Source organism: Danio aesculapii, chromosome 3 (assembly GCF_903798145.1).
Source record: "Danio aesculapii chromosome 3, fDanAes4.1, whole genome shotgun sequence".
Classification (NCBI taxonomy): domain Eukaryota; kingdom Metazoa; phylum Chordata; class Actinopteri; order Cypriniformes; family Danionidae; genus Danio; species Danio aesculapii.
This window is the reverse complement of record NC_079437.1, coordinates 42178006-42250094: the sequence shown is the minus strand read 5'-3', so window position 1 is coordinate 42250094 and position 72089 is coordinate 42178006. Positions and strand designations below refer to the sequence as shown.

Here is a 72089-nt window from a genome sequence, read left to right as displayed (position 1 = left end):
AAATTGCAGCGTGTGGATTATTTTCGTTGAAATGCACAGGTAGTTCCAGTCAGTTTTGATAACAGTTCGAAATAAAAGTGCTTCTCCCAAATGTTTATAATTACCATAGCAACTCGCATGTGCTACACAGGAAACCAAAGAGGACTGTTAATGGCGGATGGGAATCCACTAAATTAGGAAAATATCAATTATGTCACAAAATCAAGTTTTAAGAGTTTGTCAAGCAAGAATATGGTTATTTTAAATTCAAATTGGCAGTTTATGTGTAAGGATAGCGTGTATTTAAAAGTGTTGGAAGCTCCAGGCGGTCAGCGGCAGCTCCGTGAATGGTTCCCCATCCCCCCACCCCCTAAGCGAAACTTTATATCGGCCGGACATTGCAGGACCTGCCACTGGATCTAATCTCTTGCATCTCTGTTGTTAAAACGTGATATATAATTAATCTTTTGTGTAATCTGTACGGTTCAACGAAAATAATGCACACCCTCCAGCCAATCAGAATCAAAAATTTCAACAGACCATGGAATAAATAAGGGATAATCAACGGCTTGCCATGCATTAAAGGATTTTAATGCATGACCTGGAGGCGAAGGAAAATCGCATCTTAATATTAGCAGGTATAAACAGCAAGCACATGCTCACTCTCTCTCTCCGTCTGTCAGCCTGTCACAGATGATTCACTGGAGGGACTAGAAAATCTAACATGTAAAAACTGACCAAAATTCTGACAAATATTGTGCTGCAAAAAGCAAAACTATTTTAAACGTATGCCTACCTTGGCAAATGACCATAGAATAAGCGGGATAATCAATGGCTTGCTGTGCGGTAAAAGATTTTAATGCACTTCGCAGGGGCGACCACACTTCGCTTTTTTTTTTTTTTAAGCAAATCAGCAGTACAAGTGCCGTCTTTCGCTTTAGATATCCCAGATCTTTTAAAAGAACAGACAAATCGATGATTGTTACTGTCAGTATCACCAGCCCATGACTGAACATGCGTGCCAGCCAGGAGATATGTGATGATGACAGTCTGTCTGAGGCCTTAAATCTGTGTTTTTTTATTCATTATCTTTCTTTTGAATTTAATGACAAAAATCCAATCTGTAGAAGAAAATGCGGTGTCTGTTTGTAAGCCCCCTGAGGCTCAATGCAACAGGTAGTGTGCAGAGAGAGGATGTTCTACAGGAGGTAATTTATCTAAATCCTTCAAAGATGACACAGGGCTTGTATTGCCTTTGCATCTTACATCTATAGAATACTAATATTAGAGTAAAACATTTAACTGTTTACGCACCTTTTTCACTACGCCCCATGCTTTGCCTGAATAAGAGGGGAAACTGTAATTATAAAACTCTGTAAAAGTGATTAACAATGAATAATCAACAACAGTCAAGATGATATTTTGCAGCAAAAGAATCTATTAAAATAGTGCAATTATTGTAAAATTACACTAATGAAGTACAGTAATATTAATAACTGTACAAAATAGAAAATAATTTAAAGGATAAAAACAGAGTTTTGACACAGATAATATTGTGATAATAATATTGCAGTAAAATAAATAAATTAATTAATTCAGTTATTTATTTCTTTCTCATTTCTGTGTAAGGTTGTCAAGTCTTAATTTATGTTAGTGTTCTTGGATTATTTTGATCTGTGTTATATTTTATGTTTTTATTCTTTGCTTGCATATTTGCTCATTAATGCATCTTTGTTTTTAGTTTCTGTGAGTATTATATAGTTTTTTAAAATCACTTTTATTGCTTATTTGCTTCCTATTTTAATGACAGTGACAAACCATGGTTCACTGTAAAACTCAGACAGCTACGTCAGGCCAAGGAGGTTGCTTACAGGAATGAGGATAGGGCCTTGTATAAGCAGGCCAAATACACACTGGAAAAGGAGATCAGAGTCGCAAAAAGGAACTATTCTAAAACTAAGGAGTCAGTTCTCTTCCAGCGACTCAGCATCTGTGTGGAAAAGTTTGAAAAACATCACAACCTACAAGACACCATCCCCCAGCACTGTAGACAATGAATGACTTGCAAACGACCTGAATGAGTTTTACTGCCGGTTTGAGAAAACCCCCCACACCCACTCTGAACTGCTCTTCACGCCACCATTAACACCTCCACCACCCCCTGCCTCCCCCATACCTGCACTACAGTTTAACGAAGATGAGGTTCGCCAGGTCTTCCGGAAACAGAAGAGGAAAAAAGCACCAGGCCCAGATTTTATAACACCAGCCTGTTTAAAATCCTGTGCTGACCAACTGGCCCCCATCTTCACCCTGATCTTCAACAGATCACTGGAGCTGTGTGAAGTGCCCTCCTGCCTCAAACGCTCTACCATCATCCCCATCCCAAAGAAACCCAAACTTACAGGACTAAATGACTACAGACCGGTGGCACTAACATCTGTGGTCATGAAGTCCTTTGAAAAACTGATGCTGGTCCACCTGAAGGACATCACTGAACCCTCACTGTACTCTCTTCAGTTTGCCTACAGAGCAAACAGGTCTGTGGATGATCCAGTAAATATGGGACTGCATTATGCTCTGCAACACCTAGACAGACCAGGGACGTATGTGAGGATCTTGTTTGTTGACTTCAGCTCGGCGTTTAACACTATCATCCCAAAACTTCTCCTGCCCAAATGAACTCAGCTCTCTGTGCCCACCTCTGTCTGTCAGTGGATCAACAGCTTCCTAACGGACAGGCAGCAGCTGGTGAAGCTGGGAAAATTCTCATCTAGCATCCGCACAATCAGCACTGGCGCCCCCCAGGGGTGTGTCCTCTCCCCACTGCTCTTCTCCCTGTACATGAATGACTGCACATCAAAAGACTCCTCTGTGAAGCTCTTGAAGTTTGCAGACGACACCACACTTATCGGCCTCATTCAGGACGGTGACGAGTCTGCTTACAGACAGGAGGTTAAGGAGTTGGCTGTCTGGTGTAGCCACAACAACCTGGAGCTCAACACGCTCAAAACAGTGGGTATGATAGTGGACTTCAGGAGAAACCCCCCTGCTCTCCCCCCACTGAGCATCATGGACAGCATTGTGGCTGCAGTGGAGTCATTCAGGTTCCTAGGCACCACCATCTCTCAGGACCTGAAGTGGGACACTCACATTGACTCCATTGTCAAAAAAGCTCAACAGAGGCTGTACTTTCTTAGTCAGCTGAGGAAGTTTAACCTCCCAAAGGAGCTGCTGAAACAGTTCTACACCTCCATCATTGAATCAGTCATCTGCACATCAATAACTGTCTGGTTTAGCTCAGCTACTAAATAAGACCTCCAAAGACTTAATTGAGTCTACCTCCTCTTGGATCTACCTCCTCTTGAAAAATAAAGTAGAGAATAATACTTTTATAAGCCTACGTTGTACAGTACCTTACAGTAAATACTAATTAATTGTCTTTTTTTTTTTACTTTAATCATTATTCTTCAAACCATTTGACTTTACCCATTAGATTTTTAAAAAGTGTTTCAAATATAATACAGTTTTGTATAATGGCTTATTCTATCTATGATAATTACAGGTTGGGGAAAAAGAATGTGATAAATATATATTTTACATTAAATGATAGAACATTATTTCACACATTTGACATTTTATTCTCACAGAAAATAAAAAACATGCTTATTAAATACACAGTGTATTTTTATAAAGTGTATAGCTACAGTGCATCCGGAAAGTATTCAAAGCACTTCCTTTTTTCCACATTTTTTTATGTTACAGCCTTATTCCAAAATGGATTAAATTAATTTATTTCCTCAAAATTGTACACACAATACCCCATAATGACAATGTGAAAAAAAATTTTTTTGAAATTGTTGCAAATTATTAAAAATAAAAAGCTGAAAAATCACATGTACATCAGTATTCGCAGCCTTTGCCGTAAACTCTAAATTGAGCTCAGGTACATTCTGTTTCCACTGATCATTCCTGAGATGTTTCAGCAGCTTAATTAGAGTTCACCTGTGGTAAATTCAGTTGATTGGACATGATTTGAAAAGGCATACACCATACATTGACAGACATACATTGACAGTGCAAGTCAAAGCACAAACCAAGCATGAAGACAAGGGAATTGTCTGTAGACCTCCGAGACAGGATTGTATCAAAGCAGCTTCATATAGAAGATTATAGTGAATTGAAAACAGTGTAGTTCAGTTTTCAGAGTTTACGTTCAGTTCAGTTTAGATCAGTTCAGTTCAATGTGTTTTAATATTCACTGCTGAGAGTCCAAACACTGAAGAGTAATCCATCGATGCGCAGCTCTACAAGTCCCGAACTATCTTTGGAGAGATCTGAAAATGGCTGTACACTGTCGCTTCCTATCCAACCTGATTGAGCTTGAGAGGTCCTGCAAAGAGGAATGGGCAAAAATTCCCAACGATAGGTGTGCCAGGCTTGTGGCATCATATTTAAAAAGCCTTGCGGCTGTAATTGCTTCCAAAGGTGCATCAACAAAGTATTGAGCAAAGGCTGTGAATACTTATGCACAAGTGATTTTTCAGGGTTTTTATTTTTAATAAATTTGCAACTATTTCAAAAAATCTTTTTTCACATTGTCATTATGGGGTATTGTGTGTAGAATGCTGAGGAAATAAATGAATTTAATTTATTTTGGAATACGGCTGTAACATAAAAAAAAAAATGTGGAAAAAGTGAAGCGCTATCAATACTTTCCGGATGCACTGTGTATATTTAACTGGATGCACACCAATTTTGAATTATTAAGAAACAATAAGAAAGTCTTGACAGATATTTAGTAGCATCATAAGTATGAAAGTAGTTCTGCATCATAATTATGACAAAAACTTTGCCATTAGGAGAAAAAATATATATTTTCCTTTAGGCATACAACAGCTTGTCATCAGGGCAGCATCCACGAAAATACACCAGTGTCTGTACGCTAAGGTACTAATGTACCCTTCAGGCCACCGTGACAAGCTGTCGCACCCCTAAAGGTACAAAATTTCCACTTGCTTTTTCCTTGACTACAGTATTCTCATTAAGTTTTAACAAGTTACAATGCCAGCGGTGCTGTTTTTTCCGTAAACAGACATCACGGCACGTCTGACGTAACAGGCTGATAATCAAGCCTCGGGACACTAGTGGGACATTTTAAATGACTATGTAATGAATATAAAAGCTTGGAGTCTGAACAGCTGAGCCTAATTGTACAGACTGCACGAAAAGATGACGCAATTAGAAAGTCCCTTAGTCCATTGCAATATCATTTGCTCTCATGGCATTTGGTGAATCAAAATAAAGGTAGGCCACGATAAAGGCTACTGTTTTGTAAATGTTATTAATGTTGGCCTTTCGGAGCGTTATTAGCAAAGCTCCTTAATGATACGCGACACAATGCAGTGTAAATCATCATGCTGTCAGTCGCACGCTACACAAAAGGCTCAGATAAATGAATAGAGCAGCTAATGAGAATAGTTTCCCGCACAGAGATGAATGTCTGTTTTACATTTGTGTAATGTTTCGCTGAAGTTAATTGCAGTCTGGCCGCTTTAAATTATCGCAGGAGTGTGTTATTAGCTACAGCTCCTGTGTTCTGAAAATGCTGTGTTTATGACTTTACTATTCTGTTATAGAAATGCACTCCTCTGCCAAGACTCCCATACTAATGAGATCAATTGCCACCCTTTTTAATTGTTTTTTTTCGCCGTCTTCCCATCTGCCTTTTAGGCCAGGCAGAATGTTCCAGAATTTAATTGCTCGAGAGGGAGAACGAGACTGAGACGGGATTACTTCAAAGGATCTTTCTGCCACCAAACAAATAAAGGTTCGTACCGCGCAATCAAACAAACGTCAATTAGCAAGCATCACATCCCGTTCTCTCTTTCAGACCAATTAAGAGGATGGAAGTCTATCACACAAATATGCCATTGCTTAGAGACCTCTGAAATACAACTGGCAAAAGATATCCGAGCGTCCACTGAATCCAAGCCTTCTGTCTATTTTATTTTCCAATTAAAGACCATGATCTACTAACAAATAAGCAAGTCTGACAGTCAGCACGTTGTTTGATTGGCTTTTGCTTGATGCTTTTAAAGGATTAAAGAATGACTCCACTGTGGGAATGTAGCTTCTTTGGCTGTTCATGACTTTTAGGCCCCATTTACACTGACAGTTAAATGTGATCCAATTCCGTTTTTTTTACTCGTATGTGACACAGATCGGATCTGTTTTATGACCATGTAAACACACACACACAAAAAAAAAAAAAAACACATGCATTCAGATATTCAGAGATCGGCCTCCTTCATATGTAGAAATAAATCATATATAAATTGGATATTTGACAATGCGACTATCATGTAAACAAGCAGATTGGATTTACTGAGGCTTTCTGTTTTGTTTGTCATTAAACTTGCGACAATGTGGTAACATAGACTACCCATGTTCCGTACAAAACAACGTTCCGTACAGATTACCTTTTAACGCCGATCTTTGAATAATTACTTAAGGGTCGTAGACAAGCTATATATCCGAGTAATCTTTATTTCCCACTCTTTCACCCCTGATCACAACAGACTCTCCTAACATGTGTTTCCAAAAAAATTCAGTAAGTTATCCACGTCCACTTAATGCACTTGAAAATAGACAGTGGGCAAGCTAAAGGGGCGAGTGTCGCTTTGGAAGGGAGACATTTTGAGCAACGACAATATGTATTTGCATTTAATTTACGCATCACACAGAATAACTGTCTTGATCAAATGAATATTATGTTATCACAAATTGTTAAATAAAATATCTTTTATTGAATAAATGCTTTGAAATGGGGATATTTAAATGTCAGTTGTGGGTGATGATCACATGGCGCAACTCTCCGCCAGGGAGAGCCTGAAGGACAGGCTGCAAACGCTGTTAGGAAAATCTTTGTGCAGTGATGATGTTTATATTCATAAAAGGTCCATTAAGTTAGCGTTAATTTGCATCAATTTAATGTTTTAATATTTGAAATTGTAACGCTGTAAAAAAGTAAACATGACATATAAAAATTAAGTGAGGTTTATTAATAAACTAATTTCGAGAGGATCACGTGCTTATGATTTATCACAGCCGGTCTCTTATTAAGCTAATCAGTATCGTCCAATCATATGAGCCATAAGCTACTATAAATAACCACAGTTTTCAGTCCACTTTATCTTCGTTTGGAAGAAGCCCCCCTTCCTCCCCATTCTCCTCCTTCACCTTAGATCGTGCGGCACGGAGGCCCAGCGGTTAGCACTGTTAGCCCCACAGCAAGAACACTGCCAACCCTGGTCCTGCCAGGTCGGTAGGTGTTTCTGTGAGGAGTTTGTATGTTCTCCCCGTGTCCGCGTGGGTTTTCCCCGGGTTCTCCGGTTTCCTCCCACCATCCAAAAAATATACATCATGCATAACAATGAAACATTTGTCTAGCCCCTTCTTTTTTCCTCACGTGTTCCCTTAGCTACTGCAGACGGGGAGTTCTGAGATCCACCGAGCTCAGGCTCCCCTCTCACTCTGCAAACGGGAGGAAGCCCCAGGCTCGAGGATCCCTTGAGCTCGGGGCTCTCTCCCGGGACAGCATGCCAAACAAGCTATTGATGAATCATCAGCTAAGTGTGAACTCTTAAAATGAATGTAAAGTATCATTTCAAACTTTCATAAAAAGTTGTTAAATTTAACATTGACTTCAAGTTAAACACAATAATAGTATATTCTGATGTTGGTTTTTAGTAAAACATAAAACAATGTTCATTTTTGCCGGTGAAATTAAGTTATGCACTCTGTACCGAACACTACTTTAATCGTGTACGGAACACCGTTAATACCTATAATCTTTCGTACACATGTGTAGGCGGTATATTTCCCATCTTTTCTCAAAAACTACAGGTCCAAAAGACATCAATCAAAATTTGGATTGGGCAATAGGTATTCACCCAGAGAATGATCACACAAACATGCTTATCTGGCTTTCAATGGTGGAGGAGTCATCATTTGAGTGCGCTGAATAACGAAAAGTGTACGGAACATGGTTAGTCTACATTACTTCTCCGCGGTTTAATGGTGTAGAAGGAAGAGTATGTGTGGAGACGCCGACTCAGTAATCAACAACAAGAGGAAACATGGAGGAGGAAAGTGGTCAGTGGTTGACGGCAGAAGTTCCTTCTTGCCTTGTGGGGAGATGAGTCAGTTGAAGATAATATTAAAGGGGTGACCTTAAATAATATTGAACCAGCGACCTTCTTGTTGTGAGGCGACAGCACTACCTACTACGCCACCGCGTCGCCGTTTCTGGCTACAGTGTTAGCAAAAAATAAAGTCACAAATGCAAGACAGTGAAAGACCACAACAATAAAAGTGGTCGCGGGTGAGTTACATTCCCATTTTACGAGCAAATTTTGGGCGACAGACCATATATAAAACAATAGGTGCAAGCTGCGAAAATGCCACTTTCCCTCCTCACTGCCTCAAATTAATTTTAAAGTTTGGCGAACTTAGCATAATTCCCAGAGCTAAAAGCAAGACAATTTCTTTCATTGTGGCTAGTGTGGCGCAGATGCTAGAACCCACCTTTATGCATGCGCGGCGTCAAAAATTGTATGGCAAGTGTAAACATGAATCGGATATAGGTCACTAATAAAAAAAATAAATAAATAACGTAACAGGCAAAAAAACAGTCAAAAACAAAATCAGATATAGGCAACAAATCAGAATTAGGCATCAAGACCTGACAGTGTAAATGTGACCTTAGATTGAATTTGGCAGTGCTGCCCTCTCTGATTGATGTGAATACCTTTTTGTTGTTGTTGTTGGTATATTATTTGAAATGATTCATACGAGTGTTGTGGACATCTCAAATATTTCACTCAGATTTAACAAATCTAGCATTGTTTATTTCAGTTCTGTTTTAGGACAGCAGCTGTCAAACTGTCATAAATGCAATCTAACACGAGAAGGGAAAACAATAGCCTGTAGAGCTTGGAAATGGGATAACGCAGTCTTGGATTTGATTGCCCGCAGCAAAGAATATATTCATAATGTTAATGTGCAATAGAGTGTCTGACAGAATAATCTGGAAAAGCCACAGTACTGCTTACTGTCATTTTGATCTTTCTGAGTCCTATGCATTCATGAATGTTTTATTGACGAAGCCAAAGCAAATGTCTTGAAATGCAACATCTAAAAATGATCTTATATATGCAGAATAATGGATTTGTATAAAATAATAAACTTGACATGTTAATATGGCCATAACATGAACCAAAGTGGCCATTACATTCTTGGTGTGCTTTATTTTCTAATACTTCAATTACTTGGGGTCAAAAATGTTAAATATTCAGATTTTTTTCAATTAAAAAAGGTTCCTGTATGTTGGACTAATACAAGGCTTGCTTTGCTAATTCCATTATGTCATTTTAGAGACAGTAATAGCTTGATAGCAGACTAATAATGTTATTTCAGGAAGGGAGTAAAATAAAAACTATATAATTTTATATACTGTACTAAAGGATATGTTTTATTTAAAAAACGATACATCCAATGGTGTCTTTATATATAAGCTTTGGCTGGAATTAAAAAATGAAATATTACAAGCCCTGTAATGTTGGCACAAGACTTGGTTGCAGTTTATTTTACAGTTCTTTCACTTGTATAACAGAGAAAGAACAGGTTAATATAAGGTAAATATATAGATTATTATTATTCATTTATTTTCTTTTCGGCTTAGTCCCTTTATTAATCCAGGGCCACCACATCGGAATGAACCGCCAACTTATCCAGCACATGGCTGCAACCCATCTCTAGGAAACGTACATACACACTCAGTCACACACTACGGACAATTTAGCCCACCCAATTCACCTGTACCGCATGTCTTTGGACTGTGGGGGAAACCGGAGCATCCGGAGGAAACCCACGCAAACACAGGGAGACCATGCAAACTCCACACAGAAACGTCAACTGACCTAGCCGAGGCTTGAACCAGCGGCCTTCTTGCTGTGAAGCGACAGCTCTACCTACTGCGCCACCATGGATTATTATATTATATTATATTATTATATAAATATATATGATATTATTATTATATTATATTATTATATTAGGGGTAAAAATATCTATTTTATTTATTACATATAAACAATGTTGGGGAAATTGACTTTTGAAAGTAATGCATTACAATATTGAGTTACTCCCCCAAAAAAGTAACTAGTTGCATTAATTAGTTACTTTTTATGACAAGTAATGCATTACGTTACTTTTGCATTACTTGTTCTGACATGGCTGAGGCTTGATCTGTTTCATAACTTGAGGGATTTATTTAAATGAGCTCTGCGATTAACAATGCACCGTATAGCCTACACCAGGCCTGACCAACCCTGTTCCTGGAGTTCGACCTTCCTGCAGATTTCAGTTGCAACCCATATTAAACACACCTGCCTGTAATTATCAAGTGCTGTTCAGGTCCTAATTAATTGGTTCAGATGTGTTTAATCAGGGTTGGAGCTGAACTTTGCAGGAAGGTCCATCTCCAGGAATAGGGTTGAGCACCACTAGCCTACACCTTCATTTAATTAATAAAACAATCAAATATAATGTAGGATAATGTTATCTACTGGGAACTTCCTGACCCTCAAGCTATACTACTTTTTGTATTTTTTGTCCTATTAGTGAAGTCACTGTCCATTGAGACAATCCCCTTTCCCTATCTTTGATCCATTCAGAATAATAAGAACTTCCAACGCAGAAATGTAATGCTCTGCCATCTTGGTTTCTGCCTGTTCCTGCATTCTCTCATTGAGTGGGCGATTCAATGTGACTATGTTCATTTTAATTCAGCTATTTATTTTTAATAAGCGAATTTATCGAACTAAAAAGTAACTTGCAACACATTTTTTTAAAAAGTAACTCAAATATTATTACTTTATTTTGAAAAGTAATGCGTTACTTTACCCATTACTTAGAACAGTGTTTCCCAACCCTGTTCCTGGAGGCACACCAACAGAACATATTTTGGATGTCTCCCTTATCTCACCCATTCACTTCAGGTTTTGGAGTCTTTTCTAATCTTCTGGTGAGTTGATTTCAGGTGTGTTGGATTAGGGAGAGCTTGAAAATGTTTACTGTTGGTGTGCCTTCAGGAACAGGGTTGGGAAACACTGACTTAGAAAAGTAATATTATTGCGTAACTCAGGTTACTTGTAATGCATTCCCCCAACACTGTATATAAATTTTGTATACACATGGAACTTGATTATAAAATAAAGTTATTTATGTGCACAAGGTTTCTTGTAAGGAGTTCTAATTAGAGCTGTGCGATTATTCAAAATCGAATCGAATTTGAAATGTTGCTATTAGCTAATCGCAAGAGGCTGCAATATGAAATATATATTATTTAACTTCCCCCACCCAGAGAAAATGCGTGACTGCCATCAGTGTGTGACAGTCTTACTAGGCAATTGAGTGAGCACACTTTCGTTATGCCCATTCAAAACTGCGCAACTAAACTATGCGGAACGTTTACAATAAAAAAACAAACAAACAGGAAAGCGCTAACAAGTGGGATAATGGCGTCTGCTGCTTCAGAAGCATCAATAGATGAATTTATATCAAAGAAAAACAGCATGTCGGTAATACGGTGATATCTTGGTTTCAAAGTCACAGACACCAAACAAAATCAGATCATTTGTAAGAGCTGTTGCAGAATTGTTGCCACAGCATGAGTAAATACAACAACTGGCACATAAAAAAGCACCACTGGCAGCTATATGAGAAACGTCTTGCTAAAAAGTGTACTAAAAGAATAGCCAGTGACACTCAATCTAGTAGCAAGCAACTGCAAAGTACAATTTAGAGATGTTTGCTAATATAATTTGATATCTTTTCAGTTCCTCTTTTTTTTAACCAACACACTGCATTTTAGCAGTAAGAAGCTACAATACAGATTATTGAGCTGAAGCAAATGACTACAAAATTAAGTCGCTAATCAAATCAAAATTGCAATCTGTGAAAAAAAACACAATTAGATATTTTCCCCAAATCGCAGTCCTAGTTCCAACAACCTGTTTTTATTTTTATCCCTATTTTCTCCCTAGGCAGCTCTAATATTAGTAGCCTAATCAGGTACTCTATGTAAACACTTCAGACAGTACTTAGATGTAAAATAACACCGAATAGTCTTTTATGCATAAATCATTCATTCATTCATTTTCTTTTCAGCTCAGTCCCTTTATTAATCCAGGGCCACCACAGCGGAATGAACCACCAACTTATCCAGCACATGTTTTACGCAGTGGATGCCCTTCCAGCCACAACCCATCTCTGGGAAACATCCCACACACAATCATTCACACACATACACTACAGACAATTTAGCCTACCCAATTCACCTGTACCGCATGTCTTTGGACTGTGGGGGAAACCGAACACCCGGAGGAAACCCACGCGAAGGCAGGAAGAACATGCAAACTCCACACAGAAACGCCAACTGACCCAGCCAAGGCTCGAACCAGCAATCTTCTTGCTGTGAGGCGACAGCACTACCTACTGTGCCACTGCTTCGCCATGCATAAATCAAAGACTGAAAAAATGATTAAGCTTTAGATTAAGATTCAGTCAAGAGCAGTGTATGATTTACTTGACTTTTGAAATTTGATTAACATAACTAGTAGACGGGTACATTAGGCGAAAATCACTTTAGGAATGAATGTGGATTGTATAGTCACACATATTTTGTTTCTTATGTTTTATGTTTGTTATACATTTATTTTAGATATAGGTATAGCTGTCGATTTAAGCACAAAATAAGTATAAAGTCTCAGATGATTGCACTTGAATGAACACTTGGTTTTCAAGACTTAAAGACCAGCAAATGGTAAACTTTAGTGAGGTTGCAGCAAAGACAGGTAAAAAATTCTTAAGGTAAACAAACTATTATGGCAAATAATAAATAACTAATGTCATTAAAAAAATAAATTAGATCATTCATGCCAAAACAAGTGCTCATGTACCTGCATGCCCCAGCCTAAAAACAAAATCTGCTCAAACTTCAGTGATCTGCCACTGAACACTTGGCTTCCAAGACTTAAAAACCAGCAAATGTTAAACTTTAGTGAGCTTGCAGCAATGACAAGTGAACATTTCTTTAAAGTGTCCTAAAACAAGCACAAGTTTATTATCTATGTGTGCTTCTCTCTTGCAGTGCAGATGTGATGTGCTGATTTCAGGCCATTTGCACATCTAGAGGTAAATGCTGTGTGCTGAATCACTTATGTTTATTGAATTCTCACAGGGACTTTTTCAAACAACTGTCTCGATCTGCGAATTCATTTATTCATTTAAGCTTTGTACTGTAGTAAAAGCATTTTTGCCAGAACATTCTGCTTTAAAGCACGGCACCTGTGAGAATGAGTAGAATTATACCCAATATCCACTATATCTCACCCTGATAGGCACATACTGTGCAGTAATTAGCAAATGTTTTATAGAGAAACATCCCACACCACAATTATTTGCACTCACACAAATGCTCCCAAATATATTTTCAGGTCTTAATGCATTTTGGAACCATAAGCACAGATTAGAGCCTGTTATACAACAAGTCTGTGTGTGCTTGTGCAAGTGTGTCTACACTGTATGTGTTTTTGTATGGGAGAGAGGGAGAAGGAGATTCTGTGTTTTCAGAAAGTAGGAAAGTTTCCTATTATTTATCTTTGGTTGGTGGGTTTTGGATCTTCTGCTGTTGTAGGTTTTAAACACTTTCAGAACATCTGAAGATATTTCCCACGGAGATCTGTAAAGTGATCATGATCCACTTGAAAAACTTTAGATGTGTGTTTCCCTGAAAATAATTGCATGCTTTAGAATATTTATAGTACACTTCGTAGAGGAAAGAAGCTAAATAATATGTCAAAATTTGTGCTTAATCAAGACAAGAATGTTTTTGATAATTTTTTTTTATTTCTTACTTGCAATCAGGACATAACATACATTTAGGAATTTACATCGAACAATGGGAGCTTACAACAAAGACGACAGATTTCAGTTCAAAATCGGAGTGAGGTAGGATCAAAACAAATTCTATGAATCTGGGAAATGGCAGAATGTTCTAGAAAGATGTGCAAGTTAAATGGCAAAAATGCATGAGCACATGATGCAGATATACACAGATGAACAATCAACTGTTCCATTAGTTTGGAATAAGAGGCATGTTGGATAAGAGGTGTGCGATATTTAATGATGATAGCATCATAGTTGTTGAAACTACAGTGTGTGAGTTGACATTATTGAATCACTCATTTTGACAGTCTTGCAGAACAACCCTAAGATATGAAACATAAAAAATCTCCCTCTATGATTTTTATGCATGTATATAGTATGAATTAGTTAAGAAATATCACACGAGCAAGATTGTTGTTTTCCTGAATATTAGCGTGTGTGTTTTATCACAAGTGTAATATTGATTTTATACAATTCATTAAAAGAATTCTGCCAGAGCAGAACATTTGTGCATTTCAGAGCAACACTTCTTTCTTGTTCCTGAATGAATCTGTTCCTTTGAATGAATCATTTGAGTCATGATTAACATAATTCCACCATAATTCCAAAAACCTGGCAGTTTTAGTAGCCTTAACCGGTGAAGGAACCAGAACAAGATCACATTCATCCAAATTGTGTTTATTATTTAACCCGTCCCACAACCCCTTAAAAATGTAAAACCAAGAAATATATACAGTGCTCAGCACTATGAGTACACCCCATTTTGAAAATGAATACTTTTATCCATTTCTTAGTAAATATGGGTAATATATATCGGTGCATTTGAACAAAACAGATTTATTAAACAGATATATTTATTAAAATAAAATTTTAGTCACAGAATACATTTAAATTCATGCAAAATATTGCAAAAAAAATCTAACTACATTTCAACAAAATTGTATATATGTTTTGTTTCTCTTGATTTTTGCTAATTTTGTAAAATTTGTATTTAATATCTTTCCCTAACATAAATTTGGGCTACTAATTTTTGAAGCAGTATTGTAAGTTCTTTTGTTAGATGAGCTCCAGATTTGTCTTCGGTACTGATTAAACTAATGTATATGCACAAATATAATATTGTAAAGCATCCTATAGAAAGGAATTATTTAAATGAAAGATTTGTGGGGGGTGTATTCATACTGTATATGCTGAGCACTATATATATATATATATATAATTTTTTGTCAATATCGCACACCCCCATGTATTACTGTCTCAGCACAACTACACCTAGGGAACTGAAACTCCATGATGCTTAGTTACATATTTACACAGCTTAAGTGCTTTGGCGTGGTATTTCATAACCCTTTGAATAAAGAAAATGTTAAGAAAAGAAAAAAAAGCTTGTTACATTGACAGTTGTTGGCACAGCAGGAGTTTAATAATTTCCTATGAAACTATGATCAGCCTTGCTCTTCAAAAAGAACCTGATTTCTGCAATTTAAATGTGACAACAAAAAGCTTATGAAGTTAAAATGTACAGTTTGGTTATGGCTGCTAAATGAGTCTCTGCATGGGTATGTGTGGGGAATGGCTCCATTTTTAGTGTACGACCTGCAAATTTCACTTTCGATCAAGCCAGAAACGATGCCCACAATCCACAGCCATTTACTAACAAAGGTCAATCCCTTAATTATAACATAAGCTGACAGTTACACATAAAGTATTGCTTCAGTGAACAGTCTATTGAAACTGCTTAAATAACCTAAAAGGAAGCTACAGCGTATCAAGTAAACAAACTGTTATGGCAAATAATAAATAACTAATGTCATTAAAAAATAAATTAAATCACTCATGCCAAAACAAGTGCTTATGTGCCTGCATGTCCCAGCCTGAAAACAAAATCTGCTCAAACTTCAGTGATCTGTGTCACTTTAAATCTCTTATTTAGCCTGTTTGTGGCTTCTTTCATTGACGGCAGAGCTCTGAGGAGCCTGTCCCAGGAGAATGAGTGCATTTCGGCTGCACTTCATGGAAGAAAAGAAGCTTTCAGTGGAAGTGTTGATCAAAAGTCTGAAATGAAGCTGAAGTGGTTGATCTTAGGGTCTGACCCAGCTAATAGGAACCCAAAAAGTCTCCCTTTCCAACCTCTCCAGGATGCTACGTAGTTCTGTGCAGGCACTGGCAGTGTCCTCCTTGATCAGGACCCGATCCACGAGGTGACCATACTGTTGATCGATCTGCTGCGCTGAGAGACGCATTTCCTGCAGGTCCTCCTCCTGGAAGGTGAAAAGACAAGAGAGCGTGGGACATGAATATTAATTCTGACAATCAAACGAAAGAGAAGTCAGTAGACATGTGAAAGAAATATAATAATAATCAAGCCGTGTCTGTAGATTTTCTCTGATTTTTACCCCTAAATTTTGCAAGTGAGACGAACCTTATGCTGATTTTCAGATCCAGACAGTTGGCAATTTTATTGCAATTATTATTAAATTACACCGTTTGGAGGCTGATTTTTGAGAGGCTGCAGGAATTGTCGTTGATCAGTGGGTTTTTTGAGAGCTGAGTGATGTAAACCTGTAATCAGACTCACTGTGATTCTGCCGTGTTCTCCTCCTCCTGGCGATGTGGCGGCACTGCGGCGTCTGCGGCTCTCTGGGATTCTCGGTTTCACAAAAATCACATAAGGCTTAAATTCAGCTGTTCGCAGGGCTTTCAGAGCCTGTGGAGGACAAAACAAAACAATTGGTCAGGTCAACCGTACAAAAATGTGCAAATTTTAAAAGGAGCTGTGGCACAAAACCCTACCCCTAAAACCAACCATCATTGGGGGATGAGCAAATCATACTAAACTGTACAAATGAGATCATACCAATTCATACAAATTAGCCAGTAAATCAAGAAAGGAAAGACAGAAAAAATTACACACACGCACATACACACACACACACACACAAAAGTTTCAAATAAGTCTTTTAATATCTATCTATATCTGTCTGGGTTCCCACTTTAAGCCAAATATAAAATTCACTGACTTTTCCCTGGGTTACACTGGTAAAAAAAAAAAAAAAACAGCCGCTGTTGTGCTTATATATTGATAATATAACATTGAATTATTATATATGTTAAAAATAATAACAATTTTAAAATGATGTTAGCTTGAATATCACTTACCATTACTTCAATAGCTACTATGAGAACATCAATGCATAATCTACCTCCTTTTTTTTTAATCTAAGATACTTAGATACTGGATAGACACTCTCTCATATTTGATAACTCAATAGTAGTTTTATAAACTTTACATTTCGCTTTTCTGCCATCTTCATCCTGTTTTCGATGTGGTCATTTTGAAACCAAAACTTTTCATATTTATATCATCCTGCATGTTAGCACTCTGGTGACTGCATTTGACTTGAATGAGAACCTATTATGCCCCTTTTTACATGATGTAAAATAAGTCTGATGACGTTTCAGCTCAAAATACCTCACAAATATTTGTTAGAAATATTTTCTGAAACTGCCCATTTTATGCTTTAATCCAAGTTGTGTCATTTTAGTGACTGTTGTTTTAAATTCAAATAAGATTGTGCTCTTTTCAAAAGAGTGTTGAGCTACAAATGCTGATCTGTCAACATAATGGCAGATTCAAAACAGTCATCTCTGTGAAAGCTGAAAATGTGAAAAGGAGTGTCTCAGAAGAAGGCAGTTTGTAGAGACACAGTGTTTATTTGTGTGTCCTAAAACTCACTTATAATGCCTCTTAAATTCTGTCATTATCTATAGCAGGTACAGTGCGAAATATCTAATGGTGGAAGGCTGCTTCTTATTCAGGGCTGTCCATATTAATGAGGGAGTAATCATCACTAATGGGTGGGACTTTCTCCCTCTTATGAGAGAGAGAATGTCAGAGTTTCTACGGAGTGTTTCTATGAAGTGTGATTATAAAAAATAAAGTTAATTAATTGATACCATTATAGTCTGACAATAATCACACACTTTTGAATAATAGGTCCCCCTTTAAGTGATTGCCCGTTGAAATGAATTAAAATGGAACTGAAAAATACCCTGAAATAAGTTTCAAAACAGCATATTCTAAAAATATATATTGAAAAATTCCATTTTGATAAATAGAAACTGCAATTTCAAAAAGCGACAAACAAAAAAACCCTGATATTCCAAAATCTAATGAAAAATTCCTGACTTTAATGTCTAGAATAGAACCTTTTAAAATACCATAATATTCCACAAATTTCATGACCCACGGAAACCCTGATCTATCGTTCTACATCAAAGGTCTCAAACTCGATTCTTGGAGGGCCGCAGCTCTGCACAGTTTTGCTCCAACCCTAATCAAACACAGCTGATCTAGTAGTCTCTACTAGTCTTGAACACCTTGATTAGTTGGATCAGCTGAGTTTGATTAGGGTTGGAGCAAAACTTTGCATAGCTGCGACCCTCCATGAATTGAGTTTGAGACCAATGTTCTACATACTGTATATCTACTGTTATATATCTAGATCATAACCACCAAGTGATGTTAAACATATAACTATTTTTAACCTTTCAAGTACATCTACAAAACCACACATTACGAAGATTATGGGCTCTGCACGCCCTGATAAATTTTATGTTCAGCCAATAGCAGTAAAATCTAGAAAATGAAAAATGAAATGTCTGAGAGCAAGTGTAAGGTAAAATGCCTCCCATCACTACAAGAAGGATTCCAGCCATTGGGTCTCAAGTGCAGCTTGTGGCTGAACGACTAATACGCTTGTTTCAAAAGGCAAGTAGCTCCACCTGAAGGTGAAACCAGTCATTGCACATCAGCATTGGAGAAAGACTTTCTTTTGGTTATGGACTGTAAATGAGAAAAATAATGAGAAATAAAAATAAGCAGCACCAATTGCATAAATACATTAAATTTGCATTTTTTTTTTTGGTCAGAAAATAGTTTTGAGGTTTTAATCAACTCTGAGGGCAAATACTGCTTTAATTTACCTCCGGCTGTACATCTACCAGACACATTTTGTTTTTGGCTTGAACCGAGCGGATGGCTTCTATACTGGTCCCATACAGATTCTCCTTATACTCTCCATATTCTATAAATCTGCAGACAAATAATTGAAATCAGGCATGACAGCAGGATACAAATGGATGAAACTTGTTTAGCTGTAGCACATCACAGCATCTCTTACTTGTTATTCTGTGCATCTGCATCAAAGGCCTGCTTAGTCACAAAGTGGTACTCCACTCCCTCCTTCTCATGGCTCTTTTTTGGTCGTGTGGTGTCTGTGATGGAAGACAGAGAGACACAATTGTCATATGGTTTAAAGAGATTCTCATTTATTCACCTTCATGTACTTGCAAACGCATATGACTTTCTTTGTGTGAATCACAATGTGAAATTCCAGACTGTTTTTCATGCAATTATAATGGGACTGAAGCTTTCAAGCTTCAAAAAAAGAAAAAGAAAAGAAGAAAAAAAACACAAAAGGACCATAAAAATATCATCAAAGTGGTCCATATGTGCTTTTGCATCCTTTTGATGCTCAGCAGACCTAATATTATTTCATACTCATTATCAAACAAGGCCAAAACTGACCTGGATAATCTTCAAAAAAACTACATTTTGTGTCATCGAGTTAGAAAGAGTGTGATGGTATGACAATTTTTGATAATTTAAAGTCAACAACACTTGTAAAGGGACAGCTATCTTTCCATGCACATCATTATTTTGGTAGCACTTTTGTCCTGTTTTGCATGTACACACTATGTACATGTCATTGTCATTACATAACTAGTATCCCTAAACTTACATCTGAACTTAAAGGGAAAGTTCATCTAAAATGTAATATTCTCTCATCTAATATTCTCTTGTTTACTCATCCTTTACTTATTTCAAACCTTGAGATTATTTCTGTCCTGTAACCACTGACCTCCATATTGTTTGTATTTCCTAATATGGAAGTCAACGGTTACAGGTCTTCAGCTTTCTTCCAAATATCGTCTGTTGTGTACAGAAGAAAGAAACTCATAAAGGTTTAACGCCAGTCAAGAGGACAGTAAATAGTGAGTAAATTTTCATTTTGGTTGAAAACTATCCCTTTAACCCAGTTATTTAAGTATATACTACCCTGCAGGCACAGGATGTCAACATGACATCATATTGACGTTGTACCCCAGCGTCATGGGGATGTTGCATTTTGTTTGGAAATGAAAATCGGGTTGACGTCAGAACCCAATGTCGGGCTGAGATCAATGTCAAACCTAAAATCAACCAAATATCAACATAACTTGACGTCGTTATTGGACCTCAAAATAACGTTGTCCTTAGACTGTGGCTAGACATTGAATTTTGATCACCTGATGTCCTGACCTAAATCTTACTTAATACTGATGTCTTAGGTTGTTGTGTGCCTGCTGGGTAAGCACACATACTGTAAAATAAAGTGTAACCTTCATGTCTTGTAATCTTTACTCAAAAATAACTTCCCATTCATCTTCTTGAATCTCTTGTTTACATTCATGAAAGCGGGACAGCTTGTCATTGACTTTAGATTTACTTATAGCAAACCACAGCCATCCAGTCTATTCTCAATAAACAAAATCAAGTCTTGGTCTAAAATTCTTCTTTTCGGGAAGCCATTTTACTCAAATGTCCATCACTATAGAAAAGGTTATCAAAACTTCTATCCCATACTGATTGTAAAGTTCACAGATCATTTCTAAAGTTGAATAGGTTATGAAATGGTTCACAGTTTGTGTTTATGGTTTGACTGTTGTGTATAATTTAGTGTAAAAACACTTATTTTTATCCTGAATAAGAAATGAGAATGAGAAAAGACATACGGGGTACGGCCACAGCATAACGATGGGGATTTTCTGCTATCACTTTCTGCTTCAATTCGTTGATTCGTGCTCCCAGAGAACCTAAACAAAGATAGTTAAAATGATCATATGGGTCATTCCAGAACTGTGGGTACATTTGGGGTCTCCAAGATAAACCCTCTATTATTTATAAACCGCTTTTAATATTAACTATATACAGTTGAGGTCAGAATTAGTAGCCCAACTGAATTATTAGCACCCCTGTTTATTTTTTCCCTCAATTTCTGTTTAGCGGAGAGCAGATTTTTTCAACACATTTCAACACATTTTTTCAACACATAATAATTTCTAATAACTGATTTATTTTATCTTTGCCATGAAGACAGTAAATAATATTTTACCAGATATTTTTCAAGACACTTCTATACAGCTTAAAGTGACATTTAAAGGCTTAACAAGGTTAATTAGGTTAACTAGGCAGGTAAGGGTGATAAGCCAAGTTATTGTATAATGATGGTTCGTTCTGTTGAGAGTCGGGAAAAAAATTTGCTTAAAGGGGCTAATAATTTTGACCTTAAAATGGTTTTTAAAAATTTTAAAACTGCTTTTATTCTAGCCGAAATAAAACAAATAAGACTTTCTCCAGAAGAAAAAATATTATCAGACATACTATGAAAATGTCCTTGCTCTGTTAAACATCATTTGGGAAATATTTAAAAAAGAAAAAAAAAATTTAAGGCTAATAATTCTGACTTCAACTGTATCTCTGTAATAATTGTTTTGATAAATAATGTTTGCATGTGTGTGTGTATATGTATTACGTTTTTTTTTGTACTTTGTTGTATTAACTAAAAGGCTCACACTATTCCTGTTTTTGACTGTTTCCACTGATCATATATACTTAATTCTGAAATATTAAAGTTTATTAAAAAAAAAACTGATTTTGTTTGTTGGGTGAAACGATGGCTCAGTGGTTAGCACTGTCACCTCACAACAAGAAGGTCACTGGTTCGAGTCCCGGCTGAGTCAGTTGGCAGTTTTGTGTGGAGTTTGCATGTTCTCCCCGTGTTGGCATGGGTTTCCTCCGGGTGCTCCGGTTTCCCCCACAGTCCAAACACATGTGCTATATGTGAATTGGGTAAACAAAATTGGCCATAGTGTATGAGCCAAATGTGAGAGTGTATGGGTGTTTCCCAGTACTGGGTTGAGGCTGGAAGGGCATACGCTGCGTAAAACATATGCCAAAACAGTTGGTAGTTCATTCCGCTGTGGCGACCCCTGATAAATAAGGGAGTAAGCTGAAGGAAAATTAATGAATTTTGTCTGTTATTGTATTTTGGTCAGTTCTGCTACTTTGTTTATGAAAAGGTACAACAATCTGTAAAGCACTGCAAGAAAAACATGTAACTTCTTTGATGTTACTTCCTCCGACAGGAAACTTTGGAAGGCATTGAGGCATGATGTGTATTCTTCTTATTAATTTGTTCAAAAAAAATTTATTAATTTGAAAAATTAATAACAGTAGATTAATTATTTGTCAACTCTGTTATTGTGATATTTCAGTGATTTTCTTTTTTTTCGTATATATTTTTTAAAACAATAATATGATTAAAATACATAAGATTTTGTTTCAGACATGCTAAAGTACAGAAAATGTCAACTCTGTTACTGATTCTCTGTTGTGGTTTATAAAGTAGTTCATAGATTATTTCAATGTTGTCATGTCATTGGCTGATGAACATTTCCTGCTCGTTATTAAACTATTTCATAATTTCATAACAGTAAGAAGAGGCAAATCAATCATAACTCAATGTTAAAACAGCTATCATAGCATTATTTATCAATATGTGGCTCTTTTTGGATTCTCGGAAGCTATAGAAAATAAATATGTGAAACAAGAAACACGTTGAGACCATTGTTTTTGTTTACATCCCTCAAAATGGTCTGTAAACAACAAGTTAAACAACAATTAGTAACAAAATCAAATGTTCCCTATCATATTTAAGCATTTTACATTGTTTTACATTAATAATGGATTCAGTTTCCTCTAAATTATGCATTTGTTATCATTCCAGTTGAAGGGAAATTAATAAAAAATGCTTGAAATGTACCCTTAATTCTAGAATTAGTAAGATATACAGTAGCTTATTTACATAAAGTGCTACATTATGAGAAATTGTGTGCGATATAATGACTGAGAGATCAAAGTGAAATTCTGAAGTTGTGTGAAATCACTATTACCACTAGAGGTCAGTGTATCATCAGAACGTGTAATTCAATTAACCAGGTTAGTAAAGACTTTATCGGTAGTTTAAATGGATGGTTCATCCAAATATAAAAATACTTACCATTTAATCAATCTCAGTTGGTTCCAAGCCTTTATGAGTTACTTTCTTCAGTTGAACACAAAAGAAGATATTGTGAAGAAAGCTGAAAACCTGAAACCATTGACTTCCATATTTGGGATAAAAAGATACTACGGAAGTTGATGGTTACAAGTTTCCAACATTTTTCAAAATATCTTATGTTGTGTTTAACAGAAAACATAAACTCATAAATATTTGAAACATCTACTGGGTGAGTAAATAATGAAAGATTTTTAATTTTAGGGTGAATTATCTCTTCAAGGAGTCAATTATTGAAGATGCTGTGCATTTTAAAGATAAATTATATGTACTTAATTATGAATCACTATATAATAATTAAGAGTTTTGCTTTTCAACAAAAACGTCTTTACAAGAGGGGCTGTCATGGTAAATGTTACAACAATGTTTTTAATGTGCATTCAGTTTATATATATTAAATAGTTTTTGATGGTTTCATTTAACCAGTGGGTTGTTTATTACAGCAAAAATGCGCATTGCACAAAATAAAAGGTACAAATTGTTTTGTATATGATCTTACCGATGAGAACTACTAATCGAGGTCTTTCATTGGACCGCTGCTGATAACGTGTCACTTCTTCATAGGTCAGGAAGTCTGTGTCATTCTGGTCAGAAACATTGGCCTCTCCTGAAGATCCGCGACGGTCCTTTCGACTAAGACGGAAACTTCTCCTTAAACCAGCTGAGACAAAATCAAGAGGTCACAATTAAAACATTATTTATTATTAGTTATTTATCAAGTTAAATTAAGATTTATAGATTTGTTTGTGTACTATCGCTATCAATATCTGGGTTCAGTAAGCTTATATATTCAAATATAAAGGTTATTTATTCGTGTAATGCACATAAATTAATACAAATTATATTTCAATTGAATAAACTTTATACAATCAAAATAAATGTGTTATGAAAATATTACTTAAAACACAATCAAAAGAGTAAACAAAGTTAAAATTAAGCATTAACAGTAATTGATTTACAAATAAGCACTCACACTTTCACTTCATATGTATAATGCTAATTATTCATGCTAATGCTAATTATTCAATTCCCGATTGAAACCATAACCTAAGCACTAACACTTCCAGTTCAACTCTTTTATCATAACTCTACACTTCACCCTGCCCTCCAACAGCTGATAGCTCATGATCTGATGAAAAGTAATGTAAGTGTGTTATTTTTTAGGATATGGAGGTTAGTGGGGACTGTACCTGAGTAAAAATCCCAGGAAAACACTTGGCCACAGGAGGGAGCCACTGCATTACACTTCGAAGAGACTACAATGCGCATTAGACCACCTCACACTTGTGCATAAGCCACACTCTGCTCTCAACAACTGACCCAAAATCAGCTTGCAGTTTAAACTTCAGGTCATTTATTACTGTGTTGAACTCCGGCACTATCCCTGAATTTGGTGAGCATGAAATCTGCACTACACATTGTGAAGGAACCTCTGCAGCATGCATGAGATTTAAGTCTAGCAAAATCTGCTAAATAGAACACAATTTACAAACCCTATACATGTTTTAGACATTTTTTGGTACACAAATGCTAGTATGGAGGTTATTCGTGGCCAAAAGCCTTTAAATGAAATGTGAAATGGGACCATGCCGATGTGACAACCTTGTCAATGCATCAGTAACCAATGAAATTGCAATATTGGAGACCACATTTGCATATAGCATAGACAGATAGGCAATCAGACAAAAGTAAAGACAAGTTTCTAGTTTCTGTTAAGTAAAATGTTATTATTTTTGTTCTCTATGGGTCTGATAACATTTCTCCCAAATTAAAAATAAAAAAAATCATTAAATAATAAAAGCCATCAATCAAAATAACAAATGTTTTCATTTGTTGTGATTTAAAAGCAGGGTTGCTCCAACAACTCTTGATAACTCTTCTGAAGTTAAAATACTGTTATTGGGTGGCCTAAAGATTTATATAAACATCTCAAAGCATGGCATATTTTTGTTATTTTGATCAATTGTCTTGTGCTCTAGATTACTACCTTTTTATTTAAAATTTAGAAGACAATAAAGAGACAGTAAATTGTGGAATAAATTGTAAATCCAGAAAAAGTGAAAAATTCCCAGCAGTTACTTTTTTTCATAGCTGCGAAAACATGTGCAGTACTTACAAAATCATGTTTACTCATATGCAATATCCAATGTTATATTAGGTTTTGTTAAATTTCACCTGAATGATCAAACTGTGTTGTCAACACATAATATATAAACATTCTTAAAACTATCATCTTAACATTTTCAAAATTAATCCATTTCCATATGCTTCCTTTAAAGTATACTGTAGGTCTCAAATTGGATTCCTGAAGGGCCGCAGCTCTGCACAGTTTTGCTCCAACCCTAATCAAACACCGCTGATCCAGCTAATCAAGGTGTTCAAGACTACAAGAGACTATTCAGCAGGTGTGAGTGGAGGTGGTTGGAGCTAAACTATGCAGAGTTGCTGCCCTCCAGGAATTGAGTTTGAGAATATTGCTTTAAAGTATTTTGGCACAGTCAAAATGAATACATTTCCATATGCTTTATTTAACCCGTGTGTGGTGTTCGTATTTTTGTTACTCAGCCAGTGTTCATGGGTCTGGTGGACCCGCTAGAGTTTTGGCTTTCCAAATTAACACTATCAAACTATTTAATGTAAAATTACTCAACAAATGTTCACTTCATCCCAATTACAATCCATATGAACAGCAAACATGGTTAATTTTTCCCCTTTACCTTTGTTAGATCATATTGATGAATTAATGTGCTTCTCGTTTTTTTTTTTTTTTTTATTAATGTTATGAAAAAAATTTAATTCACAGATTTTTTTTTTCGTATCGTTCCCAACATTGTTATGGACATCAGAAGCTGCTGATCATAATCTTTTGGCCATCTTGATCAGTTGTGATAAGCCTACACTTTCAAGACTTTTATTAGACCTGGGTCCAGTGGACCCGAACACCTTGTATGTAATGTAAATGTGTGGAGGGAGGTACATTTTGCGGTCATTGAAAATTTGTTAGGATTTATGTTCTTCACAGAAAATAAGCTAAAGCCAATGAATTTCAGGTTGAAAAAAGAATTCATTGTTTAATTTTTCTTTTGAAAAAAACTGAAAACGGGTCTCACAGACCTAAACACCATACAAGGGTTAAAGTATTTGTCCTTGATTAACCTCCATACTCCACAACACCACATGTACTGCACACACTTAGTTTGTCTGCAATGTGTTGAATTTCTGTTCTTGCTAGGAAATTGGTATTTGGTGGAGGGTGTTGGATTCGTTTTACACACTACCAAATATAATATATAGGCATGGGCCAGTATAAGTTTCTGATGGTATGATAACCTTGGATAAAAATATCACGGTTTTATGGTATTGTGATTACTGTTCTAAAATGTGTTCTTTTACATGTCTAGGTAAAAACAAGAACTTTTCCTACCATTGAACAAAATACATTTTATTTTAGGAAACATTGATAATATTTTGGAACAGTAAACATGTCAGGCTTAATAATAAAAATAAATTATTGACTTATATATATTGAATTATTGGCTTTCTTCATTAGTTTCAAAAACACAGATTTGTTTACAACACATTTTAAAAAACAAATAATAAAAACCTTCCATATACTTTAGGAAAGGTAAAACAGAACATTTTTGTGGTTTTAAAACCTTAACTTTTCCAAACCGCGGTAAACCTTGAAACTAGTTAGTGTCCCATGCCTAATAATATATTTATCTATACTTGGAGTTTCCAGACAGCTTAAAGCAACAAGTGTTTATAAGAAAAGAAAAACAGACACTTTTAAATAAGAGACCATTACAGATATTAAAGGTCTGTCAGATGTTTTACAAACGTCTGTGAAGGCAGATTCCATGCTTTGAGGAAGTCTGATTTCTAGATGTCAGACAGTTCCCAGTATTAAAGTCACAATGTACATTTACAAAATATATTGTTTCAAAGCTGATTTATATAGATAAAGGATAAAAAGCCATAGCAATTTCAGATTGTAGAACATATTCAGCATATTGGGCTGGTAGCAGAGTAGCTAATGTAGTTCAAGCTAGCTTAAAACTGATTCAGACTTGTAATTAACACTATTCGATTATTAAGCTGATTCTAGGTCAGTGTTTATGGGTTGAGAGTTGGCATAACACACATGAGCTCATCACACACCAGACTGAGTGAGTGAGTGAACAGCCAATCGTGCAGGGTTTAATGTGCAGAGTGTCCAATAGAAGGGCAGCAGCTTTGAGTGGGCGGGGTTTTAGGGATGGACTAAATAAAGCAGAAGGCAACAGAGCAATACATTCATACAGACTGGGTTAAGGGAAGGTATTACCTGCCCTGCCAGAGAAGAGGAAGGCGAGGTGAGTTATTCCCTCCCAGTTTCATTGGGAATTAAAATCTGGTAGAGGAAAAGTCGAATTACGAAGTCACCCACCCTATTTTCAGCTTCAATAGTTTAGGGTCAATAGGATTCTGAAAGAAGTCTGTAATGGCCACTAGTCTGTGCTTTGTTGTAACTAAAGTAAAACAGTGATATTGTGTAAGATCCAATTAAACAGTTTTCTGGCAGTTTTCTGTTTTAATATGTTTAATAAGCATAATTAATAAATACTTTATTTAATATAAACTTTAATAATATACTTTTAAAAACATTTATTTTTGATGATGTCAAAGCTTTTTCATCACTATCTTTCAGAAATCTTTCTAATAAGCTGTTTTGATGCTCAAGAACATTTCTTATTATGATCAAAGCTGAAAATTCAGAATTATTAAATTTATAAATGTATTCCTGAATTTTAAATCTTTTTCTTTTTCTAGCATAATAATGTTTTTTTAAGTTATTTTACAGTGTCGTTCCTTATTACACCTATTCCATGAGCTCACTAAGAATAATATATGTATATTTAGATGCAGCTGACCATATAGTAAATGAATGTAGTTTTTATTTTACTCAATGAACTACATGTACTACAATGAACTACATGTAATTAAATGTAGTAGACTGTAACAAGGACACTGTAAAAATGCCCTAGCATTTCAAATATTATTGCTATACTTATGGAAGCCACACACAAAAATCACAGTCTCAATTTTGTCAAGCTCATCCTTACAGACTGCAAGGAAGAGACTTGAGGTGTCAAAGAAAGTGAAAAAATGCAGATAAAAAGCTGTCAGCCTGCTGGTCGTCCCTACTGACACATTTTTAGCAAGATTCCCCCAGCTGCTACTCATTCTGAAAATAACCTGATAGCCTGTGAATGAAATATCTAACACTGTATGAACTGAATATACCGAAACCCTTTCTTCACTCCTTTAACAGATCCTCAAATTAGCGCTTTATTTAATTAGCTAACATTTTGTACATTGCTATCACTTTTGATAGCGGGGCAGGGCATGATTTTGTCTAGAGCAAAAAATTAAATACTGTTCTTATAGACTATTTACAATAATTATGGAAAAGTGGCATATACTTTTAAAAAATAAAAACAGAAATAAATAACAAACCTAAATAAATTATTGCATATGAATAATTTTTAATGTAAGTATATTGATAGAATTATTGACAGTTGTCTGATGTCTTGACAATTGTTGATTAAGACAGTTGTCAAAATAATTTTTTTATATGAAAATGAACGGCATATATGATTTCCAAGCATAATTTCATATAAATGCCCACTACCATTCAAAATCTGAAAGATTTATGTATCAGACACCGTAACCATACTTACACTTACTTGTGACCAATATAATAAATCTTGAATAATCACTTGCTTATTTATTTACTTTATTACTTTTATATTTTAATCTAACTCCAAAATTTTAAACAATAGTGTATAATGTATTATGGTTTAGCACGTTTTATATTATAAAATAAAATTTTTGCTTAATAAAAAGATTTATATTAACAGAAAAGAAAATAATTAATTAAAATGTTGAGTCACACTTTATTTTGATGGTTTGTTTGTTGAATTAAGTTACATTGCATCTACATGTTAACTAATTCTAATTAGATTATAAGTACACTGTTACGTTGGGGTCAGGTTCAGCGTTCATTTCATTGGCAAAAATTGTGTCATAATTGTCGTAACGAACAAGTTTCTACCGACGAAAACTAAATAAAATTAAGTGATGATGACTACAACTATAATAAAAATATACTGACCTTTTCGTTGACTAATAAAAATGAGACGAGAATATGATTGAGGGACGTTTTTTGGAAAATATCCAATCAGAATTAATCTTGGTGTGTGATGCATGAGACACACACATTTGATAGTTAACTGATACACAGTAGACACGGGATGCGATTACATCATCATAAGAGTAGATTTAGTCGACTAAAATCTTATGAAAATTTAGTCGACTAAAACTAAAATGATTTAGAAGACTAAAATAAGACTAAAACTATAATGGAATTTTAGTCAATAGACTAAGAGTAAGACTAAATCAAAAGTTGCAGTCAAAATTAACACTGGTTAGGGTAGCGAATGTGGGCGGAAGTGACAAAATACAAGAATAATACTGATACTAACAATATTTTAATTTCATGGGACCTTTAAGAATTCAGGTTTTCCCCATTTAAAGAGATAGTTCACCCAAAAATGAACCTCACCATTTACTCACACTCAAGTGATTTTAAACTTTAATGAACTTTAAACTTTCTTTCTTCTGTTGAACACAAAACAAGATATTCTGAAGAATATGTAGGGGGGGGAAAGCGTTGACAGCCATCTTCCTTTGTGTCCAGAAGAAAGTAACTCAAACGGGATTTGAACTGGAGTGAACTGGAGGTTGTGTAAATGGTGACAGAATGTAATTTTTTGTGTGTGAATCTCTTTAAGTGGTAACACTTTAGTTTAGGTCACAATTTTCGGTATTAACAAATCATTAACTAACACGCTAGCTTAATAAACTACTAATTAGCTGTTTATTAATAGTAAGATGTACGTTGAGTCACACTTTATTTAGATGGTCCGTTTGTTGAATTAAGTACCATTGCATCTACATGTCAACTATTTCTCATTAGATTATAAGTAGACTGTTAGGTTGGGGTTAGGGTTAGTGTAAGTTGACATGTACTTATAAAGTTTCTTATAGTCAGTTAAATGTCTGTTGAAGGAGCAGTATCAGCAGATACTAAGCAGACAGTCTAATAATACTCAAATGGACCATCAAAATAAAGTGTTACCAAATGTTGTATAATAATTATAAAAAAAAATATTTATAGTATTGCTATATTTTAAATGCAGCCTTATTGAGCATAGGGAAAAATATATATATTTAAAAATTTAATAAAATAGTTTATAAACATTGTATATACAGCCAAGCCTGAAATTATTCCCACCCCTGTTAAATTCTGATTTAAAGTTACTTTTATTCAACCAGCAAGCTATTTGGACCAGTAATGACATGCAAACTTCTTCTAAAAGATAATAAGACAATGTACCAGAGGTATCTTTAAGGAAAAAAAAAATTTTCTCTGCTTTTTTTACATTTAAACAAAAGCTTTAAGTCAGAATTTGACAGGGGTATGAATAGTTTTGGGCTTTATGCTATCACTGCTGCTTTGGTTCTCTGCAGTGTTTAAGCAGTGTGAAATGGAAAACCTGTAGTAAATCTAAAAATTTAAAACGGACTGAACATTCAGGAGAAAACTCCTGTTGTTCCACTCCACTCACATACTTTTTCTATCCCTATTCTAGATCAAAGCTGTAAAACCCAAGTCTGTTTTTCAGAAAACCCTCAATGCACCTCTGCAAATTGGTTTCACAGTAAAAGATTGACCTAAAATTCCCTTCACGCTGCCACAAACTTCCCCAATCCGGCCTCCCCTCTTCAAGGGCTCAGCTAGGGCTCTTGGCACAGAAACGGGCAGCAACAGAAGCTCGCTCAGGCAGAAGGTTAGTACGTGTGGGTTCAGGAGTGGGCATGCAGGCTCTCACCTATGTACTGTCCATTGAAATAGCCCTCACAGTCACAGTCTTCTGTAGGAGGCAAGCAGGGAGAGACAGGGAGTGAGCAGAGGAAAGAGGGCTCAGGAACGGCACTTACACAGGCAGGATCAACAGTTAGACGGGTGGGTAGGAAAGCGGGCAGCAGTCTAGGTTTGTTATTTGGCAGGAAGAAATAAGGGATGATGTGAAAGAGGTTGTTTAAATCCAACTTTGGGCAATAATATGGACAAATCCAACAGTTGGGTAACATTTTAGTTTTAAGATGTAACCCAATAGTTGAATCTTATAGTTCAATCTTTCCAAACAACATGGATATCAAAACAAGGAACTGAAAAGGATGATGATACAGATAAAAAAATAAATAAATAAATAAAATAATAATAATAATAATAATAATAAGGCAATATAACTTCACCTGATGGCTACAGATGATTTATGGAAGAAAATGATGAATAATTGTAGGTGCTTTACTCAGTTTTTTGTGTGTTGGATGAAATGCTTAAGAATGTTGCACACCAAAATTAATTTTGCGATCGATTTTTGCGTGTTTAATGCTTCATGTCTATGGAGTCAATCTAGGGCAATATATACTAGCAAAATAAAACAAAGTTTTGCAAACAAAAAATAAAGTATTGAGCAGAAATAAATAAATAAAATGCAAATCTCCAAAAATAGCAAAACAAAAATATCTTTTTCAGAAATATAAATAAATTTAGCAACAAAAATAAAGGAAAAATGTTTAATTTTTCAAACAAAAAAATAACTGCAAATAAAAATCAAGCAGTTAAGAAAAAATATTTAAAAAAATAAATAAATAAATAAATAAAAATAAATAATAAATATATACATATATAATTATTTGCAAAATATTTTTATAGTATTGCCTTTACAAAACCCGTCCAGTCAATTGCAATGCTCATTTTGATTTGCTTTTTAGTCAACCATGAGTTTGTGTTGCAGTTTTAATTTTGCGTTTCGTGTTTCTGTGTGTTTCGCTTTGTGGCCCGGATTTGACAATGGGGCGGAGTCAAGGGAACTTGGAGGTTTAAGGCAGGCCCAGACCTGCCTCCATTTAAGGCCTGCTGTAAACACCCAAGTTCCCTCGTAACGTTTGACTTAGTAAAGGCAATGCTATAAAAATGTTTTGCACATATATATTTTTTTTAATATTTTTTAATTTTTTTGCACTGCTTGATTTTTATTTGCAGTTTTTTTTGTTTGCAAATTTCATTTTTAATATCTCAAAACTTAATTTTCACTTTGCAGTTCTTTATTTTTATTTCTCAAAAAAAAAATCGCTATGCTATTTTTGGGAATTTTCATTTATTTATTTAATTTTGCTCAATACTTTATTTTTTGTTTGCGAAACTGTATTTTATTTTTCAAGTATATATGGCCCTAGATTGACTCCATACATGTCAAAACAAATAGATCTGATGTGTGTGCACATCAATACACAAAATGTTGTGCATAAAAGCATAATAAAAAAAAATAAAAAAACGTGACGTGTTAAACATTGGTCAATTCATGAGATTGATGCTTTTGTTTGTTTGGTTGGATGGTTTTTCAAAAGCTTACGCTTGATTTTTTTAACTATGGCTCAATTTCTCAAAAAAAAGAAAGAAAAAGAAAATGCATGGATCTTAAGTATAAATGCTTCTCAAAACACTGCTCTCATGTTTCTTGTTTGTTTAGAGTTCAATGTAGCACTGATGTTTGTAGCTGTGTACGTATTATAAAAAGTGTGTATTATATATGATATAACGAGGAAACTTAACTATTTTACATTTTGTCAATTTAGTGGCTAATTCATATGAATTCGTGTTCGTGATCGAGTTCAGTCGTACGAAATGTACGATTTTAAAAGAAGACGTGGCACCCAACCCTGTCCCTAAACCCAACCATCATTGGGGATAAGCAAATTGTATTAAACTGTACAAATGAGATCATATGAATTCATATGAATTAGCCACTAAATCAAAAAGTTACGAATTGCTGTGAGATTGTGTTGGAGCGTTAGGTGTATACTTTCATCAACAAATGTGTGCTGGTAAATATTTTTGTTCTCAAAACAATGAAATAGTATTTTCATTGAATTTCACATAGGGGCTCAACAGTAACAGACAAACAAAACTCTCCGTAATCAGTAAATGATGAGTGATTATAAATATTGTAAATGTAAAACTACTAAATGTACCTTTAGGGACAGAAAGATAATAATTGACATCGATAAGACTTGATAAGGGGTTAAATGGAAAAGGGAATGAAGTGATGAAACTCCTCTACGTTTTTGATCAGTGATAATTCTTGAATTTCTGCTAGTTATCTACACTTATATTGTAAATATGTGACTATAACTGCAGGTTTACTTTATAAGGTAATGGGAAAAAGTGGAATTCAAATATAAAGTTGAAGTCAGAATTATTAGCCCCCTCTGAATTCTTTTTCTTTTTTAAATATTTCCCAAATGATGCTCAACAGAGCAAGGACATTTTCACAGTATGTCTGATAATATTTTTTCTTCTGGAGAAATTCTTATTTGTTTTATTTTGGCTAGAATAAAAACGGTATAAAATTTTTTAAAAACCATTTTAAGGTCAAAATTATTAGCCCCTTTAAGCTATTTTTTTTTTGATAGTCTACAGAACAAACCATCATTATACAATAACTTGCCTAATTACCCTAACCTGCCTAGTTAACCTAATTAATCTAGTTAAGCCTTTAAATGTCACTTTAAGCTGTATAGAAGTGTCTTGAAAAATATCTAGTCAAAATTTATTAACTGTCATCATGGCAAAGATAAAATAAATCAGTTATTAGAAATGAGTTATTAAAACTATTATGTTTAGAAATGTGTTGAAAAAAATCTCTCTGTTAAACAGAAATTAGAGAAAAAAAAATAAACGGGGGGCTAATAATTCTGACTTCAACTGTCTTTGGCAATTTCCATTAATAGGGTACAAAACATGGCATTAATATCTCCAAAAAATATGAATTAATATGATTTAAGCTCTGAAGATCAAAATCTGATATATTAGCATATATCATATTCTGATTCTGAATACAGATAATCAGTCATTTTAAGTAATATGTAAAAGAAATCTTAATGTTAATTATTAATTATTCATTTATTCGTTTGACTACAAGCATCATTGACATTTGTTTAAAGTGTACACATTACTTATATTTCACACAATGTTAACTTTAAATGTGAGCGTATATCCTCTAAAAGGTATATACTTGATAAGGAATAAGGGTACATTATTGCTGGAAAGCGCCATGCATTGAAGTCTCTTGTTGAATGTGTGTGCATGCATGTAGTGTGTAGAAATGACCAAAAAACTGACCTTAATTTCTTTACTTTGTCAGTTGTGCATGCTTGTGTGCGTGTATGGGTGCGTGGTTGTGGTAGTGTTTGTGTGTGAGCGCAGTTCTACAGCAATTGTAGTCTAGGATTTAAAATAGATTAGGTGACAGACTGGCCTAATGTCCTATTGCTTGTATGTTTGTGTGTGTGTGCGTGCGTGCGTGCGTGCATGCGTGCGTGTGTGAGTGACTGTGTTTGGGTTCCAATGTAATGACTCATATCTAGAAGACCCACCTTTATCACACCCCTGGTCATCTGGTGTCAGCAGTAATAAGAAAAGGAAAACATATGATGATGCAAGAAACCAGAACCACACACTTCATTTATTCTGAATTAGAAAAGCCAGGCCTGGAGTTCAATTATTGAATTGATCTTGTTTTATAAATAGCATCATTCCCACATCATGCAAGAAAAGGTCAGTCCAGCAGTGAAGACCAACAGAAGAGAAAGAAGAAGAGGAGCGATATAATGCACATAACATTGTATATACAGAGATACCACAGTATATATCAATATTGTTGGAGTATGGTTCAAATACTTACAGATCAGCAGATATACTCTTACTTATGATGCCATTTTTTCACACAGAGTTAGGTCGATCTGCATTCTCTAAGTATGCTCCATATTTATGGAATGAGCTTCAAGGTATATTACATATGAAATCCCTACCATCTATGGCCATATTTAAAAATATTTTAAAGACTGTCAATTTAAAACAGTGCACGTTTTAACAATTGATTATCGTTTATACTATTTGTGTGTGTGTGTGTCTATGTGTTGTGACGTATTTATTATTATTATTATTTTAAAAAAAATTGTAACTTTGTCCTATGCTGCCTGTTTTGACCAGGACTCCTTGGTAGAAGAGATACTGTATCTCAACAGGACATTCCTGATTAAACAATTAAATAAATAAAAAATCAATAAGAGAGAGAGAGAGAGAGAGAGAGAGAGAGAGAGAGAGAGAGGCCTATTGTTGTTCTGCAGATGTGTCTGTTCTCTAATCAGCTTTAGATTAGTCAGCATGAAGCACTTGGGTGAATCTCAGTAATCACCTGGCCACTTCACACAAATCTTCACATCAGCAAATCATGTCTTCCGTTATTCAACAATGATTAATAACTGATGCTTTTTCATAGACATTTACATTAGATGCCGCTTATACGCCAGTGTTTTTCGACCACATTCCTGGAGGACCACCAGCGCTACATATTTTCCATGTCTCCTTAACTAAACACACCTGATTCAGATCATTAGCTTATTAAAAGAGACTGAAAGACCTGTAATGGGTGTATTGGGCAAAGGAGACTTCCAAAACATGCAGTGTTGATGGTCCTCTAGAAACGTGGTTGAGAAACACTGGCCTACGCTATTGTTGTCTATTGGAAGGAATGTGTCAATAGAGCCACCATTTTAGTACAGGGTAGCGCTCCTTTGAAATGAATGCGGGACCAAGGTGCAGTGGAGGACTGGCCATCCAGAGCCATATACACATATATGCATGTATCTATGACCAGGAGTTTTTCCGGTGGTCAGTATGCTAATTTTTTGTTAAATTACGAAAATTATAATTAATCCATCTATATCAATGGATAAGTGAACGCACGGGCATTGCCGACAAAGAGAGTGTGTTTGTGTGCATGAAAATGTATGATCTCCCTCCCTGCTAAATTTGATCTATTGCATGTCCTGAAACACACCCCCTCTCTCCTGCTTTCACTTTAATGGAGGGAGTGATTCATTTGTGAATGAATCTCCGCGTTAAGAACGATTCGTTTGAACCATCCCTGCGTCTCAGTGTCCACAATATCCACCTTTCTAATCTAAATGGTATATAACATTTGTAATATTCAATAATTTAGGGTGGACAGTATGCACATTAAGGCGCACATCTTGATTTTGCCAAGTGCTAGTTGTGCTCGTAGACCAATATTTTGTATGATGACCCAGGGACAACAACTCCATCAGTCAATCAAATATTATCACGTCATCAATATGTGCCCCTGCATAGTCCACAAAAATTTAAAAAACTAAACAAAAAATACACACCTGCCATTTTTTATTACCAGTGACAAGGACAAGAAAAAAGGTAAGATCACGAGTTTTCTCCTGTAAATTTACAGAAATAGTCATGTTAATAGTAATAGTAAATAGTAATAGCAAAATTAACAAATTAAAATAAAAAAATTAACAAATTAACATTTGTTTATATACTTTTTCCATCTTACCGAACATTTAACTTTAGTTTACATTAACAAGTTAGCCTAATTAGCTGTTTAATTGTGTTTGATAGCTAGGCACTAGGCATGGGACGATAACCGGTTTCAGGGTTTGCCACGGTTTGGAAAAGTCAAGGTTTTAAAATCGCAAAGATTTTCTGTTATACCATTCCTACGATACATATATTAAATTTTTTATTTTTTTTTTATGCGTGTTAAGACTATTTAATTTCGTTTATTAGAGATTTTTCTGGAGATAATTTTTCCCTAATGAAAATAGCAGACGTCAACAATGCTTTATTTAATTATTTAGCCTCACATGTTGTTGACATTTTAAATGTTTCTTTATAAATATATATAGAGAGTTCAATGTGGGGAAAAGGGCAGCATGGTGGCTCAGTCACCTCATAGCAAGAAGGTCGCTGGTTTGAGCCTTGGCTGGGTCAGTTGGCATTTCTGTGTGGAGTTTGCATGTTCTCCCCGTGTTCGCTAAATTGGCCGTAGTGTATGTGTGTGAATGAGAGTGTATGGGTGTTTCCCAGTGATGGGTTGCAGCAGGAAGTGCATCCGCTGTGTAAAACTTGTGCTGGATAAGTTTGTAGTTCGTTCTACTGTGGCATCTCCTCATTAATAAAGCGACTAAGCCAAAAAGAAAATGAATGAATGTGGAAAAAGCTTGTTTTTTGCACATTGAACAATTTTTTGGGGTAAAAAAATGCATTTTTTCACAGTGGAAAAGATGTTTTTTTAACCAGACATTCAAAAATAACATTTTAAGAGCAGTAATCACAATACCTTGATACTGTAAAACTGATATATTTGTCGAAGGTAATCATACTATCAGAATCTTATACCGGCACATGCCTACTAGGCACACACAAGAAAAAAATTCAAAACAATATTTGTTAGCTTGTTTTATTTGGAGTCAGAAAGAGCACATCAATCTAACATTAGACTTGTAGGGACGGCTATAAGGCTAACTTGTCAATGCAAACTAAAGTTAAATGTTTGCTGGGGTGGAAAAAAAGCAAATCCATAAACAATTATTAATTTTACGATTATTACTACTTTCTCTTGTTCGCTTCACTGGTAATAAAAAATGGCAGGTGTGTTGTTGTTGCTTTCTTTTTTTGATTTCTTGCAGACTATGCAGGGGCACATAATGATGACATGATAACGTTTGGTTGGCAGACGGAGTTGTTGTCTCGGGGTCATCATACAAAATATTGGTCTCAGGACAACAAGCACTTGGCAAAATCAGGACGTGCACATTGAGGCGCAGTTTTATTATTTGAGGCGCACTATTATTTTATTAGGCACTCTTATAAGTTACTTCAAATACTAGCCGTTACTTCACTTAGTTGACAATAATACAAGTTTCTGGCACCACAGCATCTTGTTGTCATATTTCATTTACATTGTTTGCTGATTTTGTTCTATAAAACTAGCATAAACCTAGTCTGTAATGCTAGTTGCTGATACTTTGCCTTATGGTCAGTGCAGTAAGTGAATGTTATCATCAGTAATGTTACTTGTTTATAGCACAAAAACTTTAAAAATGGAACCTTACATATGAAATGTTCTATCTTTATGCTTTGTTTTCTTTGTTTGCTTGTTACTACACGTATACGTAGCGCAAAAGTCCAGCATCTTCAGATTGGCTTGACTAAAGTGTGGTTGAATGACTTCTGTCCTGGGAGCACTGTACAAATGTGGCAGCGCTATTGACTTTTTTAGTAAGAAGGAAGAAAAATACAGAAATACTCACAGACAGCTTTTTTGGGAGATTTGGAGTTTTGAAGAGTGCCCATTTTTATTCTGTAGGCCAAACGCCTGAGGGGAAAAGCGCATGAGGAGAACTTCAAACAGTGCAGAAAAAAAAAACATCAGATCCCTTGACATCAGATACTGGTCTGACTTGATATTCCTGTCTCAGGAGACATCAGATATACTATTGAGCAAGATCAAACAAACTCATTGGTGCGAGGGGGAAAAAAATCTCCCATCCTTAGCGTACAGTATTTCCAGCCAAGATGCAGCCCACTGTGATGAAAGAATGGACAAAAAGACAGACAGGCCCATTTTTATTCACCGAAAGACCTAAAGGGGAATCATTTGGAATTAATTTTATTGATTTAGCCTAAGGAAAACGCTGTATGTAATGCTGCTTCTAGCAGTGGTACAGCAGCTACACTCTCTATTAAACCGTACTCACTGAGCACTTATGTGCAATATGTAGGATTTATTACATGCTTTTATTGCTCACCACTCACAGTTTTCTTTTCTGGGTGAGTCGGAGGGAATTGCTCTGCTAATGAAGCACACAAATGGGCCATGTGTGACTAGAACAGACATGAAGCCCGTTTCCCATCATCACCAAGGTGAAAATAAGCTTATCTGGCAAATTTTGTACATGTGCAGTGATATTCAGACACTTCAATGGCTTTGGAAAGACTGCAGTGGTTTTACTTATTGGTAACTGAAAAAGATAATACATTTTTGGAGGACCAAGTGGGGAAAAGCTAATAAAAGCTAAACAAAGACAAAGACAAGGTAATATTTAATTGAATGATATTATTTCAGTGTTGTTTTCATCAATCCCTATTATGTGCCCGCAGTCAGTTGGTATATACAGAATGTGTTCATTCTTTGAGTGTAATGCTTGTTTTTTTATAGAAAGCATATGGACAAGCACAAAGAAGACATTTTTTGGAGGTGCAAAAAGAAGGAAGGCCTTATGGCATTAGAACAACACAGTAAATAATAACTGAATGTGTGTGAAATAATAATAATAATAATAATAATAATAATAATAATAATAACTGGTAGTGAATTTGTGTGTGTACAGGTTTAGCTATACTTGTGGGGGCTTAATTGTCTTTAATTACAGTTTATAGTGAATATATACGCACTAGTTCACCTGTTTTCATTAAATAAAAAGGCTTATAAATCAACCAGAACATGTTTACATAGTATATAATGATTTGCACTTCTTTCTGTAAGGGTTGAGTTTAGGCATAGGGGTAGGGGTAGCGCACGGAAAGCCTGATATAAAAGCAATGGAAATATATGTAATGTCCTCACTGAGATACTTTACACACTTTATGTGTGTGTGTTTTTTTACATATAATTTTTTTTTTATATATAAAGACATTAGTATGACACAGGTATGGGGGTATAAGTAAGGTTAGGTGTAGGGTTTGGGGTAGGGTAATAGACAATAATGTTTGTACAGATTAAAAACCCTTACAGCTACAGAATCCATCAAATAATCTATGTGTGTTTTTGTGTGTGTGTTTACTAGTTTATGTGGTTTATAAGGACAAAAACTCGACATGGGCATGACCTAGGTATTACAATGTTGAGCTGATTTAAGAGGACATGACGTGTCCTTGTAATTTAAAACTGTTTAAAATAATTCTTGATAAGGTTTTTTCACATTCAAAATTTGCCATTGGTTCCCTCTGAGGGCTGGGTTTAGGGGTAGTGGTAAGGTAAGGCCAAATAAATGGTGTATTTTTACAGTATATAATACATTATGGCTACACGGTGGCTCAGTGGTTAGCACTGTTGCATCACAGCAAGAAGGTCGCTGGTTCGAGTCCCGGCTGGGCCAGTTGGCATTTCTGTGAGGAGCTTGTATCTTCTCCACATGTTCGCATGGGTTTCCTCCGGGTGCTCCGGTTTCCCCCACAGTCCAAAGACATGCTGTATAAGTGAACTGAATAAACTAAGTTGGCCATAGTGATTGTGTGTGAAAGAACATGTATTGGTGTTGCCTAGTACTGGGCTGCAGCTGGATGGGCATCTGCTGTGTAAAAAATATGATGGATAAGTTGGCGGTTCAATGGGACTAAGCCGAAAAGAAAATGAATGATTGAAAATACATTATGCATAAGGAGAGTCCTCATAAATCACAATAGCCTGTGTGCTTGCATGTGTTGAATTTTGTGAATTTTGTGGTTTCATGCAAACTAAACAGATTTGATGTGAGGTTCATGTTTTTGATATCTACCCCACCTTTCCTGAAACTGCTTGGACGGGACAAGTCCTGCACGAAGGTTGCAGTCACCAATTCTCTTGGCCTGCCACCATGTCTGATCATCCTGACTGACCACCTGCAGGACGTCACCACGTTTAAAGGGAAGTCCTGCCTCCTGACACGGTGTGGCTTTGTCCTCCAGTGGAGTGTAATCAAACAGTGCCCTCACGTAGACCTGATGAAAACACACCACAGGTTCAGTGGACAAGACCAATATCCTAGAGAGATACTTGTTAAATAATTATATAATTTTATTTGATTAATTGTTTACTTTATTGTTGTTTTTAATGCTCTTCACCTTGTTCTCTTGCAGCTTGTCCTCTTCTTTTATTGCTGGGATAATCTTCAGTGTGATGGAACCTTGTGATTGAGACTTAAAAAAAATTTAAATAGCATTTTTAGGTATGAATGCAAAAAAATATATATTTATAATTTTTTTTAGAACCAATTGTGACCCTGAGCTACAAAACTAGCCTTATGATGCATGAGTAGATTAGTTGAAATAATAATAATAATAATTGCTTACATTTATAAAGCGCTTTTCTGGACACTCAAAGCGCTTAACACATTTTGGGGGGAATCTCCTCATCCACCACCAGTGTGCAGCATCCACCTGGATGACACAACAGCAGCCATGTTGCGCCAGAACGCACACCACACATCAGCTGATTGGTGGAGAGGAGACAGAGTGATGAAGCCAGTTATGATATGGGGATGGTTAGGAGGTCATGGTAGACAGAGGCCAGTGGGCAAATTTGGCCAGGATGGCAACTTTTTTTTGAAGGACATTCTGGGATTTTTAACGACCACAGAGAATCGGGACCTCGGTTTAATGTCTCATCCGAAAGACGGCGCTCACTGAGCAGTATAGAGTCCCCATCAATAGTCAAGTCAGTACACAGTGAAACGAAACAATGTTCCTCCAGGACCATGGTGCTACATCAAACAACATAAATTGACAACATAACACAGGACTGTGCACCACAATAAAAAATTAGCAGAATGAAATAAAATAAAATAAGATAAAATAAAATAAATAAAATAAGACTGTTTTTGGAATATTTTTCAGTTTGTGCAACATTTAGGGCAAAATGTTGTGGTGTCCGCCACCTTGAGTCTTGCTGCACAGTGCAGAGTTTCTGTCTGACCCGTCTAGCTGAACAGCGGCGTCTGGAACTCTGTCACTTAGCCATGTCTCTGTGAAAACAAAGACAGAGCAGTGTCTGTACGCACTCCATGTGGCTTGCTGTAGTCTGATGTAGTCAAGTTTATTGTTCAGGGAGCAGACGTTTGCATGGAGAATGGATGGAAAAGCAGGCCAGCAAGGGCTAGCTTTTAGCCTAGCATTAGCGCCCACTCACTTTCCATGCTTCCGCCTCCTCTCGCACCGCTTCAGGCGAAGCCGGGGTCTGAGGGACTGGTCCTCGAAGCAAGCTGAGGTCACGTAGCTTCTCCCTCAAAACATTGCCAATGCTGTTTTTGTGGAAGTTCATACAACTCTCATAGCATAGCATAGCGGTACACCAAGACATCTGTTGTTCTGGTGTCCATATGTGGCATAGGATGGGCTACAACATAGCAATAGCACCATTTTGGATTGGGAGCAGCCGCTGCAAGCTACTGCCATGCTGCCATCTTGGATCAATGTACAGTATTCAACTCAATTCAATTCATCTTTATTTGTATAGCGCTTTTACAATGTGGATTGTGTCAAAGCAGCTTCACATAGAAGATCATTGTGAATTGAAAGTTTCAGTTCAGTTTTCAGAGTTTAAGATCAGTGTGGTTTATTATTCACTGCTGAGAGTCCAAACACTGATGAGCAGGTCCATCGATGCACAGCTCTCAAGTCCTGAACCATGCAAGCTAGTAGCGACAGCGGCGAGGAAAAAACTTCACCAATTGGCAAAAGTGAAGGATAAAAACCTCGAGAGAAACCAGGCTCAGCTGGGCACGACCATTTCTTCTATGGCCAAACGTCTTGTACAGTACTGGGGCGTTAGGACCCACACAGACCTCAGGTTAAGTGCCCCTGCTGGTCTCAATAACACCACGTCCGGCACCAACCTTGCTTTCCCATGTGGTCTCCCATTCAGGCACTGACCGGGGACAGCCCTGCTTGGCTTCAGTGGATGAGTGCCCCTGCTGGTCTCAATAACCCCACTTCCGGCCTCAACCTTGCTTTCCCATGTGGTCTCCCATTCAAGCACTGACCGGGGACAGCCCTGCTTGGCTTCAGTGGACGACTATGTGAGAGTTAGCCAAAATACATTTTAGGAGTCAAAATTTTATTTATTTTGATATAATTTCTTACTGTAAATACATTGAAACATGATTTCTGATAAGTAATATGTATTGCTAAAAACCTAATTTGTTTGAAATCAGTTCTCAATACCTGATTTTTTTGCACCCTCAGATTACAGATTTTTTTTAAATCTGATTTTCTCACCCAAATACAGTTTTTTATATATTTTTATTGAGCCTTATAACTGGTTTTGTGGTCCAGGATCACATACAGTATAAAAAGCAGAGTCAACTATTACCAGTAGCTGACTGATCTCATCTGGCCTCTTGTGCATCACAGAGCTTCCGTTGACCTCTCTCAGTTCATCCCCGACATGCACCAGGCCTGTAGGAAAAGAAGAACTACCTAAATTACACATTCACTGCTTCGTGTTCAAGCTCCACCTGCTGCGTGACACACTTCATAGCCATAGTTCAATGAATTTTTAATAAGCAAAAAGATTATTCTGCACACGCATGCACTGTACGCGGATCATATTCCCATGGCAACGGTGGTGGTCAGGTGGTTAGTGAGTCTGTTTGATTCTCTTGATTGGGTCTCTGGAGGCCACTTCTGACCACACAGATGGGCCATGTGTGACTAGAGCAGACAAGCCACCCCTTTCCCATCATCACCAAAGTGAAAATAAGCTTATCTGGCACACTCAGCAGATGTGCAGTGATTTTTCAGACACTTCAATGGCTTTAGAGAGCCTTTGAAGACTGCTGTGGTTTTTTGCAGATATGCTTAATGGCAATTGAAAGAGATAAGACACGTTTTAGTAGGACATTGAAGGAAAATAGCTTCGCATTGTGATTATTATGGATTTCTGCATGAAGAAAGACATGAGATGAAGATTAGAGGGAAAGTCTTTGAAGTGTCACTCACCACTTCGGTCTGCAGCTCCTCCCTTCATGATACGAGCCACAATCACGGCCCCTGTGGACTCGTCGCGCCGAATAGTGGCACCCTGAGAGATGGAGAAAGACAAAGAGAAGGATCAGCTGCAGAAAAGCAACAGACAATGACCCAAACACTGATAGTTGTTTTGATATCCCACATCTCTATACGCACCAGACACTTTCTTATAAACACTACAGGTTTCATAAAAAAACATTGTGCAATTCTGAGTGTTCTTCCCAACAGACACACAACATCATAAGACATTAATATTAGGCAAGGCAAGGCAAGGCAAGGCAAGGCAAGTTTATTTATATAGCACATTTCATACACAGTGGCAATTCAAAGTGCTTTACATAAACAGGAATAAAAGAAACAAGTATAAGAGAAATAAAAAACAAATAATAGAAATGGTAAAAATAGAAATAAAATAAAATAAAAGCTGATAAAATGTGTTATAAAAGAATTAAAAAGAAGAGAAAAACATAGTAGTTCGATCTGTCGGACGTAGCACAGTGCTCATTCAGTAAAGGCACAGCTAAACAGATGTGTTTTCAGTCTTGATTTGAATGTGCCTAATGTTGGAGCACATCTGATCATTTCTGGAAGCTGATTCCAGCAGCGAGGGGCGTAGTAGCTGAAAGCCGATTCACCCTGCTTTGACTGAACTCTTGGAATTTCAAGTTTATTTGATCCTAAAGATCTGAGTGATCTGTTAGGTTTGTATTCACTGAGCATATCTGTAATGTATTGAGGTCCTAGGCCATTTAGTGATTTATAGACCAGTAATAATACTTTAAAATCTATTCTGAATGTAACTGGGAGCCAGTGTAAAGACCTGAGGACGGGTGTGATGTGCTCTGATTTCCTGGTTCTGGTCAGAATTCTGGCCGCAGCGTTCTGGATGAGCTGCAACTGTCTGACTGTCTTTTTGGGAAGGCCAGTGAGGAGGCCATTACAGTAATCCACCCTGCTGCTGATAAAAGCATGAACAAGTTTCTCTAAGTCTTCACAGGAAACAAAGCATCTAATTCTTGCAATGTTTTTGAGATGATAGTATGCTGATTTACTAACTGTTTTGATATGACTATTAAAACTCAGATCTGACTCCAGAGTCACACCAAGATTCTTGACCTTATTTTTTGTTGTTTGACCCTTAGAGCCAAGGTACGCATTCACCTTGAGAACCTCATCTCTTTTCCCAAAAGCAATCACTTCAGTTTTCTCTTTGTTTAACTGAAGAAAGTTTTGGCACATCCAATTGTTAATTTCATCAATGCATTGGCAGAGGGTGTCAATGGGGCTGTAGTCATTAGGCAGTAAGGCTAGGTAGATCTGAGTGTCATCAGCATAGCTGTGGTAGGAGATTTGGTTTTTTCTCATTATTTGGCTCAGAGGGAGCATATAAAGGTTGAACGGGAGTGGTGCCAGAATCGAGCCTTGTGGGACTCCACATGTCATGGGTGTCCACCTCGACCTATGGTCACCTATACTGACATAGTAACCTCTTCCTTCAAGGTAAGATCTGAACCATTTGAGGACCGTCCCAGACAGCCCAACCCAGTTTTCCAGCCTATCCAGAAGTATGCTGTGATCGACAGTGTCAAATGCGGCACTGAGATCGAGCAGTACCAGCACTGTTAGTTTGCCTGAATCTGTATTTAGGCGGATATCATTGATTATCTTTATAAGAGCGCTCTCTGTACTGTGATGTGGTCTGAAACCAGATTGATAATTGTCTAAACACCCCTTGAAGTTTAAGAACTCGTTAACCTGGTTAAAAACAACTAGGTTAGATTTAAGTTTCCAGCATCTAAAGGAAGTTCCTAACGTAAGTTCGGGAGGAACCTAATCAGTCAGGTGGCTCAGCCAATCATCAAGTGTGTATTTAAGTAGAAGTCATTGCACTGTTTCAGTTGACTTTTGTTCCGGCATCCTTCCACCTCCCACTCTGTTTTTTCAAAATGTTTTAAAAAAAGGGGGGGAGGGGGTCCGAGTTCTCTAAGGGGTTTGATAGCTCGGGCCCCAGCTTTAGGACAGCAATGCAAAAAACACTTACAATGTTGATGCAATTGATTGAGCATGTGAACTCATGAAGGACAATGTTATTTCGACATCCAATAATGACATGAAATGATGTTGATGTTTTGCTGATTTCAGGTTGTGTTGGAAAGTGACCAAAATCCAACATCTTAAACCAACGTCATACTGACGTCAAATACTGACATTTATTCGTCAAGTATGGCAACCAAAATCTAACGTCTGATAGATGTCAGATAGGTAACATCCACACAACGTCAAGTTGTCACATCATTAGACGTTGATATTTGATTGATTTTAGGTTGTGTTGGAAAGTGAAAGTCTGCTGTTGGATATTGCCATCAGCATGCTAGGTTCTGACGTCAACCTGATTTTCATTTCCAAACAAAATGTAACATCCCACGACATTGGGGTACAAGGTGAATCTGACATCATGTTGACGTCTTGTGCCTGCTGGGTTTATACTAGTGATGGCTGCTTTCAAAGCACTGCTTCATGAAGCTTTGAAACCTTTACAAATCGTTTGTTTGGAATCAGTGGTTTTGGAGTGTGTATCAAATTGGCAAGGTCATGTGATTTCAGTAAACGTGGCTTTGTTACTGTATGTCATAACACTTTCGAAATGTTTCTCCATTTGGCAGCGATCTGTATAACACCCACAGACTGTGTAGGTAATAGCATAAAATTCACATGAATCACACAGCTTTATTCGGATCACCTCCCAGTGGTGAATCTCTGAACAGGTTTCATAGTTTTTACCTGACCTTGGATATGTTTTACGAGTTGGTAGACATTTTTAATGAGACAAAATCAAATAATAATAATAGAAAAGAAATCAAATAATAATAATAATAATTGGCGACACGGTGGCACAGTGGGTAGCGATGTCACCTCACAGTAAGAAGGTCGCTAATTTGAGCCTCAGCTGGGCTCAGTAGGCATTTCTGTGTGGAGTTTGCATGTTCTCCCTATATTTGCATGGATTTCCTCCGAGTGCTTCAATTTCCCAACAATTCCACAGGCATGTGGTATAGGTGAATTGAATAAGCTAAATTGTCCATAGTGTTTGTGTGTGAAAAAATGTGTATGGGTGTTTCCCAGTGATGGGTTGCAGCTGGAAGGGCATCCGATGCGTAAAACATACGCTGGATAAGTTGGCGGTTCATTCCGCTGTGGCCACACCAGATTAATGAAGAGACCAAGCCGAAAAGAATGAATGAATGAAAAATAATAATCAAATAATAATACTTAAAATAAAATATATATATTTTTAAAAAATCCTTCAAGTGTAACTTTTTTTATGTCGTCTCTAGAGCTGTGGCAAAAAAAAATTCAGAAATACTACTTGAACCTAAAATAAAGGTTTATGCGAATTACAAGAGTGTTCATAGAGAGCAGCGTTTACGTTAATCGTGTTACATGAGAGTTAACTTACATGACTAAAGCACAAAGTGTCCTCCTCCTCATGAAATGAGTTTAAGGTTCAAATTTCACCTCAAAATCAATTCGCGAGAGCATTTTGAAAATCTCTCAATTTCTCCAACAATTTTTTACCACAGCTTCAGTAGTCACCTCTGATTGGTCACTGCTTTCATAAGCTCAACAGAAATACGTGTGATTGCTTTGACTGTGATTGGTTTGAAGTAAAATAACACTGGGTCGCTGTACTTAAAGAGCCCATATTATGGGTTTTTGAAAATGCCCTTCCATATAGTGTGTAACACAGCTCTAAGTGAAGTGAAATATCCAGCTAAGGCTTAAATCTGTAAGTGTACAGTGTTTAAAACTGTTGATTCATCTATCAAAGAGTCGACTCATAGTGCTTCAAATGAGTCGTCTTGATAACGAGTCATTAGGTGTTTCGTGATGACGCGGCTACAAAACACAAGTAGTTGCACGCGCAAACCCGGGTAAAAATAAATGCAGATTATAAGACCATGAAAGTGTTTTTTGACCTTGCATGCATATTAGACTGTTGTTGGAGACCCTTACAACCTAAATATGACCCTATTTCATGTATAATATGGGCTCTTTAAGCTGTAGTTGTTTCTTTCTCTCACCAGTGGCTCTTTGTTTTTGACGAGGCGGACGATCTTGACGGACTCCTCGTCTAGTTCATCATCAAAGTCATCAGGCAGAGGAGGCAACACAGGGTCAAAGTTTTTCTGTGCCACTGTGTCATGAACTGACAAAACCGCCTAATTACCAAAAGGGACATGAATGGGCTCAATTAGTTTTTCACTGAAAATTACAGAACAGTGAAGCTTGAAGATGAACGTATTTTCCATACCTTGAGATGAGGAGATGTCAACAAATGTAGCAGCTCTTTTTCCTCAACACTCATTGGTCCACTTTGCAACTCCTCTGCAACCTGCCAGTCAGGAAAGGTAGACATAAACGAAAGTTGTTTAGTGTAATTAAAGCATGGCCTGAAATGGATGACCATGATGTACAGTATATCCAAATGACACAGATTCTCGAACAGGAAGAAATACAGGAAATATAGGCTGATTTTGTGGAATTGTTCGGATGGTTGGATTGTTTGGTATTGTTCCTAAACATATTGATCTAGAAATAGAAACTTTTCGTTTACCAATGGTAGACAATGTACACAATGTAACTAGAGAAGAGTAAAGCTTTAAAGGGGTGGTCCACTACGATATCATATTTTAAACTTTAGTTGATGTGTAATGTAGCTGTGTGAACATAAACAGCATCTCTGAATGTAAGACGCTCAAAGTTCAATGCAAAGGGAGACCTTGGTTATTACAGAGTTAGCTTAGCAAAGCCTCCAATGAACGAATTATGGGGACTACAAAAAAATACTTCTGGGCATGTGAGATCACAAACGTACTTTGACTGCGCACACACTGCGCAGCTAAGGGGCGTGGCCAGAGGCACTGTAATGTTACAGCAGAGAGAAACAGCTAAAATCTAAAGGCTGCTATTTCCACAGAGCTTCTTCTGTTTCTGTATTTGGGGTTCCAAATGACAAGACACAAAGACAGAAGTGCTTACAGTTTAATTTTAATTATGTTCCAAAGAATTATAAGATACATAGCAAGCATGATTTGACAAAACACAGCTTCCAGAATCTCTCCCAGTTCAGTGCGGGATTTAGTTAAAATCTCCTCAAAGGAGCAGCTCCAACAAGCAGAAGCTGTGGACTCTGAGGCCACAACCTGTAAGTGTTTTTATTTGGTAAAACTGATCATGACATGAACAGTGTCTAGCATTAACGGTATGCTGTAGCAAGGATGTAAACAATGGGAAAAGCTGTTTGGCACCACAAACGATTTAGCTACAAATTCATATTCATCAGTCAAACTGCTGTAAACACACACTTCACCAGCGTGTGCTTGTCTCTCTATGAGGAGCTTTTCCTGGGTTTTACATCTCAGATAATGAACTCGCAAAAGATATGTGAACGATTCATATTACTTACACGTGCATATTCCAAATATATGTGAAAGACGTCGTGTAACGTGATGCCTAACTCGTGTAGCAGCAGAAAAATCAATCAAGGCTCACACAGGTCGTATCCCACATCTTGTGCTTTATTCTTCTGTCAACAGTGTAACTGTATATTACAGAAAAAAACTTTCGGAGTCTGCTACTGTCCACTGGAGGTCTCATTTCGCTCACGGACGCATGCTTTGAGAGCCTTTCTGACTGAATGAGTAAAATTCGCAGTTTTCCAACAAGAATATCTGACTTCAGTATTGTTTTTCAGATAAACAAAAATGTTCACTTTGCATGTTTCTTAAATATCTGTAAACATATTATGGTATTTCCATGCTTTAGAAGAGTCAAAACTTACATACAGCACCTTTAAATAGTAAAATAATCAAAAGGTTTTGCTCAATTTACGAAGAGATGTTCATGGTTTAATCCGATTATAGTGTCTAGGCTAAGCTAAAAGTGCTCCCACTAGACCCAGAGACCAGCTGAAAGGATTCAAAAATGGTAAAACTCAACTGTTTAACTATGAGGGATGTGTACAATTTGTTTTTTTTTAAGTGTTTTCCATTAACTTTTCCATGAAAATGTACCTCAGAAAGTCACACACTGTTAACCCTCATTCCCTGCAGATGTCATGAAACTCTGGTCTCATTTATTACTGTAAAAGATCATTAATCTTGCCTGTGGTGATGTGATATGACAGGCTGTAGCACTTACATCCTCTGCCAGCGTGGAGGCACTGTGGAGAACTGGGGTGGGGCTCTGCTTCTCATACTGACGCAACTTCTCATGAATCTAGCAAAAACACAAAATGAACATGTACACAGAGCATTAGACGATTGGTGTCCTACATATTTGCAGCCATATACTCTGTTTCTGGGATGGAACCCTTTCAAATGGTGCACATTTGTACCTAAAGGGTCCATATTGGTACCTTAAATATACATACAGTTGAAACCAAAATTAGCCATCTCATAAAATGTTAATGATTTAAAGAAATATATTTTAATTAAAATATCTCTTAAGTACTGTTTAACAGAGCACGACTATATTCACAGTATTTTCTATCACATTTTGTTTCTACTGGAGAAAGTCTTACTTCCTTTATTTTGGCTAGAATAAAATCAGTTCTTAATCTGCATATACACTACCGGTCAAAAATTTGGGGTCGGCAGGATTTTTAAATGTTATAAAATAAGCTTCTCCTGCTCACCAAGGCTGCATTTATTTAATCAGAAATACAGTACATGTTGTAAAATTGTGAAACGTTATTTGACTATAAAATAACTGTTCAAAAGTAGTTTATACTTTAATTTAATCATTTATTCCAGTGATTTTAAAGATGAAATTTCAGCTTTATTACTCCAATCTTCAGTCACATGATCCTTCAGAATTCACTCTAATACTAATTGCAATTGTTATCTTTATTATTGTTGTTATTATTATTATTATTATTATTATTAATAATGGTAATAGTAACAAAAGCAATAATGACGACTAATCATTTCATTTGAAAATACATAAAATAAGTAATAAATACATTTTTAATAAATAAGTATTTTACCAATTTAACAATTTTTTTACATTTAATAAATGAACAGAATAATTTTCTTTAAAAGAAAACATGAAAAAAAAAACGACCCCAAACTTTTGACCGGTAGTGTGTATATATAGAGAGAGTCAATATTATTAGCTTACTTATGATTTGACAAACCAATGACTAATTAAAGTTTTAGACTTGTCTAAATAAGCCAAAGGCCAAAGTAAAGGGAGTTAATTAGGTTAAATAGGCCAGTTAATTTAATTAACCTTACTCACAGATTCACTCGCTTTACTTTGGCTTATTTCCTGTTTTATCAGGGTTTTGCCTGTATTAGTACCAAAAATGTAAAATGATATAACATATATAATAGTACTGTCTGTTACCTTTAAAGGACACCTATGGTGAAAACCATGTTTTGTATGCTGTTTGGACAGACCTGTGTGTGGGTATAGTATGTCCACAATCATATTGGGCTGATATAAAGACAATAAGTCTCTTTTTTCTAAATTTCCAGATGTTAAAATAGGATTTAAATCCCTCCCATTTTGAGGCCCACCACAACGTGGCGTAGGAGTGCAGTTTCCCAGTCCACTGAATTGATTGACAGCCACGTATTAACATGTCTCCGTAGTATTGGGTATAATCATATCAACAAGACAGGACTTGCACAAAGCAACTGGGAATAAAACATCTGTTCAGCTCTCTATGATCATCAATCATCATCAAACGTGATTAAGTTACTGTAGTATTTCTCAAAAACGTTGTGAGAGATCTGCTTATTTCAGGAACAGTGGGCGGGGGGAACTTGCATTAAAGGCACAGGCAACAAAAACAGCTACTGTCATGTTCAGAGCTGAAAATGACAACATTCTGAAAACTATAATAACTAATCTGATGGGTGTTTTGAGCTGAAACTTTACAGACACATTTTGGAGACACAAAAGACTTCTCTTAAATCTTAAAAAAGGTGTAACGTATGTGACCTTAAAGATATCTATATCAGCTTGTGCACCTTTATTTGCAAATAATGCATTGCAAACAGTGTATGAAGCGAATTCAATGCAAATACTGCATAAAACCAACAAGCCCACCTTCATTAGGCAGCTGAGACTCCTCTCACTGAAGACGTCCTTGAGGAAGACCATGTCCTCTTTGTGATTGGCATCTGGACGCAGCTGTGAGGTCAGCAAGGCAAGCGTCTCGTGCAACCCTGCATGTAAACAGAAGATGAGTGAGTGTCGTTGTGACTGCACATTATTAAGTGTTTGTTTGAATGTGTACCTCCTCCTGCAGAGAGGACTGGCATGGCTTCTTTCATTGATCAGGAAGGGGTTGACCTAAAAGACAGGTAATCAATCGTTAGAGTTATTCATTTATCTTAGATTTAAGTCTGCAATAAAGAGCTTGGCTGAATACAAATACTGGTGATTATGGACTATATCAGAGGCCATATCAAATAAGATGTTATTTTAATGTTATCGTCTGATAACAAAATTAGGGAGATATCTTTAAGCTGATACATGATTTTACTGTTTTATTATTTTACTGGTATTTTAATATTGGTTAGTCTTTAGTGATTTTTTTGCTGATTTTGCCAGGCAGTAAATTTTATATAAAAAATATTGGCCATAGAAAATAATAACTGATTAATAAAGTTCAATTCAAGATCAATTCAAACTTTTCTGAAGTTAAGGTTTTAAAATAGAATCAGTTGTTCACTGTATATGTTGGCCTTTTTGCATGTAAATAAATTACAATATATATATTTATACAATTTCCCAGAGATGGGTTGCAGCTGGAAGGGTATCCGCTGCGTAAAAACGTGCTGGATAAGTTGGCGGTTCATTCCGCTGTGGCGACCCCGGATTCATAAAGAAAATGAGTGAATGAATAAATATTTACACAAGAGTTCTGTCTGATTCTCAAAGCTGATTGGCTGATAGCGGTGCGATATTCTGTGTATTACTCTTGTGTATTACTCCACCCACATAGAGTGACAGCAGATCAATAAACTCACTGCAATTTAACAAATATTGCAGCTATTGGACAACATCATGTACTTTTGAGGCTTTTTCAGCTGAGAATGTAGTTGTTTAGATTGCAACTATGCAGTTTATTTAATAGGGTAGTGCCTATTTTAAATATTTATAATTTCAGAGATACAGCGCCATCCACAAAATGGCGACAGACACTGCATAATAAGCCTTTAAAGGAAGAAAAACCTGATGTAATTTTAAACTACAGCTGATCAAATCTGGTAAGTGACTTTCTGAGTCGATCTCGCTTTTCCATTTTGTAGTGCTATATTTATACTTATACCATAGTGTATTGAGTGTGAGATTGGACTTACAAATTAGGAATGTATGTATTTTGTGTTGGTCACTCTTTGTTTAATCCTGAGTTACTTTTTGGTTGACCGTCTGTTTCTAAAACCATCCTGTTTTCATTACTGAAGACCAGTTCAGTAAAAAGAAAGAAGAAATGCCTGCATGTGTTTTTCCTTATCGCGTATAGAAAATATATCCTTATAGCTTTTTTGGGTGTAATTATTGTGAAATCCCGAAATGTCTCTAGACTGATGGCATTTCATGCCATTTCATTTCATAATCTTCAAATGTGAGAAAAATCACCTGTTTTGTCATCACTTTAGATATTACGCTAGACAACCAGATACGAAGGAGCAAAGCCAGAGGTCGCTTTGTAAGCAAACATCAGAGCTTTGAATTTGATGCAAGCAGCAACTGGCAGCCAGTGCAAACGGGTGAGTAGCGGAGTGACATGTGCTCTTTTGGGTTCATCAAAGACCACTCGTGCTGCTGCGTTCTGAAGCAGCTGAAGAGGTTTGATAGAATTAGCTGGAAGTCCGGCTAGTAGAGAGTTGCAATAGTCAAGTTTGGAGAGAACAAGAGCTTGAACAATGAGTTAAGCTGTGTTCAGATAGGAAGGGTCGGACCTTTCTGATGTTAACGAGTGCGAATCTGCAAGATCGAGCAGTTCTAGAAATGTGGTTAGAGAAGTTTAGTTGGTCATCAATCGTTACTCCAAGGCTTTTTACCATTTTGGATGCAGTAACGGTTGCCCCATTCATCTGGATTGAAAAGTTATGGTGTAGAGTCGGGTTGGCAGAAACTTCAAGCATTTCCGTTTTCGCGAGGTTAAGCTGAAGATGATGATCTTTCATCCAGTGTGAAATGTCTGACAGGCAGGCTGAAATGCGAGCTAGAACCGAGGGATCATCAGGGTGAAAAGAGAGGTATAGCTGGGTATCATCAGCATAGCAGTGGTAGGAAAATCCATGTTTCTGGATGACTGTTCCTAAAGATGTCGTGTAGATGAAGAGAAGAAAAGTGGCCCTAGAATTTTCTTCAAGAATAATCTTTAGCATTACAGTATGGAAGGTAATGACTATGACAATTTATTTGACTTGACTTTGATTTATTACTAGCTCCTGTTAACCAGTATGCTTTCAAGCTGTTTCTAAAAGAAAAAGACACACTAATACACAGAAATGGGTCAAAAAAAAATCCCAGTATCCCATCAGCCATATGCCTTGAAGAATGATATATCTTTAGCAGGCCCTCTCAGAAATAAATGTACAAAATCTAACACTGGGGTGGTACCTTTTTAAAAAGTACACTTTTGTACCATACAGGTGGATAAAGGTACCTTTAGGATACACTTTTGTACATTTATGGTTCATTTTTGTACCTTTAAGGTACTATGAGGTATATATTTGTACTTTTGTTATTAATATGTACTTTTAAAGACTTATTAGAAACAAAAAGTGACCGATTTTGTACCTTTATTTCTGAGTATGGATTTAAAAATGTTAATAGAAGAAGCTTGCCTTATAGTGTCAATAACATTTCAAAGCTGTGGGGGACAATCTCCACTACATTTAAGCCTTGATTTAGAAGTAAACAATAGATCCTGGTTGCAGGACCCAAGGGATCTAGTAGGTTGACGCTCAGTCAAGAGCTCACAGAGATCAATTGGGACCAAACCGTTTGTAAACAAACATTTATAAATAAGAAGCTGAATTTTAAAATCAAATCTAAAACAGGCAGCCAAGCAGTGTAGTGAACTTAAAACTGGAGTTATATGCTTCCTCCCTCTTTTTCACCCCACTCAAAAAAAGCAGCCCAGAACAAGCTGCATCCCAAAATATAGTTGCAGTAAATTTCAGCCTAGATAAAATAAAAGCATGAATAACATCTGCAAATCCAAGAGAAATTTTGCAAAATTTGAGCAATCAGTGATCTTTGACATAAAATGTGTCAAAACACCTGGTTAAAGTGCCCCAATGAATTTTTAAATATTACCATTCATACAGTGTGTAACACAGAAATGCATATTATATTGGGGACTCCACAAACCATATAACCCAAACCTTTTATAACCCATAATAGGAGCATTTTAAAGGTGACAATTCTGAATAGCTTTTCTTTTGTATGCAAAAACATCATGGTCTAAACTGTTGAGGTGGAAAATTTTATGTAGGATTTTATTTAATGCTTGCATACATACATCTAGGGCTGAGCAATAATCGAAAAGTAATCGAAATCGACAGTCAGATCCTATAATCGATCTAATTTTTCCAGGTCATTTTTTTCATTTTTTTCCCTCCCGTTTGTGGAGTCACGTACTTCTCAAGCACATGCATAAGGTCCGGCGCAGCCTTCGCATGCCTACACACTCTCAAAAAAATTTAAGTACGTCACAACAACATGTACGCAAGCTTTGTGAATGGTGGGTTTGGTAGTAGTGATGAGGGTGGGCTGGAGAGCCTCATCTGTAAACTATGAGGTCAAAAACATACATTATAGAAATAAACTAATCGTTGCTTAATCGTAATCGAGTTAAATTGTTCAATTAATCGAGATTTTGATTTTAGGCCAAATCGCCCACTCCTAAATACATCCTTAATAAGTAACATTGCATCTGATTTTTGCATATATGGCCCAGTGTAGAGTTTCAAATATAGCATTCCTTGGCATTTATTAAAGATACAATATAATCGATTAGTTACAAGCATTCCAGAAGTAGAAAAATGTCCTAGACTATAACTGAAATCCTTGTAGTTTAGAAAATGTCATCAGAACACATATTGTAATACTCAGATTTGAAACTGTTGGTGAAAAGGAAAAACAACCTCTAAACATCAACCATCTTTACTTTTAAGCATTTTACAATTTGTCATGACAAGGCAAGTTTTGACATCAGCACTGCTACTTGAACTTGAACCTAATAGAATCAATATGCAATTGAGCTCCAGAATTACACTTGCCTTCCGTAAAGCTTCTGTTAGCTGAATGGAACTTGTTCCATTGGTGATAAACTTTGCAACAGTAAAACAGTAATTCTGATAGACATCTAAACGTAGATAGCTTGGCTAAAACAAGGCTAAACGTGGGCTGTCAGTGAAAATCTAATAGACATCTAAGAACAGGCCGAAACTAGACTAGTCACCAAAATAGACAGATTAGACAGACTTTATATGTTTAGTCATTCATTTCCGTCTATTTGACGATCAGGGAAGAGAGGTAAGCAGCCACTTAAGTATGAATGCCAAGTAGTCTATATTAATGATATAGCTCTTTTATAAGTTTTCTATAATATTTTGTAAAATCTGTCTTCAACCATTAAGATTTTAACATTATTACTTCTTTTCAAAAATGGGGGCCCCCATGAATAATGGAACATTCCGTTCGCACTGCACACGAGCAAGGTGTGAGCGCTGTAATTCATAGAGATGCTGCCACTCTGCCAGCAATCATAGTAGAGGTCGGTAGTATGCAGGAGTGAGAATCTGAAAAAAATTGGGGGAAAAAAGTAGAAATAAGACAAACAATGAAACAGCTTTCTGGCCAAAACGCCTGTCGGATGAGTGCTGTGAGCTTGTTAAAAGATTGAGGGCCTGTTCAAATAAAATAACATGCAGTTTATTTAAAAAAAAACATAATCTACAGAAAAAAAATGTCTATAAAGAAAGTGATTTTTTTGAGGGATGCTCACATTATTAACCGTCATCCGAAAGGATGCATTTTTAACCAAATAATAATGGTATCAGTCAAACAGTTAACATTTTTTTTATTTTTTTATTTAGTACTTTTTAAGTTTTGCTGCATAAATTTGCAACACGTTCCAATATTTGTTAATTTGCCGGGCGGTAACATGTGCAACTACAGACAAATTTGGCCAAATAAGCTAAATGAAAGTAGAGAAAAGAAGGGTATTGCTGGTCACAGTTTGACTGACGATGCCTCTTGACACAGGTGATGATGCCTCTCTCCTTGATCTGCATCATAAACACCTCGGTCTTTTTGCACAAGTAGAGAAAGAAGCCACAAACTTTCTGAAATGTCCACTGCTTTGCAAGCAAGCAGGAGTGTCTGAGTTTTCTCTCCGTCAGCTGCTCTCCGCACCGCTCATAAACACAAAAGCCCAGTTTTGATGATTAAGTGTACAACAAACAAACCAACTGTTTTTCCATTTGGAAAAATGTTATCAATAGTTCTTATAAAACATCCAAAAATGTAAAAAAATTGCCTGAATAGCCTAAACTATGAATCAAACAAATCCAATGATTTACTTGATTTTTGCATAATGATAACTCCGCACCAGACTGAGGCTTTCATTTTATAGCTATATACACTATAAAAGATGTATGCAAATGAATGCAGTACTATATGTAAAAACAAAACTGTAGCCTATGCTCTGGTAACCTATACTTTTAAAAAAGTCAACATATGGGCCTTGTTCGCTTGTTTCAGAAAAAAAATCAGTATTTTAAAACCCAATATTTATGGTGTCAGACACAAAATAGACACGTCAATTATTATTATTTTTTTTTAATTATAATTTTATATTAATCTGACCGGTTAGTAGTTAATTTTCGGTTAACTAGCAGCCATTATTGGTTGGGAAAATTAACTGAAAAGAGCATTCCTAAGGGCCCCATACCTGGAATTGCTTAGGGCCCCCAAATCACTAATTCCGGCCCTGTTGACGACAATTCTAGTTTTGGCCTATTCTTAGACGTCTATTAGATTTTTACTGACAGCCCAAATTTAGTCTTGTTTTAGCCAAGACGACTATGTTTAGACGTCTATTAGACATCTATTAGACATCTTTTAAAAATAAAAAATGCTTGCTCGGTGAGCTAAATAATGACACCTATAATGTCCTCCACAAAGCTGCTTAATATTACATATTGCAGTTGACCTCAGTTTATCTAGTATACTAAAATTCAACTAAACATATCGCATGACCAGTCTGACTAGACACCATTTAAATTAAATTAAATTAAATTAAATTAAATTAAATTAAATTAAATTAAATTAAATTAAATTAAATTAAATTAAATTAAATTAAATTAAGGAATATGGTTGCAAAGCTGAAACCTAAAGAAAATGAATGAATAAATTAAATTAAATTAACAATTTTTAATATATTCAATCTAAAAGATAAAATAAAATGTTGTTCATCTACTTTCAATCTCCTGCTGGTTTCCTGAAGGCTCTGTAATCTGTTTAAATGCCTGCAGTCAATATCCCATCACTTATAAGCATGCAAGTTATATTTCACAGCATTTTACTGAGTGTGCAATGCCTTGATATGATTAACAAACCTTTAGCCATGATAAAGTGCTAGAAGAGAGGAGAGGGAGAGAGAGAGAGAGAGGGAGAGACTGGAAGAGATGAGTGATGCTCTGTGGACTCAGAGAGGCCAGGAAGACAAAGCTCAGAGTGTCACAACTTCCTCTTTTACATGCTTTCTACCACACTCAAAGCAGTTCAATGCTGCCATACTTTCAGAGTGCCCGGTGAAACAGAAATAGCATTCTCACAAGCAATGATCCAACTGGAAAAGAGGCGAGAGACAAAAAATAGAAATACTGCAGTTTCTTTTCCACGTAACACTCAACAGAAGGAGTGCCGCAACGTGGGGAGAGTTGAACCAGTTCAAAATGAGCTACAGAGCTTACCTCTGAAAGTCTACTATGAATACTGATGTAGACAGAATGATGTCAAGACCAACCTTATTGTTTACTTGATCACACTCACGGATGAATGAAATCGAATCAAGCCACTAATTTTACAGATGTGATGCATCACAGTTGTGAAAATAATTAGATGAACATCTGTGACTGTTCTGTGCAGATGAATTTCCTGCTATTCCTGTTGAATAAATAATAATAATATATACACTACCGGTCAAAAGTTTGGGGTCGGCAGGATTTTTAAATGTTATAAAATAAGCTTCTCCTGCTCACCAAGGCTGCATTTATTTAATCAGAAATACAGTACAAACTGTAAAATTGTGAAACGTTATTGCACTATAAAATAACTGTTCAAAGGTAGTTTATGCTTTAATTTAATCATTTATTCAGTGACTTTAATGATGAATTTTCAGCTTCATTACTTCAGTCTTCAGAGTCACATGATCCTTCAGAAATCACTCCAATATTAATTATTATTATTATTATTAATATTATTATTATTATTATTATTATATTATTATTATTATTATTATTATTATTGTTATTATTATTATTATTATTATTATTATTATTATTATTATTATTATTATTGTATTATTATTATTATTATTATTATTATTGTTGTTGTTATTATATTATTATTATTATTATTATTATTGTATTATTATTATTGTTATTATTATTATTGTTATTATTATTATTATTATATTATTATTATATTATTATTATTATTATTATTATTATTATTATTATTATTATATCATTATTATTATTATTATTATTATTATTATATTATTATTATTATTTTTAAAAAATAAATTTATTATTATTACTATTAATGTTAAAGTTTTTTTTTTACATTTAATAAATAGTGCCTTGATAAACATAATTATTTTCTTTAAAAAAAAATTCATCCTAAACTTTTGACTGGTGGTGTAAATATATACAGTTGAAGTCAGAATTATAAGCCCCCTTTCAATTTTTTTCCCTTTTTTTAAATATTTCCCAAATGATGTTTAACAGAGCAAGGAAATTTTCACAGTATGTCTGATAATATTTTTTCTTCTGTAGAAAGTCTTGTTTGTTTTATTTTGACAAGAATAAAAGCAGGTTTTAATTTTTTTTTTATCTATTTTAAGGTCAAACTTATTAACCTCATTAAGCTAATTTTTTTTCTATACTCTACAGGACAAACCATCATTATACAATAACTTGTCGAATCACCCTAACCTGCCTAGTTAACCTAGTTAACCTAGTTAAGCCTTTAAATGTCACTTTAAGCTGTATAGAAGTGTCTTGAATAAATATCTAGTCAAATATTATTTACTGTCATCATGGCAAAGATAAAATAAATCCGTTATTAGAGATGAGTTATTAAAACTATTATGTTTAGAAATGTGTTGAAAAAAATCTTCTCTCCGTTAAACAGAAATTGGGGAAAAAAATCAACAGGAGGGCAAATAACAGGGGGGCTAATAATTCTGAGTTCAACTGTATAAAAAAAAAAATATGACATTTTTTTTACTAATGCTTTGCTTCTTAGACTTTTACACACCTGAAACTTGTCTATAGCACTTGTTCACTGCTGCTCTTATAGTTGTGTAAATTGCTTCCTTGTCCTCATTTGTAAGTCGCTTTGGATAAAAGCGTCTGCTAAATGACTAAATGTAAATGTATATAAAAATACACCTGCGTCCAACACTCGGCTAACAAGCCAACAATATATAAATCACAAATATACCCACTGTAAAAGACACTTAACTGGAGCCGATTATAATAGCATAAAGCTGCATTCAATTCTCTGCAATATCAGGAGAGTGAAAGTGAGAAGTAATAATCTCATCATGGCCACCACAGACAGCAATCCACAATCACTTTTGCTCTAGAAAGGATGATGTCATTCCACTTTCTGCTGTTCTGGTAATGATGTAATTGGCAAAAGAGCTTTGTGGAAGCAATACACAGGGGTATGAGGTGTTTTAAAGGCTTTGCTTGTGTGTGGCATGTGTGTGTGCCTTGTATTCCTTACATTGTGAGGACCAGATGTCTCCGCAAGCATAGTAACACCAGTAAATTTTGATCTTATGGGACCTTTTTATTTTTGGAATCACACAGAATGAAGTATTTTTAAAAGTAAATATGCAGGTTGCTTCCTGTGAGGTTTTGGTTTGGGGCTAGGGGGATAGAATACAGTTTGTACAGTATAAAATCATTACATCTATGGGAAGAAAGGCAGCTGCACAAGTGTGTATGTGTGTTTGCACATGGACGTGGGCGTGTGCATGGGCGTGTGCGAATGTATGAAAAATATACAAGCGTTCTATCTCTCCAAAACTTCCCTAGTGTCCCTATTATTATCCCAATCCCTAGTTGTCTTGTTTACACTGTAAAAAATAGTAATATTAATAAAATATTAACAGTTGCCTGTATGTTATTAGTTATAGGTGTTTTCCATTTATTTACAATTTCAAATTGGACCTTTAAACAACTTTTAATGTACAAAAGGTTACTCTACAGTTCTAAAAATCTGACTTTTATTGACATCTTTACTATTTCGAAACAATATTGCTCGCAAAATACATTTACTGAAATCCTTCGAGTAACAGAAAAAAGTACTGGCAGCTTATTATCCAACTTTTATACCGTAATTTACCAAAATTCCATTTACGTATTAAATTTTTCAAAAGCAAAAGTTTTCACAGCAAGGATCAAAGTCCTAAAATACAATCCAAAAGCATAAATAAATAGTAAAACACCAATGAATTACAAACCACTGGAAATCATAAACAAAAACATGTTTCAACAGTGTGGAATTAAACTATGTACTATATTAGGTACACCTGTCCAACTACTCACTAACGCAAATTTCTAATCAGCCAATCACATGGCCGCAACTCAATGCATTTAGGCATGTAGACATGGTCAAGATGATCTGCTGCAGTTCAAACCGAGCATCAGATGAGGAAGAAATTTGATTTAAGTTACTTTGAACGTGGCATGGTTGTTGGTGCCAGATGGGCTGGTCTGAGTATTTCAGAAACTGCTGATCTACTGGGATTTTCACGCACAGCCATCTTTAGAGTTTACAGAGAATAGCAGTTCTGTGGGCGCAAATGCCTTGTTGATGCTAGAGGTCAGAGGAGAATGGACAGACTGGTTGACTCAAATAACCACTCAGTGACTCAAATAACCACTCGTTACAACCGAGGTATGCAGAAGAGCATCTCTGAACGCACAACACATTCAACCTTGAGGCAGATGGGCTACAGCAGCAGAAGACCACACAGGTTGTCACTCCTGTCAGCTAAGAACAGGAAACTGAGGCAACAATTAGCACAGGCTCACCAAAATTGGACAATAGAAGATTGGAAAAACGTTGCCTGCTCTGATGAGTCTCGATTTCTGCTGCAACATTCGGATGGTAGCGTCAGAATTTGACATCAACAACGTGAAAGCATGGATCCATCCTGCCTTGTATCAATAGTTCAGGCTGGTGGTGGTGTAATGGTGTGGGGGATATTTTCTTGGCAAACTTTGGGCCCATAAGTACCAATTGAGCATGGTGTCAATGCCACAGCCTAGTATTGTTGCTGACCATGTCCATCCCTTTATGACCACTCATCTTCTGATGTCTACTTCCAGCAGGATAATGCACCATGTAACGTGAATCATCTCAGACTGGTTTCTTGAACATGACAATGTGTTCACTGTACTCAAATGGCCCTTTTTTGTATTTATGTATTTATTGCTTGAATTTAAGAAAGCCATGAAAACACACACATTCAAAGAGTTCTCTGGAGCCTTATTGGCTTTGAAGGTCTGTTTGGGTCACACAGTCTTCGGCAGATCTTACATCTGTTTGGCCTTCCTAAATCTCACGGATGTGCTGCACTTCAGAACATTAAATCCAGTCTGGTTGTTAAAAAGGTTAAGGGTGTATAAAACACAGTTAATGTAGTTAGTTAAATGGTGCAGTCTGCCCGCTGTCTGGAGAATATTCACTGACTGAGACAATCAAGGGAACCTGAGAAAAAAATCTTATTTACAGGGAAGTTCGTGTTTCCAAAAACTCTCCCAAAATATATTTATTTGAAATGACAATTTCTAAATTGTAAGCTAAATTGTCCATAGTGTATGTGTGTGAATGAGAGTGTATGGGTGTTTCCCAGTGATGGGTTGCAGCTGAAAGGGCATCCGCTGCGTAAGACATATGCTGGATAAGTTGGCGGTTCATTCTGCTGTGGGGACCCCTGATTAATAAAGGGACTAAGAAGAAAATAAAATAAATGAATGAATGAATTTCTTATTATCAGGTAGTACTTCTATCTACTAAAAGTAAATATTGTTAGTTATATAGTGTGAGCTATAACATGAATTGTGGTGATAAAATGAAATGACCAGATTTAATAACTTTGATTAAATGGTGCAGGTGGAAAACTGATCTTTAGTACTCATGACATTCAAGTTTGAAGTGGACACTTTTTCACAGACAGGCATTAAAGCATGTACAGGCTTTTTAAAGAGGGTTTTTACGTCCCACTTAATACAATTTTGGAAATTCTGAGAAGGGATTGTGAAGTAAGAAACACTGTAGTGTATATAGGACATTGCTGTAATATTGGTCACATATAAAAGCCATATATACTGTACTAATGCAAGAAGTAAGATTGTGTGTAAAAAATTACGTTTGTGTGTGTGTGTGAGTGCGTGCGTGCGTGCGTGTATTTGTTCATTCATTCATTCGTGGGTACTCAAGCATGTGTGTGTTTGCGTTTTAATCAACTGTACATTTACACAACAACAGTGAACTGAAACCTGAGAGGTTTTGCCTTTGTTTCTTTAAAGTTTTGCAGACAGAAATATTGTCAAAGGGTTTTTATATTGTCAATCTTTATTAACGTTTATGCAATAATGACTAAAAACACTGCATTACATGCCAGGCCAGTAGTTGGTAATGTCACTTTTTAAAGAAACACTACAAGCCTGTGAACATACAGTCCTAGTTTTTTTTTTTTTTTTTTTTTTTTTTACAAAAAAGTAAAACACTAATATAAAGTTTAGTAGTAGGGCTGGGTGATTAATCGAAAAGTAATCGAAATCAACATTCAGAGCCTATAATCGAGCTAATTTTTCCAGATGAATTTTTTCAATTACTTTCCCTATCACGTGTGTGGACATGTGACCCTGCTCTGTTAAGGCTGATTTAAACTTCTGCGTCAAACGAAAAGCTATGGTCCGGTGCAGCTTTCGCACAGTCGCACCTCTCGAAAAACTTAACTACACATCGCACGTTTGCATTACATTGATGATGATTGGAAGCTGTGCCAGATATGCTTTGAGATGGCAAATTTTATATTTCAATATAATTATTATTTACAGTGAAATATTTGTTTACGGAAGGTTCAAGAAATACATTTAAAAATGTTATTTACAGGATATAGTAATTTCATTTAGAAGAAATACTACTTTCTACATTAAAAATAATTAATGTTGTTTCCAAAAGTGCAAGTATATATTTTATATATTATTCTCATATACTTTCACTGTTTTATGAGAAAAACTCACTTGGTTTTAGGCAATGTGTGTTTTAATTTCAGTTGTTCAATAAATAATCGTAGATAGTGTGTGTTTCCTTCATTTATTTAAAATGAAGTAATGCACCCTTCATTCAAAAATCTCTCACTTGTAATACGTGAAGCATATATACTCTACAAAACCTGTCAGCAAACTGTGAGGGCAAAAAATAAAATAAAAAATTAATCGTAATAGAGTTCAAATGTTTTTGAATTTCGACCATATCGCCAAGCCCTATTCAGTAGATTTGCAGACAATAATGGTATCAGTTTTAAAAAATGCCACCAAAGTGATGTTGTTCTAATAATGGTGAAAAAGCATCAAAAGTTGAAGATGTCATTCATTCATTCATTTTCTTTTCGGCTTAGTCCCTTTATTAATCTGGGGTCACCACAGAGGAATGAACCGCCAACTTATCCAGCACATGTTTTACGCAGCGGATGCCCTTCCAGCCGCAACCCATCTCTGGGAAACAAGTTAAAGATGTGTTTAATTTTAATAGTATTATGTTCGATTTTCACAAATCATAATTACGATCATCCTATATCCTCTGTAGTATTTTGCACATAAAATATCTAGAGCTATATTACACCATCAAGGGAGACCTTACTCTTACTTTTAAAGACTCCAGGGCCCTTTCAAAGGAAAGTGTGGCATCTCTGTGACATACAGGAGCGAGACTTCACATGAGTGCCAAATAGGATTTATAAATAATAATCTAACCCCAAGGTGTGAAAAGTCAACCATCACAACTGAAGCAGAATCAGAGCTAAGGATGCCAACACATTATCAGACATCTGTTCACACATTTTCCTGGACCGTCTTCAAAAACGCCAAACATCTGATAGAAATACAAACCCCACGCATGTCAGAATCCCTATTTTTTGCGAGCACAAACTCATCAATAGTTCAACTGCCTGTTGGCATGAATCAAACTCAAACGAGCGGTGCTTCGCTAACCCTGCGCCCACATCTAAACATACCCTGACCATTAGAATTCAACTCGCACTGACCTAATTCTCTTTCACTTTTATTGTTGCATTGCCATGTGCAGCACATTCAGGAATGCATGCACAAGCAACAAACAAATAGATCAACTTCTACTGACAATAATACAACCAATTTGGCACGTTTTCCTCAGCAGTGTTTATGAAAGCATCAATACTTTCACTTACTATCTCTCTTCTCAGATGCCTAAAGCATCCTCTCTCTTTCTCTCGCTCGCTCTTGCTCTCTCTCTCTCCCATTATATTCTCTGAATCTCTCTCTCTCTTCCTCCATCTGCACTGCAGTGCTGATTTGCACATATGCCACTGATTGGCTCCAACAGTAGAAAAAAATCCCCTCAAAATCAGATAATCACCATAACACACACATAACACACAATCACACAAGGTGCAGGATCTCAAACCGGGCCTTGCTTTGTTTAGCTCAGGTGAAGCAAATAAGCATAATAAAGAAACACAACAGCCTACCTCTGTCTCTGTCTTCTCTCTCTTTCTTCCAGTGTATACTGATTTGTCGCTTCCAGACGGTTGCCTGACTGATCCTTCCGCGGTGAGTGACTCTTCCTCCGGCTGCCGCCCCTGCCGTCTGTCGCTTTTCTATCTCTCTCGCTCTCTCTCTCTTCCACACACACATACACAAACCCCCTCCTCCCCTTTCCATCCTCCATCCACTCCTCCCCTACGTTCATCGTATGCTTATTTTCTCTCTCTCTCTCTCTCTCTCTCTCTCTCTCTCTCTCTCTCTCTCTCTCTCTCTCTCTCTCTCTCTCTCTCTCTCGGCTGTCATTTTTTTTTCTTGTCACCAGAGACAGAAGCAGGTGGGCGCTGTAAGACACGCAGGGGTTGTGTTTTCCTCCAGTGGGCATCTTTCTTCTCTCCCCTTTTTGTCTTTTTTCTCTTTAGATTATTGTGTTCACTTGAGCAGCTCTAAAAGCCCGAGCTTTCATTGACTCGCAGTCATTTAGGAGATATGAAGGCAGTAAGAGGCTCTCTCTTTCTCTCTCTCTCTCTCTGTCTCCCCCATCCCCCGTCTCCTCTCATTCAGGGTGTTTTTATGTGTTTGGGTGTGAGACTGATGCTGTTCCTTTGTTGTATGTAGCTATAGGAGAATTAATGCACTGTTCATTTTCAGTTTTTTTTTAAAGATAAAGTAGGGTATAGAATGTGACGCTGAATATGATTTTGTTTTAACATATGCACATTAACATTTTTTTAAAATATTTACTTATTTAGGAAAAACACAAGTGATGCTTCACTATTTATGCCAGAATCCAAATAAGTGCATCTGTGACATTTTCCTGTCAAATCTTATAAATGTCAGGTTTTTTTATATCATTATTACTTTTATCGACAGTCTCATTTGTAACGAAGATGTATTCAAGTGAACACTTGATTTAAAAATTTTAATTTAATAAAAAATGTATTGAAAACAGAAAATACGTATACAGTGCTCAGCGTATATAAGTACACCCTTCACAAATCTCTCTTTTAAATTCATATTTTAAATAGGAAGCTCTACAATATTATATTTGTGCATATACATTAGATTATACACTACTGAAGCCAAATCTGGAGCTTATCTAACAAAATAACATACGATAACGGTCCAAACACTAGTACACCCAAATTTATATGTTAGAGAAAAATATTAAATACAAATTTAAAAAATAGAAAAAATCAAGGGAAGCAAAAAATGGAAAATTTTGTTGAAATTTTGTAGGTTGAAATTATTATTATTATTATTATTATGCAATATGTTTCTTGAATATAATTGTATTATCTTTTACTTTCTAAATATGTTTGGTGACTAAAATATTATTTATATATCTGTTTAATAAATCTGGTCTGTTCAAATGCACCAAAATACATTGCCTATATTCACTGAGAAATGGAGAGGAATATTCATTTTCAAATGGGGTCTACTCTATTATACTGAGCACTGTATATATTTATATATATATATATATATATATATATATATATATATATTATCACAATTTTATTCAGTGGCCTTAACTACTAAGCACTTGCATCAAAAAATGAATACAATGTTCTTACTGTGTTCCTGATGTACTGCAGAACATTTCTGGTGCCCTTGAGGTGGAATACAGGTAGGGTGAGGGACAGGTTTGGTGGTCTGGGTAAGTTTAAAGGTGTTAGGGATGGTCAACAGTGTAATTAAAGATATAATTACAGAAATTATGTACAGATGTAATTACATGCATGTATTTAATCAATCATGAGTACAATGTAAAAACATATTTGCACAGTAAGGATTAACTTGAGTACAGATTTGTTAACCCTCTATGGCATGATTTTTTTTTATTTTAGGAGTAAAAAAACAATGTTCACCCTGATTTGTTGCCTCAGGGCAACAACGTACTATTAGGACACTAAAAAACAAGGTTTTCTGTATCTGTATTGTATGTGAAATGAGGTACAAACAAGCCATACATAAATGAGATAATACATACATAATATCAACAAGTAATAATTCATCAATAACTAGCCATGAATGGTGTATTGTGTGTTTCTGTGGGGTACAGATTGAATAAACTTATTTACCAATCTTTTATAATCACTGTGGAACCTCAGAAAGCAGTTGTTGGTGGATGGGAAGCAAAGGTGGGTGCCACCTTTTTGTCACTTGGCTTTAGGTCAGGGGTACCTAAACTTGCTCCTGGAGGGCCGGTATTCTGCAGAGTAGCTCTATAACACCAATTAGACACACCTGAACCAGCTACTCAAGCTCTGACTAGCATACTAAAAACGTTTGGCAGGTTGGCAACTAAACTCTCCAGTACACCGTCTGTGCAGGATAGAGTTTGGACACCCTCCTTTAGATGATTCTTTGCATCCTGGTACTCTGTATCTCCCTTTCTGTGTATCCATGACCATCAAGTGGGCTGAATTCAGATGCACATCAAACTCAGTTCCTGGAGAGCCGCAGCCATGCAGAGTTTAGTTCCAACCCTGCTTTAAAATACTTACCTGTAGGTTTCAAAACAAGCCTGAAGAAAGAATTAGTTTAATCAGGTTTGTTTAACCAGGGTTAAAGATAAAGTGTGCACAACTGTGGCTTTTTGCAAGTTTAATTTGCATCTTTGAATGGAAACAGCTAATGTGACTCCTCAAGCTCACTGTCAGAAGGAATGAGCATAACTGCTCAATCTTGTTCTTTACCGCCAATAAATGTTTTATATTCATGCATATCACACATATTTTTAATATAAAGATATTTAAATATGTTAAAAAGTTAAATCTATCTTACAATCTGCCAGCGGTGTGCTCAAGCAGGCTATGGACCAAAAAATGTCTCTTTTGTCCCCAGAAGACAGGTCAAATCCACACCCACTTCAAATTTAATAGAACATATTATTGAAAAATTAAAAAAATTAAAGGGGGATTTTGTGGGCCAAAAAAATGCCTGAGGGCAACACTATGCCATAGAGGGTTAAGATCACTTAAAGAGCCTCTGTTATACATTAACAAGGGTCATATTTCGGTTTTATGGGTCCCCAACAACATACTGATATGCATGCAAGAAAATTATTTTTACCTATTTATCCCAGCGACTCCCATATGAATCATTCAGGGATTCATTTGTTCCCAAACCCCTCCCTAGCGTGAAGCTAATCTGCGCTGATTGGCCCAATGACAGCCTGTTGAGATTGGTCGACAGCGTTCAGCGCGAGACAGAGTAAAATGCCCAGTGCGGCTTATCAATCCCTCAGGTCACTAACATTGGTATAGGATCCGATTATAGAAACACGCTTCATAGTAAACTTACTAACACCACAGTAAACAGTACCCGGTTCTCAACTGTGTTATTCAGACACCTAACCCCCCAGTCTCCCGGATTTTTTATGTGTGCATGAGTAAAGCAATGCAGTTAAAGAAGCTTTTCTCCCTTCTCAGCTGTAGATCATTTCTATTAGCAATCATTGCTGTGGCACCTCTTGCAAGTGTAATATGTTCTCAGGGCTTACCTGTACTCTGCTTTGCCCAATGATCACATGCCCAGCCGGAGGGTTGTAGTGCTCACCAGCTCTCCTCCTCTGTCCTCTGACAAGCTATCTTTGTAGGCTCCCATCGCGCTCACCCAGAGCCTTCATAAGCATTTCCAGGGCCGCACCAGTCCAAAGCCCAATGTGCAGCAGCCTTCCTTTGTTTGACTTTGTACCTAATAAACTGTCTTTATTTTGCCCGCACCACTGGTGTATTGTCTGTCCATTACAAAATGGAGGAAGAAATGACTGCATGAGCTGTGTACTGAAGGTTCCTGTGAAGCTCTGACAAAGTCTTATACATCAATAGTCTTTTCTGATCCTTCCTTTAACAAACGGCAGATGAATGCCCCATTGTAAGCGTGTAGATTGCTGAAGCACTCCTTTCCATCACACTTCCAATAATATCCAGGTAAGCACAGCGTCTTCATGACTCATGACTTCAGGATCTGTCTGTCTTCCTTTCTTTGCTGCTGTGTTAGTGTGCAGGGCCGCAGGATTAAATTTTCCCGGGTTTCCACACAAAAATAGGGCGGGGCTTATGCTTCGTATCCACATCGTTATCAAGATGATTCATTCAAACCACAATGAGTCGACTCTTTTATAGATGAATCAATAGTTTTAAAAACTGTCCACTTTCAGATTTAAGCTGGATATTTCACTTCACTTAGAGCTGTGTTACACACTGCATGAAAGGTCATTTTCAAAAACCCATAATAGGGGCTCTTTAATATAAAGTGGGAGCATATTTTTTTTAATATTCATTTCCCATTGCAAACTGTTGTGTTTTAGGGTCGTCAAACATAACAGAAAACATTGGCTAAATTTTAAGTGTGAACGTGTTTGTTAGTTTATTCAAATATAACTTGAAATTAGTCTTATGATCCATTTGCTCAGATTAAACTGCTGTTTGAAACAATAAGATGAACACACCAAACAGCAAATTTCACTAAATAAGATTAAATACAAATGTGCACAGATTTGCTAAGTGTATTAGATCTCTTCATTAAAAGTAGTGTGAACTGAACTGTTAGATTAATAAGAGGCTTACAGGTTTAAAGCTGTGTGTTTTCTATAGGGCCATGTGTGACACAGTAACCTTGTGTAAATCATCTGGATGTGCCTCAGTCAGAGCCCCACATTAATGGCGCAGAGGTCATTAAGAGTTGAAAGGGTTGTTTGGGGACTTCTGTTTAATTAATTCAGAGACATCTGTTACACCCGACCTGACTCTAACAAAAGAATTACAAGAGCCTTTCTGTCAGTGCCTGCACGCACACAATCACAAGGAATTAAAAGTCACATTTATGCAGTGTGTAGTCGGGGCTATACGCACGTATACTTAGTATGCCTACTTTTTGTCACTAGCTGTTTGGGTATTATGACTTCTGAGGATCAATATTTGCGTATACCCTCGGTATACTCACTTGTTTTGCTGATTAGACTAACTGTATACCAATTTTTTTTTAACTCTCATCTTAATTAGTTGCAATTGATGCATTGTTGTTTATATGTTGCACCATTCCCCGCCCTTGGACGACCACAGCAGCTGTGAGAAAATTTTGTGGGTTTTTCGAAGTCAACTGAATGAAGTCTTCCTGTAACGTTCAGGTAAAATTATAAAACAGCATGGGTGGGTTGGCTGCGTAATAGTACACCACCTTTTTTTTAGGACTACACCTCTGCATTTATGGTATAAAAATACATATTTTGAGTCTGTAAATAGTTTTTTTTTTAAGAGTGAAGAGACTTTATTCTTTACTAAAAGACAATTTTTAATGAGTCCTATTTTAAAAATGTATATTTAAAAGTTTGCCGTTTTATCCATGGCTAATTTGTAACTTTTGAGAGTTAACCCAGGTATAATGGTAACACTTTACAATAAGGTTCATTAGTTAATGCATTTACTAACATTAACTAATCATGAACAACACTTGTACAGCATTTATTAATCATAATTGAACATTTACTAACGCATTAGTAATATTAGTTAATGCACCGTGAGTTAACATGAACTAACACTGAACAACTGTATTTTCATTAACTAACGTTAACTAACATGAACAAATACTGTAGTAAATGTATTGTTGATTGTTTGTTCATGTTAGTAAATGCATTAACCTTAACTAATGAACCTTATTGTAAAGTGTGACCGGTATAATTGCTGATGGGCCATTAAATTATTAGACACTAATGCACATTTTGTCCAGAAACAAATATTTTTTGACCATTAAAAAGGGTAACACTTTACAATAATGTTCCATTATTGTATGATATATTTATTAACATGAACAAACAATGAACTAAATATATACAGTCTTTATTCATGCTTGTTAACATTGGCTAATTTATGTTAGTTCAACAGTGCATTAACCTACAGTATGTAATCAGGCACAATTTTGGGTTTTAATAATGCATTAGTAAATGCTGAACAATGATTAATAAATGCTGCAAGAATTGTTCATACTTTGTTCATGTTAGTA

At 36.1% G+C, this 72089-nt stretch overlaps 1 protein-coding gene across 3 annotated transcripts; it reads right to left on the bottom strand.

Moving 5' to 3' along the window:
* Window positions 1–15219: 15219 nt before the first annotated feature.
* On the bottom strand, window positions 15220–66192 carry mpp3a (MAGUK p55 scaffold protein 3a). 3 transcript variants are annotated; one of them, XM_056454037.1, is made up of 20 exons: window positions 66068–66192; window positions 52298–52353; window positions 52108–52226; window positions 50191–50268; window positions 48302–48382; window positions 48072–48209; window positions 43960–44041; window positions 43331–43416; window positions 41086–41160; window positions 40766–40962; window positions 38514–38578; window positions 34761–34781; window positions 31148–31189; window positions 24401–24466; window positions 23710–23871; window positions 20827–20907; window positions 19173–19266; window positions 18976–19084; window positions 16568–16696; window positions 15220–16250 (listed from the first exon to the last, which is right to left on the bottom strand). In XM_056454037.1, exons 2-20 carry the CDS (start codon window positions 52332–52334, stop codon window positions 16071–16073), a joined length of 1842 nt encoding a protein of 613 aa, XP_056310012.1. In that variant the 5' UTR covers window positions 52335–52353; window positions 66068–66192; the 3' UTR covers window positions 15220–16070. The 3 variants fall into 3 exon arrangements, with proteins under 3 accessions (XP_056310012.1, XP_056310013.1, XP_056310015.1); XM_056454038.1 differs by lacking the exon at window positions 24401–24466; XM_056454040.1 differs by lacking the exons at window positions 24401–24466; window positions 31148–31189.
* Between the last annotated feature and the right edge of the window lie 5897 nt (window positions 66193–72089).

Bases quoted from the DNA above. Each gene is read 5' to 3' on its own strand.
- mpp3a (XM_056454037.1), bottom strand. From the start codon at position 52,334: ATGAAAGAAGCCATGCCAGTCCTCTCTGCAGGAGGAG. The intron at 50,269-52,107 runs GTGGGCTTGTTG...TGTTTTTGCTAG, and splicing joins GTCTCAGCTGCCTAATGAAG to ATTCATGAGAAGTTGCGTCA. The intron at 19,267-20,826 runs GTATGTCTTTTC...CTTCCATCACAG, and splicing joins TTATGCTGTGGCCGTACCCC to ACACCACACGACCAAAAAAG.